Source organism: Engystomops pustulosus, chromosome 6, assembly GCF_040894005.1.
Source record: "Engystomops pustulosus chromosome 6, aEngPut4.maternal, whole genome shotgun sequence".
NCBI lineage: Eukaryota > Metazoa > Chordata > Amphibia > Anura > Leptodactylidae > Engystomops > Engystomops pustulosus.
In genome coordinates this window covers 158496926-158552044 of record NC_092416.1, presented here as the reverse complement: position 1 = coordinate 158552044, position 55119 = coordinate 158496926, and the positions used below count along the sequence as shown (strand labels likewise).

The window sequence follows — 55119 nt, the reverse complement described above, 5'->3', positions numbered from 1 at the left end:
CAACATCAAATGCTAAAAATCAGGGAGAGAAATTTGGACAAATAAAATACAGACTGCAAAATACCCTACACAAAAGGAGGAGGTTTGCGAAAAATGGTTGTATAATGGAGTATAATATATATTGTATATACATTGAATGATTGAAAAAAACACACATATTGTAACTAGAGATGAGCGAGCACTAAAATGCTCGGGTGCTCGTTATTCGAGACAAACTTTTCCTGATGCTCGAGTGCTCGTCTCGAATAACGAGCCCCATTGAAGTCAATGGGAGACCCGAGCATTTTTCAAAGGGACCATGGTTAGGGAATAAAATGTGTTATTTAAATGAAAAAGAATGTCTTCTGATAAGTTAGCAGATGTATGCAAACATCTGCAATCTATTCTTCACTGTTCCGCATGTATATTATCTCCTGACAAGTTAGCAGATGTGAAGAACAGTGAAGAATAGAATAAAAACAGTGAACACAGTGAACACAGGATCATTTAAGTGAAAAACGCAGTGAAAAACACAGTGAAGAATAGATTGCAGATGTTCGGCACATCTGCTTACTTGTCGGGAGATACGCTGTCCCGGGATCCGCTCCTCTTCTTCCACTGAAGTCTCCCCGATCTCTCTGCCCTTCCCGATGTCTCCGTGCCTGCCGCTGCCCCGGTGTCTCCGTGCCTGCCGCTGCCCCGGTGTCTCCGTGCCTGCCATTTGCCCCGATGTCTCTGTGCCTGCCGATGCGCACGATGTCTCCGTGCCTGCCGCTGCCCCGGTGTCTCCGTACCTGCCGCTGCCCCGGTGTCTCCGTGTCAGCCGCTGCCCCGGTGTCTCCGTGCCTGCCGCTGTCCCGCTGTCTCCGTGCTACCGCTGTCCCGCTGTCTCCGTGCCCGCCGCTTCCCCCGCTGTCTACGTGCCCGCCGCTGCCCCGATGTCTCCGTGCCTGCCGCTGCCCACAATGTCTCCGTGCCTGCCGCTGCCCACGATGTCTCCGTGACTGCCCCTGCCCACGATGTCTCCGTGCCTGCCGCTGCCCACGATGTCTCCGTGCCTGCCGCTGCCCACGATGTCTCCGTGCCTGCCGCTGCCCACGATGTCTCCGTGCCTGCCGCTGCCCCGGTGTCTCCGTGTCAGCCGCTGCCCCGGTGTCTCCGTGCTACCGCTGTCCCGCTGTCTCCGTGCTACCGCTGTCCCGCTGTCTCCGTGCTACCGCTGTCCCGCTGTCTCCGTGCCCGCCGCTTCCCCCGCTGACTCCGTGCCCGCCTCTGCCCCGATGTCTCCTTGCCTGCCGCTGCCCACGATGTCTCCGTGCCTGCCGCTGCCTGGGCTGCTCCCCGGTGTCTCTGTGCTGCTCCCCGGTGTCTCTGTGCTGCTCCCTGGTGTCTCTGTCCTGCTCACCGTGTTCTTCAATGTGTTCTTTACATACTATTTTGTTTGCACCGTTCCGCGCATATCTTCCGACAAGTAAGCAGATGTGCCGAACATCTGTAATCTATTCTTCACTGTGTTCTTTACTGTGTTTTTCACTTAAATGATCCTGTGTTCACTGTGTTCACTGTTTTTATTCTATTCTTCACTGTTCTTCACTGTGTTTTTTTAATTAAATGCTCGATCTCGAGCAGGGGAAATACTCGTCCGAGCAACGAGCCGTTTCAAGTACCTTAATACTCGAACGAGCATCAAGCTCGGACGAGTATACTCGCTCATCTCTAATTGTAACAATGATTTCCTAACAAACTTTCAACAATACTATCTCCTCAGTTTAGTCTCATAAATCTTGTTGAGAAACATTTGTTCATAAAATATTGTATGAATCTCTCTTCATTAGTGTTCAGACCCGATATGCAATACCGCAAACCATGTAAATCATATATTTTATAACCACAAAAAAATACTGTGCTATCTCAATATTCCCATTTGCTTGATTCACAAGGTTGCTATCTAAAAACCATGAAACACTACAGCCTCCCAGCCCCCCTCCCCTCCCGACATGTTTCAACACTAGTAGTGTCCTCAAGGGTGTCCGGGTTAACTTAGACACGTGACCGCCGGGTCTAAAGGGGTTAATCAGAGCTGCTGGCTCTAATTAGACCCAGTCCAGTTCTGATTCGAATCCCCAGTCACAGCTGCTCATTTCCACTGTAACTGAGGCTCTTATAGATGCCTCAGTTACAGAGGAAAATTTGTAAAAGAGAAAAAATAAAGTAAAATTTAAAAAAAAAATGAAAATATCCCCCAAGTGTCTTTTATGACCTCATGGGGGACATACAAAGTAAAAAAACAAACACACAAAAAAAATCATAAATATTCATAAAAACATAATAACATTTCTCCATACAAGAAAAGAAAAAATCCCAGCTACACTACAAAAAGCATCGTCATAGTCGCCCCGTTTGCCCGAGACTATACATATTTTATATCAAAACAACCAAAACAAAATAGGGAATTTACAAATAATGTTCATTTTGAGTTAATTTGAAAATTAAAAAAGTACTATAAATTCCAAAATAGCCTTTTTTCTACTTTTAACACGAAATAAAAATAAAATTGAAAAAAAAAATGTTCAAACCTTTATTACCTTTTTAATTAGCCCTCTGTGTCCCGAAAAAAACTCAGCAAAAAAATTTAAGGTAGCATGCAAGAAAAAAAAGGCCCTTAAATCGGTGCAAGCGAAAATTCTCTAAAAATGTCCGGTCACTAGAGCCTTTTCAGGCCGCGTCACTAAGGAGTTAATATACTTTGTTAGTTCTCTGTGTAAGGATATCCAGAGCTTATGGTTCATAGGTAGAGAAGAGCGAGTATACTCGCACATCTGCAATGTGTTCTTCAGTGAAGAAGAGATTGCAGATGTTTCCATACATCTGCTAACTTATGAGAAGACATTCTTTCTTAATAAAACAACACATTTTATTGCAGACCCTTGGTCCCCTTGAAAAATGCTCGAGTCTCCCATTGACTTCAATGGGGCTCGTTATTCGGTACGAGCACTCGAGCATCAGGAAAAGTTTGTCTCGAATAACGAGTACCCGAGCATTTTAGTGCTCGCTCATCTCTATTCATATGATGATAAGAACAGTGTTGTTACAATATAGTATTAATTGGGATATAGACACAAACTATTCCATAAATGAGGTGTGATACTGACATCTAGTGTCTAAATTTGGTCCCTTCGTACTTATGATTTGAAATAAGTGAAACATTGGGGCAGATTTACTTACCAGTCCCTGCACGATTACCGAGGTGCATTCCCCGATGAGAATGCACAGCTGCCCCGATTCACTAAGATCGTGCGCCCAATATCCTACATGAGTCGCTTCCCCGCTTAGGTCCGGCGGAGTTCACCTTCTTCTTCCCGGTGCATGTAAGTGCTTGGCACAATTTAAATGTTAAATCCCACGGTTTGTCCGAATCCGTCAGATTGTCCCCCCGATTTTTGTCGCATGAAAGCCGGCGCCGATGCGCCAAAATCTGATCCCGTGCGACACAATCCCCGGTGCAATCTCTGAAAAGTGGGAAAATGCGGCTGTGGGACCCTTAGTTAATAAGTCCCTTTGTATTACAATAATCAGGTGAAGCTTGTAAATTACATTTGGTAGGAGTTTAGCGGTGTAATCCACCTGTGAGAGAGAAGTCTACACCCTACATCCCCTGCCAGCATAAACTACACTGACTTTATATGATAATTCACTGAAGGCTGAACATTTTTAATAAAGGATAGTCTCATAAGCACACAAATGTTTATTAGTTTTTTTATTTTTAATTAGTTTTAAGAGGTTCACAAAGGGTCTCAATGTGGTCATTACTTGGCGTTTTTTGCAAATCACCTGTATAATTTATGGACCCAGGAACCAAAATAATCCACATTTAATTCCTGTGTCTAATTATATAATTTGATCTTTTACGGCTAGCAATAGAAAAAGCTCTAGCTAAGGACCATTATGGATAGCGATGTGATATCAGCCTATTCTTCAATAATTTAGCATGGTATTGGAGCTCCTCAAAGTCTGAATATGCACGTCTAAGTCTAATGTACAACCCAACAGGTATTGCTTTCAGAGTATGTTTGGGATGATTGCTTGTAGCATTAAATATAGTGTTGCCTGGAGTTTTTTTTACCTAAAAAGGGAAGTTTTGACTATTTTCTCCACATGGCAACCTATTAAAGAAATGTCCAAAAAGGATACCATTGTTCTATTTATGTGATAAGTGAAACTAAAGTTGATGTTGTTGTTGTTGATGTAAGATACAAAGTCTGGTACAGACAACACATCACCCAACCACACCCATAGTATGTCGTTGATGTATCGCCTGTACCAGACAATGTCATTCAAAAACTTGTGATCTGAATATATGAATTCCTCCAATGAGGGTAACCAGTGAGGGCAAAAAATGTGCCCCCACTGGCGCCCCCTTGATCCTTTAAAAAATATCATGCTAAATCATGTGGTATGGACAGGTTGGACTCTCACAGTAGACCCCTGGGTGACAGAGCCTCAGTGGGCCCCTTTGCAGTGAACCCATGCAAGTTTTGGGAATATTTTCCTAAAATATTCCCTAGTTTATCATCCCAAACATCCCCCTCAGGGTTATTTTATATAGCTCCCCTCACCCCCTATGGATTCATTACATACAACAGCGTCTCTAGGTCCTGGTACTTGTCCAGTGCTGGTGCCGGACTTGGGTATGGAGTTATATAAAGCACTAACATCGCAAGTAACCCGTGAGTAATTTTGTTCCCAGCAAAAAAACATCAAAAATCTTAAGTACATTGCTATCTCTCTAATAACCTGGCAGTTGCACAACTAAAGGCTGCAATAGGTTATCCAACTATTCGCATAAACTTTTATTTATTGAGCCAATACTGGATATAATTGGGAGAGAATGTAATGTGTCCTTGAGCATTTTGGGTAACTTATGAAAGAATGGTTTGACTAAAAAATAAAAAAATAGTCCTGCAGTTTCTCAGGTATAAAACCTAAATCCCCCCACCTCATGAATAATATGTTTAATCCGTATCTCAAAGGCTGAAGTAGGATCACTACCTAGTTTTCTATATGTATGTGAGTCCTCTTGTATAGCTAAAGCCAATTTTCTGTATAGATGTCTGTCAAGGGTGACAACCTTCTTTTCCCTCATTAGAATCAGAACACACAAAAGACACATCCGAATCTTTTGTGAAAATGTCTGCATCAAATTTTGATGAGCTAAAAGATACTTTTGAGGAATTGGATTTAGATCTGTGAGGTTTATACTTTACCCTTTTTAAGTATAGAACTGAGAATATACAGATCAGGTTTTTTTTGTGTACCCGACGAATAATCATCAGAGTTCCATAAAAATGTATTATTCTAATGTGTTATGATCCCACAATGTCCGCAGCTCCTGCAGCATAAATTTCTCCAGTTGATGTGGGTTTCCTCCGGGTACTCCGGTTTCCTCCCACACTCCAAAACATACTGGTAGGTTGATTAGATTGTGAGCCCCATTAGGGACAGGGACTGATTTGGCAAAACTCTGTGTAGCGCATAATCGGTGTGTACTATATAAATAAAGAATTATTGTTAATTATTATTTTGTGTTTCATCTTAATTTTTTTTCTCCTTTATCTCTGTAGGTGTTCCCTCCTACAAGCCAATCTACAACTCATCTGATTTGTAAGTCGTTCTTATCTATTGCTTGCTGAATGCAACATGGCCAGCACCAGTAGGACTGGACTTGGGCCAAGTGGCCGTCCTCCATGTCTATACAGAACAGGGCCGGCGCTATGGCTAGGCAAAGTGGGAAATTGCTCAGGGCCCTCTGAAAGGGCAGAATCTGAATTTTGTTTCTAGGTGCCATGGATCCAGAGATATTCAGGTTTGAAGTGAAAATATCAGGTGCCATTTTTATATATAAAAATCACTCCCAACGGCAGTTTAACAGTTAATATCTCACTTAGAAACACAAATTTAGATTCATATAAAAGAGGAGACTCTCTTCTTTCATATGAAAGAAGTGAGGTTCTATGTGTCACAGAGCCAGAGATACAGCCCTCTGAAGTGATGACCCCCTCCAGATTCTTAGCCATCAGGCTACAGGGAGAATTTGCTGCACACAGGATCTGCTGCACCTCACAGATAATGGAAATAATCACTTTATATGTTACTACATTTTGAGAAAGGATAATATCAACCAATATTCATGTTTTTAGCCCTTCTCTATGCAGAACTGTCTAAGAACACACTTTCTCTCTTATTGTCTTTTATTTCGTGATAGTTTCTTTTTTTGCAAACAATGGCTGATACAATGAACATTCAATCCTCTTCGCCTAATGTCACTATTATATATTAACACCGCAACCCAGAACGTGTCCATAAAGTTATATGTAACACCAAAAACACTCACATGTTCTGGAATAAAGTTTTTATTTCCCACCATCCTCCATTACTTACACCCATGTTATGACGTTCTCACTCTCATTCTTATGAAGCGCGGAGGGTTCTGTTATTGTGCGGCTAATACATTGGCGACATCTAAACGTGACTTTTATTATCTCATTAGCTCGGTTTATGGATATATAGTTATTATTTGGGTTATCATTGTGTAAGGGAGAATACAATGATACATCTGTGTGACGCTCCGTGCAATTTTCAGCAAAAACTGTTTGGTGTCTCCTGTGGATTTAACGTTCCCTTTGCTGCATATTTTGGTGAATATACACATGTGGGGTATTTATGATCTCCTCACATCTTACTGTTTTAGGAAAGTATATTTTCTTTATATAAGTATCTGGATTTGTACGTATTTTAGAGGAATTTAAATGCATCGCCTGGCTGTCTGCAAATGCAGGCCAAATGCATCGCCTGGTTGTCTGCTTTCAAAATTCTATAGGTTTTATGGCGCCTTTACTTTTTTTCTGTTTTATTTCTATATTTTGCAGGTTGTGACGGTTTTAAAATTTCTAGATGAAAAGCAGATATCTAGTTATTACAGTTTTAATGATATTATGTGGATTGATTTATGTGAACATATCAATATGGGACATTTGTGAACTCTACACATGTCCATCTATTACATTTAGGAGATGTGAAGGTAAATATTTTCTGTTTGGAGAACATTTTTTGCCATCAAAGTTCAAATTTTAAGTATTTTGTATAAAATATTTCAGTTTGAATCAAAATTGCATGAAGGCGCCTATGTCTATAAACTCTTTAATGCAATTTTGAAAATGGGGCAAGTGTCTGTTTTCAGAAAATATGTGGTTTGCTGGGGTTTACTTTAATTCTTTTTTCTGTAATTTGGATTTTATTTTTAAACTTCAAAATTGTAAAAATTGCTCTGGTCAATAACGTGACAAAATATCCAGAAATTCCGGGGGGTGAAAGGGTTAATACCCGTTGGTTGAATGCCCGGGTGAAGATGCTTTTCATCCATCTCCTGTCTATATATCTATCTTTCTAGTTATCTATCTCCTATAGTGTGACCATTTATGTATCTCACTTTTTCTCTATTTATTTATTAATCAATCGTATATTTCTCTTCTACTTTATTTATCTTTCATATCCATCTACTGTATATATCATCTACTTTATATTCTGCATCTAGAAATCTCTATCATCTTTCATATTTATCTTCTGTCATAATCATTATAATTTATAATTCTTTATTTATATAGCACACAGATTACACAGCGCTGCACAGAACTTGCCAGATCAGTCCCTGTCCCCAAGGCGGCTCACAATCTATTCAACCTACCAGTATGTTTTGGAGTGTGGGAGGAAACCGAAGGACCCGGAGGAAACCCATGCAAACACAGAGAGAACATACAAACTCTTTGCAGATGTTAACCAGTGCTGCAAGGCTGTAGTGCTAACCACTAAGCCACCGTGCTGCATCAATCTCCCTATCATCTATCTATCTCCTATAAAATTCTCCCATATTACAGTTTGTTTTACTGTACTAAAGGAGCCTCTTACTGACTGTGACTGGTCATAAAATAGTTTTATTTTGGGGCCCCACTTTTAGTTTTGCCCAGTTTGTCTAGAACCGGCCCTGATACAGAATCACCCATGAAGTACAATGATGAATAAGATAATGATAATAATAAGACATTTGCCAGCAGGCGCTGCTATGATGTCATCATAGGTCCTACATGATACATTGTGCAGGATGTCACAGGAGGAGGACATATGTAAGTTCTAGGATGAGACCTTTGTGTCTGGCTGCTTAAGGAGAAGGAGGACATGATGGTGGAGGCTTTATAAGGAGATGGAGCACAGAGGGGTGATCGGTGTGTTAGTAAAGTGTGCAGCACGTAGACTAACCAGGAAACCAGAAGCAGATGCCAACCACCCGCCATCACCATCTAGACCACTACACTCTCCGGAGTGAGACCAGGTGCCTTGTCCATCATATGCTTTATAATTTGAAAAGCATAAAATCTCTCTCTACCTATCAATCTATTTATCTAAGGTGTAGGAAAGTCCAGAGCAGCACTATAAGGATGAAAATGGTGGTGCAGGGCCGGAAGATCCGTGGCAGAAAATCTTGTTACATATATCCAAAAATAGGCAGCACTCGGTTAAGTCAAAAATCAAGGGTGAAATTTATTCCATTGTGACGTTTCGGTGGTTGGTTACAAAGGTGGGTGCCACCAACGAAACGTCGCAATGGAATAAATTTCACCCTTGATTTTTTACTTGAAAAACCGAGTGCTGCCTATTTTTGGATATATCTATTTATCTATCTATATTTATATCTTTAGATGTCTTTGAATTTTCTAGATATCAGGAGATAAAAAAATATTTGGGCGATGGTAATATATCCACCATTTCAGATATTCAGACAAATGCTAATGTGTTGCAATACAGTACTTTATTTATAATTTTCTTTCCTTCCCACTTTATAATTTTCTTGTGGCTTAAATATTTCAATGAACATAACATAATATAATAACACAGCGTTATTTATTTAACCACATACACATGTAGTGTAGAAAAAAATGACATTTCCATAATTGTTCTACAGCACAAAAGAGGTAGAAAGTTTGAAAAAAAAAAAAAAAATCACAATAACAATAAATCAGCCTAAACTGTACAACCCGATAACATTTAACAGACATCTACCACCAGGATGAAGGAGGCATGCAAATAAGCCTGAGGGGCTTCAGGCTCATTAACACCTATAATAATAATAATTCTTTATTTATATAGCGCACACAAAGCATGTCAAACTGGTCCCTGTCCCCATGGGGCTCACAATCTAAACAACCTAACAGTATGTTTTGGAGCGTGGGAGGAAACTGGAGTACCTGGAGGAAACCCACGCAAACACGGAGAGAACATACAAACTCTTTGCAGATGTTGACCCTGAGTGGAATTGAACCCAGGACCCCAGTGCTGCAAGGCAGAAGTGCTACTCACTCAGCCACTCAGGCTCATTTGCATACAGTCCTTCATCCTGGTGGTAGGTGCCCTTTAAAGGGAACAATAAATTGTGCCCAGTACTGATGTCTGCGTTGATCTGGATGCACGGAGATGTTATGCTGGGATGTCAGGATGTGAGTAGACGGACACCATGGAGTCAGGGGGCCACGGTAATGTTGTGATAGCTTTTAATATTCTTTATCTTATCACAGGAGAAGGTGGCAATCACCGTTTTACCACCGCTCTTAAACGGAGTGATCGTAAGGATGACCTCTGTTCTCTGTCCAGGCTGGAGAGGCGGCAGGCTGAAAACAGAAGTGAAACTCAATTTACATTTAGGGTCCATCACATTATTATAGGATATGAGGGGATGAGGGTCATTAGGCCCACTAGTGGAAAGGTTTTAAAGGGGACCCCTGCCAGTTACATAGAACTAACAGCTACATACATGGGGACTGACATCCCTGCTGACCTCTATATAAAGGAAGGAAAAAGGTTGTAGTGCACATTGCCCCCCATAATAAAGTTTCTATATGTTAACGGGGACAACATCACCAGCCTTTATAACACTAAACGAACAGCCCCCTTCATAGCATGGTCTTTTATGCTATAAAAACAACTCCAAAGTATGGTAATGTGGAAAAGATGTGTATATGTGATCATGGAGCACCAAATAGAGGGGCAAACGGCAGGAAATTGTAATGGAAAACACATATAGGATGGAGCTAGGTGAACACTGGGAATCCCTACCCCAGTAAATGTACAATTCCAAGATTATCTCAAGCACCGAATACAAGAACAAAATATATAATTTGCACCTGTGCTAACACTTGATACAACATTAATAGAAAAGCGTAAAAGCAATTGCCCAATCAGGAGGCTACAAGTCACAAAAAAACACTGGTAAAGCAACAGGATAACAGCCCTGTATTCATTAGGTAACTCGACTGGTCCGACCAAATAGTACATCAGCCTACGTACTGTATATACTTGAGTATAAGCCCTACTTGGCACATACTCGAGTATATAAAAATAATAAATGTATATGCTTAATGTCCGCTACTCCCTGCAGCTCCCCTTCTCCTCCCAGCACCTTGTGGCTCCTCCTGGTGTTGCGGCAGAGGCTCTTTGCGCTCTGTCTGCGCACACGTTATGATGCGATGCTGTCGCCACCTGCTGGTGTCACGGGCAGAGGCTTGTCAATGCCAGGAACAGCTGCAAGGTGGCAGGAGGAGAAGACGGGATGCAGGGAGCATTGGAGGGTAAGTATATAGGTTTATTATTGTTGAGGGGGGCATGCTGGGTATTTCCTCAATGAGTGGGGGGCCATGCTCAGTATTTTATTAATGAGTGAGGGACCATGCTAAAGTATTATGTTAATGAGTGGGAGTCATGCTTGGACATTTTATTAATGAGCGGGAGTTATTCTGGATCATTTTTTGAGTGGGGCCATGCTGGGACAATTCATTAATGAGTGGGGGCCTGAGATTTTAGTAGTGAAGGGAGGTTTCTGCTGGACATTTTATTAGAGTAGTTGCTGAATTTTCCACCCTAGGTCAATAAGGTTTCCCAGTTTTATGAGGTAAAATTAGGGCCTCGGCTTATATTCGGGTCAGCTTAAAGTATATACATAGAGCAATGTTTGCAACTGATGAGTAAATGCTTTTATCTCAACAAACAATAAATACAATAATAAGTACAGGAAGTCCCTGGGTTACATACAGGAAAGCTTCTGTAGGTTCTGTCAGACCTGTATATTTTATCATTGTAACCCCAGACAAATATTTTTTTGGTCTCTGTGACAATTGAATTTTCAAAATATTGGATTGTCATAAGAACCAAGAATAACGATAATGCTTAATTTCAGACACCTTTATTAACTGTTATAACTGTTTATTGTATCCTGAGACTAAAGTACAATAAATTACCAATATCCAGAGGTCCGTTTGAAACTAGGGGTCGTATGTAAGTCGGGTGTTCTTAAGTAGGGGACCGCCTGTATCACCGACCAAAGATACAGTGCTGTTATCCTGTTTCTTTACTAGTGCTTTTTGGATGTTGTAGCTTCCTGATGAGGCATTTCCTATGTGCTTACACATTTTTCTGTTATAAGTGTTATATAAGATGATACCAAATGCATGGTTCTAGGTACCACAGAGCCCAAAATAAACAGTGAATATAGAGACAGTGCATGCTTGACCTGAAGTTGGATCTTATGTTGGATGCCCTTTTTCTGTGGTGGACCAGTCCGGTCTTGATGATGAAAATACATTTGACTATTTTACTCACTCTTTTCGGATAACTCCATCAATAAGACCACCTCCTTCAAACAGCAAGTAACAGGAGTCCATTGTTTCAGATAAGGTATTGGTGATAATAATTTGGGCTTGGAATGCGGATTTCACTGTCGTCTGATCTGGACACTTTTAAAGAATACAAGAAGAACAAAGAAATTAGAGATTCGAAAATAATGCCATTGATTGTTTAGGAACGGTGGGGGATAAAGAAAAATTCTTACAGTGCCAGAATTATATCTTAATAAGTGTTAGGGATAGTTTAGTATCATCTGCAAAAATGTAGATTTTACTGTACTGTATTCACAAATTGTAGAGACCTTCTCAAACAGCCTTCAGAAGACTAGAAAAGCTAAGGACCAAGATGAACATCAGTCCACAGTAAAACAATTGCCTACAAATGGAGGAAATTTAGGACTGTTGCCCCTAGGAGTGGACATCTTTGTAAAATCACAACAGGCTATCCTGAAAAAACTAAAGTGGAAGAGCAAAATATCTACAGATGACCCATCACAAAAATAAACATTATGACCATCTCCAGTTTACCCAAGAATACCTCCATGTTCCACAATGCTTCTTGGGAAAACTTTCTTTGGACAAATTAGGGCACATTCACATGTGTGGCACCGATCCGGCCCGCACACCGCAAAAAGATAGAGCATGCTCTATCTTTTGACGTGTGTGCGGCCGTGCGCCGCTATTCTCAATGGAGGGAGGAGGGGTCACCTCCTCCTCCTATCCAGCACACGGCGGTATGCCTGAACGTGAAGCATCATGAAACATTTGGATTTCTTCGCTAACTCAAAGCTAAATACCCCTGCCCCCCCATCGAGGTGTATTCACAAGATGTATCCTCTATATTTTCCAAGAGAATATGAGGGCAACAGCCATTACCTAAACTGTACACATGCAACAAAAAATGACCCAAAAATATGAATAACAATTTTTTCCTGTGCAAAACTTATTTGCAGGTACAATATGTAAAACATCTGGTAAACTAAACTAACATTTCTGGAGACAAGTTCATCATTACCTTGATGGTGATTGGAGGTTTGACCAAGACTATATCTTTCTCCACCAAAATGCGTTCTTCTGTACCCACAACTTCACACAGAGCTGTCATGCGGATTAGATTGTCTTCACCCATATAGTTTTTATATTGAGCGTATGTCAGAGGGATGGAGATGTTTATATCTACGGTATAATAAAAATTGACATAAGTCCTCATGTACTTACAGTTCTTGAACAATATTTATGTAAAGGTAAATACTAACGCTCTTTTTCCCCCTTGAGGACTTTATGCTGCTCATTAGCCTTGTTGGCCTTTAGTGACCATGGGTGTGAACTCCTCTGTAAAAGGTCATTCTTAAGATGTTAAAAACTATGGCCTAAGAGTTGAAAATTAAGTCTGGCCTGGTCTTCCAGTAGAGCGTTCCCGAACAACTGTTTCATGGATCACTTTGTTACCATCTACCTGTAGAAGCTCAGCTATCTCCTCAACCCCTCTCACCATTGCCTCAACCCCTCTCACCATGGCCAAGTACATGTACTTTACTAGTCTCCGGGTCAAAAAAAGATTGGTGACGACTGTTCTACACTATCTACCTAATTCGTCCCAGGGGAACCCCTCTTTTGATTAAATGTATCTGGACAATTGTAAATTCTCTAGAGCAAACATATTTACATCAGCATAGATCAGTTTGGACAATAACCCAGTCCCCCACAGATTTTCAGGCCTACCTTCACGTGGACCAAGAGGGACAATCTTTGCATCTGCCCAGATCTCATACTTGTGTCTCCCGGTATATAGGATGCTGGATGAGGTCATGTTCACAGTCACTTGAATATTCCCAGCTGTCAGGTTCTGCAAGGTCAATATCATATTTATATCTTGACCCAGGCTGGGGACTTGGGGCAGACTAAACATTCCAGACAAGATTTCGCCACTTCTTGGTTTTTGTTCACCTCTTTTTCTGAAATACAGCAATTTTTTCTCAATTTCCACGAAAGGACTTTCTAGTAGCTTGTTGACGGCTTTTTCAAACACTTGTCTTTCCTCCAATGAACCTGTAAAGTAAATATAGTGGTCGGTAGTCAGCAACCCTATGAGAGAAACTGTCACCCTAAAAAAATGTTCTCTATAGATGATGATTGTGCAAGCTGATGTGGGCCTATTATATTTGCAACTCACGAGACTCTAGTAAGGGCCAGAGTGGCCTTCAATTCTTCTTAGATGCATTATCAAGTGTCTATATTCATTATATACCGTATATACTTGTGTATGAGCCGAGTTTTTCAGCACAAAAAATGTGCTGAAAAATGTCCCCTCGGCTTATACACGAGTCAGTCAGTCAGTCAGTCAAAATTACTTTAAAAAAAATAAACTTATATACTCACCCTCCGGTGGCCCCGATGCGCAGCGCTGCTCCCCCAAAGTCCGCGCGGCTCGTCTTCAGGCATCCGCGCCCGTCTTCTGCAGGGCGCCGCCATTGTTTTTCCCCCCGGGCGGCGCCTAGCATGACGTCAGCAGCGGCGCGCGTCATACTAGGTGCCGGCCCGGGAGAGAGCAATTGCGGGGCCCTGCAGAAGAGGGAAGACGGGCGCAGAAGCCTGAAGACAAGCGGCGCGGACATCGGGGAGCAGCGCTTCACATCAGGGTGAGTATATAAGTTTTTTTTTTTTTTTTATGCTGGGGTGGCTGTATACTACACGGGGCAGGCTGTATACTACTGGGGCAGGCTGGGCTGGGCTCTATACTACACGGGGCAGGCTGGGGTGTTGTATACTACTGGGGGCAGGCTGTATACTACTGGGAGCAGGCTGTATACTACTGGGGGCAGGCTGTATACTACTGGGGGCAGGCTGTATACTACTGGGGGCAGGCTGAGGTGGCTGTATACTACTGGGGGCAGGCTGTATACTACTGGTGGCAGGCTGTATACTACCGGGGGCAGGCTGTATACTACCGGGGGCAAGCTGTATACTACTGGGGGCAAGCTGTATACTACTGGGGGCAAGCTGTATACTACTGGGGGCAGGCTGTATACTACTGGGGGCTAGCTGTATACTACATGGGGCTAGCTGTATACTACATGGGGCTTGCTGTATACTACATGGGGCTTGCTGTATACTACATGGGGCTGGCTGTATACTACATGGGGCTGGCTGTATACTACATGGGGCTGGCTGTATACTACTGGGGGCAAGATGGGCTGGCTGTATACTACTGGGGGCAGGCTGTATACTACTGGGGGCAGGCTGGGGTGGCTGTATACTACTGGGGGCAGGCTGTATACTATAGGGGGCTGGTTGGCTGTATACTGGGGGGGGTCTGTGACCAATGCATTTCCCACCCTCGGCTTATACTCGAGTCAATAGGTTTTCCCAGTTTTTGGTTGTAAAATTAGGGGCCTCGGCTTATACTCGGGTCGGCTTATACTCGTGTATATACGGTACGTGTCTCAATGAGTATGAAAATGATGGATCATTATGTTTAGCTTGTGGCAGCCACTAGGTGGTGATGAGGTCACGTAAGACAGTTCACATTACAGACACTGCCTTGAATTGAACTCTCCTTCTACAGTAAGTATGAGATAGGACACAGAAATCAAGTGTAAATTAGTGATGTCTGCCATAGCACTCTACCCTTTGATGTTGCCCATATGCCCTAATAGGGTCAGTCCACATAAGGTTGTCTCTTTCCTTACCTTCCGGGTATTTGTATGAGTTGGTGACATCTAATTGGCCATCACTCCCCACGGCTTTAGTACTGATATATTTCCCAATGTATTTGGTATCATTAGAAATCCTTTTCTTTGTGCCATCACTGTAGTGGATCCAAGATGACATATCAGCATTTACCGAAGCAAACATGAAGGCTACGTCATACTTCAGGTCAACATCTCCTTCTTTAATAGCTACAAGAGGTGCTGGACCACAGCGATATATACCTAAAGCCAACAGATAATAGATTTAATGTAGATAGAAATGATGACAATTGGAAAAAAATAGCATTTTCGACAAGGAAAAAATGGAACGGTGAAAATAACAAAAATGAATTAATTATATAAGGTCACAGTTTGGTTTGTACTTTTAGAAAGGCTACATAGGAATTTTTTATTGCATGACGAGTTAAATTTACTGGGGTCTTTTTGTTCATATGCAGGAAATGTATGTTATATTTTTGTATTATTTATGTTTAAGTGAAATGAGCTTAAAACCCTTGAAACTCTGGAATTGTGCTTTTTTCATGGATCTTGTCATATGCTATGGATAAAACTATTTATTAAGATTTTTGTGTACCTTAATTCCAAGTTATTTTCTTTTTTATGCCCAGTTACCGGATGGGTGTCTACAGAGGCTCATTAAGACTTCAAGCAAATATGTAAGAAGATGAAGTGGCACTCACGCGAGTGAATCTTCAAAGTTTATTGACAAATGCACGGGCGTCAACATGCGGCAAGGCGATGGGCCTTTTCACGCTAAACAGCGCTTCCTCTAGCCTCTGAACATTAAGACTTCCATGGGTCCTGGGCTGTATAAATATTATAGCCCCTACAAGTCTGGAATCACTTCCTAAATTTGGTCCTAGAATCGGCTTCTTGAGGAGTGGAGGATGTGTCCCTTCTGTCAGCTTTCAATGTACAGTTTTAGGACCTTGGGAGGGAGGACCTTAGAAGAAATGGCTGTTTATGTTTATTAAGAGCAGGAACTGATGTAGGAGGATTTCATCGGTGAAAGCTCTTTTCAGTATACAATTTGCTGGGTGGTTTGGGTGGCCATGGACCCCCTTGAAGGATTGGCCCTCAGACTACCATCCAAACCGCCTATATTAAAATCCATTACTGGTATCCATAGATGATAGCCTGAAGTTTGTTTTTAAGCCTCCAGCTGGCATGGCAACCTCTCTCAAAATCACAATGATGTCACGTATGAATCAAAATATGGGCTCTGTGATTAAAAAGTGGGTTCTAAATGAGAAGGGGCTCAGGATTTTTGGCTATCATAGAGCAATTAGCTCACCAGAGGATAAGGTGGGCCCTTTAACCAAATACGGGTCCCCTATAGATACAGCAGTAGACAACCAAATTTTGAGAGTCTATTACGGGTTATATTTCCTATGAGCCAGGACATAATCACAAATGCTAGCTTGGAGTGGGCGTGACCGGTGCACTTGCTGCATATACGTGAAAAGTCGGCAGCTGAACTTATTTCTATGCCAGGTAGGAAATAAACCCTATGTGCCAGAGGGACGGCGAGGTTATCATACGCCGGTGCATAAGTGTTTCTGGTTTGGACTAGATGCTATTCATGCTGCAAGGTCTGTTTAAAGTGTTAGACATTGATGTATTTTATTGGCAATAGAGGGAAAGGTTTTTTTTCTTTTATTTTTTGGGGTGATAAAATGTGCAGAATTCTTCCCCAGAGGAGCACAGCATGGCCAAAAAAACTTCTTACAATGGCTAGCTTACAGTATATCAGATTAAAAAGTTTTTCTGTTTTTGGTTTCAGGTTCCTCTTTTACCATCACTTTTCTCCAGTGGTGTTGCATCCATAACTTGCCATCCGCTGTAAGCAGGGGCTAAATCCTTACGGATAAACCAAGCTTCATTCCACACATGGAAATTCCTGAAAATGAATGCATATGTTAATTAGTAAAAAATATGAAGGCAATGTTGTCCAGTCATTGAAAAATTTTAAAATAAAAAAATTCCTTGTCAGAATATTTTCTGTATCTTTTTACTTGAAAAATATTTTTTCCCAATTATTTGAGAATCGGAAATGAATTGGCAAAAAATGTTCTGCTTCTTGTGGATTGTACGAGGTTTGGTAAATGAAGGATATTAAAGAGGAGAACAAGCCTTTTAAGAAACCATAATAAAGGTACACAATTCCCTCTCTTGGTAATTAACCTAGTGTTTTATACAGAAACAGGAAGTGATGTCATAGTCGGTTGGAGTTAGATGAGTTTGGATTTGCTAATGTAAGAGGACGAGGAGTCTTCAGTCAAAGTGAATGTCATGAAATATATTTACTTCACTAACCACATCAAATCTTGCATGGATTCTTTGCTTGAACCACGGTTGTCATAGACAATGTCAATATACAGGTTTGCGTTCTTGTCTTGGGCTGAGTTGAAGTTGGTGATCACTCGTGTTGGTATTCCCAGACTGCGGAGCACTGATTTATGTATCATAGAAAAAAATATAGCTAATACATTTATGTCTTCTTAATTTACAGCACAGACTATATGAACACATAGGGGCTCATTTACTAAGGGTCCGCGGAGCGCATTTTTGGGTTTCCCATCGATTTCCGTTTTGTGCTGAATTGCCCCGGGATTTTGGTGCACGTGATCAGATTTTGGCGCATCGGCTTGCACGCAATATAAATTGGGGTGCATGGCCGTCGGACAACTCGAAGGATTTGGACAACGCACAAGATTTAAAATTTAGAATTGTTTCGCAAGACACGCACTTGCATCACCGGGAAGAAGCACGTGAACTCCGGTGGACCTCAGCAGGCAAGCGACGGATGCAGGAACTCGGGCGCATAATCTTAGTGAATCGTGGCATACCCGAATCCTCGCCGGACAACGAACTGCGGGATCGCCACAGGACCGGGTAAGTAAATCTGCCCCATAATATATCATGCAAATTTGCAAACTCAACAATATTGCAGTCTCAAACACAACCATGCTACACATAATGTACACCATAGCTTAAATTATTACTACTTTTAGACATTTACAACTTACCCGGGGCTTTATAGCATCAAGAAGGTCTTGAAGGAATTGTCTACTCCAAGACGCCATTTCTTTTTATATTACTGGTGTCTACATAGAAAAGCTACTAAATAGAAACTACATAGGGGCAGCAACACTAAACTCCACCTACATGTAGGCATGCTGACTGTTTAAGGGCCACAAAAATACTGACAAGTTACCTTTAAATTTTAGACTTTGTAGTATATACTCAATGCAATTGTGCTTTACCTGTGCAGAGGACTCCACCGTACACCCAGCACTGGCCATATTTCACAGGTGTATAACCACTAAAGTACCAGTTCTTTAAAATGACAGAACTTCCATTCCAGCTGGTGGGGCTTACACCATCATTGTAGAATCCACTCCAGTTCTCCACAAGTACACCATTTTCATCTTTACTATTGAGCTTTGGGTCAGAACCGAAACAAAAGAGCTTCAATTAAGATGTCTTCCAATATGTAGCAAAAAAACAATTCATCATTCATAAAGAGATTATTCTGAGTTTAGAAGTTTAAGGTCTAATGGTCCAGAGAGTGGTCCTAATGATGATTGACACATTGGGGCACATTTAGGGTCAATCGACCGCGATTCCGTTGGGTTTTTGGGTTTTCCCAAATATTCGGCGCACATGATCGGATTGTGGCGCATCAGTGCCGGCTTGCACGCGACAGAAATCGGGGAGGGGAGGGAGTGGCCATCAGACAACCCGACGGATTCGGAAAAAACGCAGAATTTTAAAAATGAAATGTGTCGCAAGAACAGCACTCACATGCACCGGGAAGAAGAAGGTGAACTTCGGCGGACCTCCTGCAGGATATCGGGTGCGCGATCTTAGTGAATCACGTCAGACCCGAATCCTTGTTGGACAACGCACGGCGGAATCGCAACAGGACCGGGTAAATAAATGTGCCCCATTATGCTGAAAAGTGTCATATTTAAAAATTGACATTTGCATTTTTCGAGCTTTGTAATTAGTGTTGGCTTACCGTGGCATTGAGCACTCTACACACATACAGGGGGTCGTTCCTATGGGAGACATCTGAGCCTGGATCATTTTGAAATTCAATACTTCGGTCCAAAATAGCAAAGCAGATTTCCAGTATGCTTTTCTCAAACTACAAGCAAAAACATATTAAACAGAAAAATTTGTAGATGTCCCTGGTCTTAGTCATTAGGAAATAATCGGTTCACACTTTTTGAAAGCTCATTGTAACATGCTTATTTTATAAGGGTTTTCCTAGAATTAGGTATATTTTTTCGGGTAGGTAATAGAGATGAGCGAACACTAAAATGCTCGGGTACTCGTTATTCGAGACGAACTTTTCCCGATGCTCGAGTGCTCGTCTCGAATAACGAACCCCATTGAAGTCAATGGGAGACTCGAGCATTTTTCAAGGGGACCAAGGCTCTGCACAGGGAAGCTTGGCCAAACACCTGGGAACCTCAGAAAAGGATGGAAACACCACGGAAATGGACAGGAAACAGCAGGGGCAGCATGCATGGATGCCTCTGAGGCTGCTTAATCGCACCATTATGCCAAAATTATGGGCAACAGCATGGCCATGACAGAGTGACAGAATGAAGCTAGATAGCATCTAAAACATCCAATAATTGACCCTGACACTATAGGGGACGGCATGCAGAGGCAGCGGCAGCAGGCTAGAGAGTGTCATGGCGACATACCCTAAATGGACTCAGGCTTCAAACCAATGGGTGGCAGAGAGGAACCAAAGGAGGTGAGCAAGAAGCGCTCAAATAATATCGGTACATGATAAAAGTTTGCCAGTATATTTTGTGGATTACACAGCAGGTTGGCGACAAAGTTAACATGGAAGCCATGAAAACAACCCAAAATTCTGCCTGACACAGCTCGTTTGATAAGGGGACCATGTATGGAGGCAGTGAACTAGTAGTAGATTAAAGGTGCTGCAGTTAAAACTATGTTAGTTGGATCTTGGCATGGAGCTGGCGCTCCGCTGCCAGGCGAGCTTTCGCCAATCCAAGCCCCTGTCTCTAGGCTACTCCCCAAACAGCACTTCTAAGAACCTTTTGTATAAGATCAAGTGTAGTAGCGTTCTTATAAGTTTAGGATATGCCGGGTGAGGGGAATGTAAACAGATGCGCAAGAAGCGCTGAAATAATATTGGTAAATGATAATAGTTTGCCAGTATATTTTGTGGATAACACAGCAGGGTGACGACAAAGTTAACAACTTTGATGTGGAATCCATGAAAACAACCCAAATTTCTGCCTGACACACCTCGTTTGATAAAGGGACGATGTATGGAGGCAGCTATATGGACGACTTTTGGAGGTAGCAATGGAGACAACGTGTGGAGGCTGCTATGGAGACAATTTAATTTGGATAGTGCCTGTATGTGGCAGTCCCAAAAATTTTTCAAACCAGAGGAGCAGGTAGGTGGCCCTCCAGTAAAATGGAATAGATTGAGTGCCTGTATGTGGCAGTCCAAAAAAATGTTCAAACCAGAGGAGCAGGTAGGTGGCCCTCCAGAAAAATTGAATAGATTGAGTGCCTGTATGTGGCACTCCCAAAAATTGTTTAAAACAGAGGACCGGGTAGGTGGCCCTCCAGAAAAATTGAATAGATTGAGTGCCTGTATGTGGCACTCCCAAAAATTGTTTAAAACAGAGGACCGGGTAGGTGGCCCTCCAGAAAAATTAAATGCATAAAGTACTATAGCTAGAGCCAGTGGGCCCTGTCAAAAAATAGCCAGTTTCCTCTGCTTTACTGTACAAAGAGGAGGAGAAGGAGGAAAATGAGGAGGAGGAGGAGTGGATCAATTATTCAGGTTGAGCTTCCTTCACCTGGTGGAGATTGGAAATTATGAGAAATCCAGGCTTTATTCATCTTAATAAGCGTCAGCCTGTCAGCGCTGTCAGTCGACAGGCGTGTACGCTTATCGGTGATGATGCCACCAGCTGCACTGAAAACCCGCTCGGACAAGACGCTAGCGGCAGGGCAGGCAAGAACCTCCAAGGCGTACAGCGCCAGTTCGTGCCACATGTCCAGCTTTGAAACCCAGTAGTTGTAGGGAGCTGTGTGATCATTTAGGACGTTGGTATGGTCAGCTACGTACTCCCTCACCATCTTTCTGTAAAGATCAGCCCTACTCTGCCGAGACTGGGGACAGGTGACAGTGTCTTGCTGGGGTGACATAAAGCTGGCAAAAGCCTTGTAAAGCGTACCCTTGCCAGTGCTGGACAAGCTGCCTGCTCGCCTACTCTCCCTCGCTACTTGTCCCGCAGAACTACGCACTCTGCCGCTAGCGCTGTCAGAAGGGAAATACTGTTTCAGCTTGTGAACCAGGGCCTGCTGGTATTCATGCATTCTCACACTCCTTTCCTCTGCAGGAATGAGAGTGGAAAGATTTTGCTTGTACCGTGGGTCCAGGAGAGTGAACACCCAGTAATCGGTGCTGGAATAAATTCTTTGAACGCGAGGGTCACGGGATAGGCAGCCTAGCATGAAATCTGCCATATGCGCCAGAGTACCAACGCGTAAGAATTCACTCCCCTCACTGGCCTGACTGTCCATTTCCTCCTCCTCCAACTCCTCCAACTCCTCTTCTTCTGCCCATACACGCTGAACAGTGAAGGACTCAACAATGGTCCCCTCTTGTGTCTCGCCAACATTCTCCTCCTCTTCCTCCTCATCCTCCTCCACCTCCACCTCCTCCGATATGCGCTGAGAAACAGACCTGAGGGTGCTTTGGCTATCAACAAGGGAATCTTCTTCCCCCGTCTCTTGTGACGAGCGCAAAGCTTCCGACTTCATGCTGATCAGAGAGTTTTTCAACAGGCCAAGCAGCGGGATGGTGAGGCTGATGATGGCGGCATCGCCACTGACCATCTGTGTTGACTCCTCAAAGTTACTCAGCACCTGACAGATATCAGACATCCACGTCCACTCCTCATTGTAGACTTGAGGAAGCTGACTGACCTGACTACCAGTTCTGGTGGAAGTTGACATCTGGCAGTCTACAATCGCTCGGCGCTGCTGGTAAACTCTGGATAACATGGTCAGTGTTGAATTCCACCTCGTGGGCACGTCGCACAACAGTCGGTGAGCGGGCAGTTGGAGGCGGCGCTGCGCTGCCCTGAGAGTGGCAGCATCTGTGCTGGACTTCCTGAAATGCGCACAGATGCGGCGCACCTTCGTGAGCAAATCTGACAGATTGGGGTATGTCTTGAGGAAACGCTGAACTATCAGATTTAACACATGGGCCAGGCATGGCACATGTGTCAGTCTGCCGAGTTGCAGAGCCGCCACCAGGTTACGGCCGTTGTCACACACAACCATGCCTGGCTTCAGGTTCAGCGGTGCCAGCCACAGATCAGTCTGCGCCGTGATGCCCTGTAATAGCTCTTGGGCGGTGTGCCTTTTATCGCCTAGGCTCAGCAGTTTGAGCACCGCCTGCTGTCGCTTAGCGACGGCACTGCTGCTGTGCCTAGAGCTACCGACTGATGGCGCCGTGCCCACGGATGGTAGTTCGGAGGAGGAGGTGGAGGAGGGGTGGGAGGAGGAGGAGGCATAGTAGGCCTGAAACACCTGGACCGAGGTAGGCCCCGCAATCCTCGGCGTTGGCAGTATATGACCAGCCGCAGGGTCAGACTCGCTCCCAGCCTCCACCAAGTTAACCCAATGTGCCGTCAGCGATATATAGTGGCCCTGCCCGGCAGCACTCGTCCACGTGTCCGTGGTCAGGTGGACCTTGTCAGAAACGGCGTTGGTCAGGGCACGGATGATGTTGTCTGACACGTGCTGGTGCAGGGCTGGGACGGCACATCGGGAAAAGTAGTGGCGGCTGGGGACCGAATACCGAGGGGCGGCCGCCGCCATGAGGTTGCGAAAGGCCTCGGTCTCTACTAGCCTATAGGGCAGCATCTCCAGGCTAAGCAATCTGGAGATGTGCACATTAAGGGCTTGGGCGTGCGGGTGGGTTGCACTATATTTGCGTTTCCGCTCCAGCGTCTGGGGTATGGAGAGCTGAACGCTGGTGGATGCTGTGGAGGATCGTGGAGGCGACGATGGGGTTTTTGTGGCAGGGTCCTGGGCAGGGGGCTGACTATCAGCTGACACAGGGGAAGGAGCAGTGGTGTGCACGGCCGGAGGTGAACGGGCTTGTTGCCACTGAGTGGGGTGTTTAGCATTCATATGCCTGCGCATACTGGTGGTAGTTAAGCTAGTAGTGGTGGAACCCCTGCTGAGCCTGGTTTGGCAAATGTTGCACACCACAGTCCGTCGGTCATCCGGTGTTTCCTTAAAGAACCTCCAGACTTCTGAAGATCTAGCCCTCGCCGCAAGAGCCCTCGCCACGGGAGCTTCACTAGTTGACACATTTGGCGCTGATGCACCAGCTCTGGCCCTGCCTCTCCGTCTGGCCCCACCACTGCCTCTTCCAACCTGTTCTGGTCGAGGACTCTCCTCCGTCTCAGAAGCACTGTGTTCACCCGGCCTCTCAACCCAGCTTGGGTCTGTCACCTCATCATCCTCCGATCCCTCAGTCTGCTCCCCCTTCGGACTTCCTGCCCTGACAACAACTTCCCCACTGTCTGACAACCGTGTCTCCTCATCGTCGGACACCTCTTTACACACTTCCACTACGTCAAGAAGGTCATCATCACCCACAGACTGTGACTGGTGGAAAACCTGGGCATCGGAAAATTGCTCAGCAGCAACCGGACAAGTGGTTTGTGACTGTGGGAAGGGTCCAGAAAACAGTTCCTCAGAGTATGCCGGTTCAAATGCCAAATTTTCCTGGGAGGGGGCAGACTGGGGGGGAGGAGGCTGAGGTGCAGGAGCTGGAGGAGTGGCGATTTCGGTGACATGGGTGGACTGCGTGGAAGACTGACTGGTGGACAAATTGCTCGAAGCATTGTCAGCAATCCACGACATCACCTGTTCGCACTGTTCTGGCCTCAACAGTGCTCTACCACGAGTCCCAGTAACTTCAGACATGAACCTAGGGAGTGTAGCTCTGCGGCGTTCCCCTGCTCCCTCATAAGAAGATGGTGTCTCACCCCGGCCAGGACCACGGCCTCTGACCCCTGCAGTAGTTGGACGCCCACGTCCCCGCCCTCGTCCTCTACCCCTAGCCCTCGGGTTAAACATTTTTAAAATGAGAGTTATAGCTTTAATTTTTTTTTTACTTTTTTTTGTGTTTTTTTTTTTTTTTTGTGTTTTTGAGTTTTTAAAACCAAACAATGCTATCCTATTGCTATGGCTATTTTCTAGCCAAGTATGAAAGCACACTACTATGCCAGATGAGATGACACTGAGTTATTAAACAAAATAAACGTAAAATAAAAAAGGACAAATGGCAGACTGTGCCTAATTGAAATCCAACCCCTACTAAATTTTCCCACTTCGGTCTTTGCAATGGATATGTGCGTCACTAAGCGCAAAACACAGCGGTCGCAAGTCTCACTACAAATTGCTCACAATTGGCTAGTAGATGCACTGCAGCAAGTACAGCCACCAGCAGATCAACCAGAAATCAAATATATAACGCTACTGTAGGCGTAAGCCGTTTGGATTCTCCTATGGCTATTTTCTAGCCAAGTATGAAAGCACACTACTATGCCAGATGAGATGACGCTGAGTTATTAAACAAAATAAACGTAAAATAAAAAAGGACAAATGGCAGACTGTGCCTAATTGAAATCCAACCCCTACTAAATTTTCCCACTTTGGTGTTTGAGGTGGATATGTGTGCCACTAAGAGCTAAACACAACGGTAGCAAGTCCCCCTGCTAATTCCTCACAAAATGGTACTAGATGCAGATAAAAAAAAAAGTAGAACGTTATTGTAGCCCTAAGAAGGGCTGTTGGGTTCTTGGAGAATCACTCCTGCCTAACAGTAAGCTAATAGAACACCCTAACGCTTTCCCTGACCAGCAGCAGCTCTCTCCCTAGCGGCATCCAGACACAGAATGATCCGAGCAGCGCGGGCAGCGGCTAGTCTATCCCAGGGTCACCTGATCTGGCCAGCCAACCACTGCTATCGACGTGTAAGGGTACCACGTCATGCTGGGTGGAGTGCAGAGTCTCCTGGCTTGTGATTGGCTCTGTTTCTGGCCGCCAAAAAGCAAAACGGCGGGAGCTGCCATTTTCTCGAGCGGGCGAAGTATTCGTCCGAGCAACGAGCAGTTTCGAGTACGCTAATGCTCGAACGAGCATCAAGCTCGGACGAGCATGTTCGCTCATCTCTAGTAGGTAATCTATTTTAGATTGCATGGTTCAGCATAACAAAAGCTCACTTCCACCATTTCTAATTTCCAGGCCATTTAAGTCCCACCCATTGGAGATCCATGCTATCAATGACCAAATCCTGAAAAACTCTTTTATCATTACACATAAAGCTATAAATAGCAAAATGTGCATGTCAAGACAAGAAAGAGGTGGAGGTCCTAAACGAAACCAGAATCTCTGTCCCTGACTACTTGTCAGGCCGGGCACTAAACAATAGGTGGAAACTGGAAAACTCTGTATTTACCCTTGGAATGTGCATAGAACAGATGACAAACAAACAGAGAGACAGACAGACACAAGCATAGTCAGCCAAATCGGATCAATACCAAGATGGAGGCAAGGTACATAATTGTGAGGCAAGCAATAGTCAATAACAAGGCAAGGGTCAGAGTACTCAGCAATAAGCACAATAGAATACTACAAGTAGCTCGAGACCATTATAATCAGCACTGACTAGAGGAGGGGGCACAAATGGAGTTCTTGGATGCCATCCCAGGCTGCTGATTATTTTAGCTATCCATCACTCAAACAACACCTGAGACATACACCCAGCTTCACGTTTCAACAAAATAAATATAAAACCCCTGCAGATTAAAACATTATAACAAAATTAGTCACGAAAAGTACTACAGGCTGCACTAGCACCAGAGTACCAGAGTATCAATGTACCATAAATGCACCAAATTTCATATAACGCTGCATGTAGTCCTATTAAAATTCTCATTTAATAGGTGGTACAAGTGCAGTAGCAATTTTTTGTTTAACGGCTACCAGTTTTTCAAGCGATAAGTTCAATTTTCCTAGTTCGGCTCTTTAATGGTGATACTGAACCAGCATGGTACTGCCCATCTGATTAGCATATTCGGTGCCAAATAGCAGACTAAGATTGCTTACAAATGGTGTGGCCAGGGGAAAAAGAAGAAGAAAGTAATGTAACTTACCTGGTTGAAGTACCATGTCATGGCCAACACTTCAGTCTCACTTCCTGTAAATATCACCCCTCTTTCATTAAGAACATACTCCTGCCGCTCGTTTTCATCTGCTAGAAAGACGTCATCTCCTGAAATATGCAAATCAAAAATGCATTTGAGTCATGTTAATTTAGAGCTTTCTACCAAATGTGCCACATATTTTCCCTTATGGTGAATGTTGTGGGTTAGATGTACAGGTAGTCCGCGGGTAACATACAAGATAGGTTCCGGAGGTTTGTTCTTAAGTTGAATTTGCATGCAAGTCGAAACTGTATATTTTATAACTGTAGATGCAGGCAAAAAAAAAAAATTGCCCCAGTGACAATCAGAGTTTAAACATTTTTTGCTATAATGGGACCAAGAATTATCAGTAAAGCTTCATTACAGACACCTTACAGCTGAATATTACAGCCTGGGACTACAGTAAAGCATTCAGAAAGCTTCACTAGAGGTCAGAGGGGTCTGTCTGTAACTAGGGGTTGTCTGTATGTCAGATGTCCCTAAGTAGGGGACCGACTGGTATCTGATTGTTGGATTTCATCACTAAATATACTGATAAGACTCCATACTGTTAGGTAGGTGCTGCCATACTATAAGTTCCAGCCCAGGACCACTCACCTGACAGCAAACAACCTCCTTAGCCTACACTGCAACATATGGGGCTAGAGACAAAGTTCCAACTGTGTCAGAATTGGTGGAACATCATCCATTAAAGGATACAAAAATATGGATTTGGTCATATGTCTTCTTTCAGGTATGCATCACCTGCCCAATACGTTTCTGATATGCGGTAAGGCTGGAAAACCTTTACTCAACAAGACCACAAACCAAGATTATAATTCTAAAAGTAGCTGTAAAATTTCACCATGTGACCAGGGGTTGAAGAGCAAGTAGAATCCTCCAACAGCTTGCGGAGCCACTTGTTGCGTGCTGCCAGTATTTTTGGAGACACTAAGAATATAATATCCAATCGGTGCATCTGGAGGACTATTTATGGCCAACGTCAAGGCATTCGAGTTACTGGATGTTAGGATGGAGCTCCATGACTTCTGCCTTGTACTCTCAAATAGTGAGAAGGTAGTCCTTGTTTTCTTCTCTTCTGATGGAGATGGACCTTCCATGAAGAGAGAATACAAGAAATCAGCCATTAGGTTATGCAGAGATAAAGTTATTCAATGAAATGAGTTATGGCATTAGGCCAGGAATATTTTAGCGACAAGGCACAGTAAGTTGGAGAAGTCAAAACATGTCTGACATTTAAGTTACAAATCAATTAAACCTTATTGGTAATGCAGTGAATATCAGTAAATTACTCAGAACTGGTTCCAGGTTTGACAGGTCCATTAAAAAATTACTCAATAATTGTTGTATAATGAGATAAGCTTTATGTTATCTGTCTTAAAGGAAATCTAATTTATTAAAGGACATCTATCACCAGGGTGAAGGATTGTAAACCAAGCACACTGACATACTGGTGTGTGCCCCCTCTGGCAGCATCTGTTCTTATTTTAGCTTCTTAAGCTCGTATTTTTATGAAAATAAAAGTTCCTTAAACATATGCAAATGAACCTGAGGGTTCCTGGTTCCATTGACATCTAGCCCCTCATTTGCATCATTTTAAAACTTTTTTTTGTAAAAACAAGAGCATTAGAAGCTAAAGAAAGAGCTGATCCTGCTATAGGGGGCACACACCAGTATGTCAGTGTGCTTGGTTTACAATCCTTCACCCTGATGGTAAATGTTTTTTAAAGTGGTTTATACTTTAGTAGACCCATTCACACATATACCGTATTTTCTGGACTATAAGACGCACTTTTTTTCCCCAGAAAATGGGGAAAAAACAGTGGTGCGTCTTATAGTCCAGATGTAGGGAATGGAGGGCATCTGGCTGCGCTCTGCCAGCTAATGCTGGCAGTAAGCGCAGCCCTTCACAGTGAAGCGCAGCGGCTGTGCTGAGTGCCGCTGCGCTCCTCTCCTCTTCTCAGCCCTCCACTGCTGGAGGGAATGGAGGGCTGCACCCCTGCGCTCTGCCAGCTCTGATGTATATCATGTATATCAGGGCACGGATATACATGATAGTTATGGCAGCAGTGGAGAGAGAGAGGGGGAGGAGAAAATCACTGACAATCCCCGCTTGTAAGTAGCCCGAGAGGAGCCGAGCCTGTACAGCGCTGTGTCTGACCTGTAACTTCTCTCCCAGCACAGGATCAGATAAGTGATTAGTGCTCCCTTCCCCCGGGTCTCTGCTCTCACACTCTTAACCACTTGTTGCCTGGTATGTAGTGGCTGCTGTCCCCCTGGTAGATTGTAAGCTCTTGTGAGCGTTGTACAAGCACTGTCATCTCCTGTGTCCCCCTCCTCATAGATTGTAAGCTCTTGTGGCCATTGTACAAGCACTGTCATCTCCTGTGTCCTCCTCCTTATAGATTGTAAGCTCTTGTGGCCATTGTACAAGCACTGTCATCTCCTGTGTCCTCCTTATAGATTGTAAGCTCTTGGGACCTTTATACAAGCACTGTCATCTCCTGTGTCCTCCTCCTCATAGATTGTAAGCTCTTGTGGCCATTGTACAAGCACTGTCATCTCCTGTGTCCTCCTCATAGATTGTAAGCTCTTGGGACCTTTGTACAAGCACTGTCATCTCCTGTGTCCTCCTCCTCATAGATTGTAAGCTCTTGTGGCCATTGTACAAGCACTGTCACCTCCTCTGTCCCCCTCCTTCTCATTGATTGTAAGCTCTTGTGACCATTGTACAAGCACTGTCATCTCCTGTGTCCCCTCCTCCTTATAGATTGTAAGCTCTTGTGGCCATTGTACAAACACAGTCATCTCCTGTGTCCTCCTCCTCCTCATTGATTGTAAGCTCTTGTGACCATTGTCACATTTACTCATACCTATACAACCCTGGTAACTCTTGAGACCCCCTGACTACATGCCAGCATAATTCTATCTAAAGATAGGCTGCTCGCCCCTGCCCCTCTCCAAAGAGGAACATGGCTGCACTGCCCAGTTATTTACTGTTACTTTATTAAATACTTTGAAATACTATTTGGGGAAAAAACATTTTTCTTATTTTTCCTCCTCTAAAACCTAGGTGCGTCCTATGGTCCAGTGCGTCTTATAGTCCGAAAAATACGGTATGCCCGGGATCTTTATATTTTGGCCTGGGTGGAGAACAAGTACAGAGTGTTTCAGGATAACCTGGGCTGGAATGTCCCATGTCACATGTGGTGCCAAATTTCCCAAATAGGCAAACAGTAACATGGAAACTATAGATAGGTAACCTCTTTTAAGTGCAAATAGAGAGAAACTGAGATGATATCTTCAAGTTTCAAAATGAAAATATAGGGATATGTGATCTTGTACCATAAAATATTAATATCTGCAAAAAATACTAAGAGGGGATACAACGCACACTGATGTATGGTGTTCCAGCATGCGATGTAATCCATCACCACTCCTCCCAACTGCATTGGGTAAATATCGAGAGGCTCCGTCCTCCTAATATATCTGGTGGCCGTGGTCAATTCTACACCAGATCCTAGTCCTGCACTATGACGAGTGCCAGCTCCTGGGACAAGCGATGGCAAGACACAGACCTGAGTCAGCAAGCTTTAACTTACAATCATTCATAAATCTCCAACAAAATCTATGTAATTCTTTGGCTTTTAAACAGAAGTGGGAAATAGGGTTTTTATCAGAGATAAAAAAAAGGTTCCAACTAGAGATGAGCGAGCACTAAAATGCTCGGGTGCTCGTTATTCGAGACGAACTTTTCCAGATGCTCGAGTGCTCGTCTTGAATAACGAGCCCCATTGAAGTCAATGGGAGACCCGAGCATTTTTTTAATAAAACTGAACAGTAAAAGAACAGTGCAAAAAAAAAATTCCAGATGTTTGCAGATGTTTTACTTGTAAGAACACATTGAAATAACACTATTCTTCACTTTCCAGGTGTGCGCGCGTGTCTCCCGCTAAGTTAGGAGATGTGCACGAACATCTGGAATGTGAAGAATATTGTTCTTTCAATGTGTTCTGCACTTAAATGCTCCTGTGTTCACTGTTTTTAATGTTTTAATTCTATTCTTCACTTTGCAGGTGTGCGCGCGTATCTCCCGATAGGTTCGGAGATACGCGCGCACAGCTGCAAAGTGAAGAATAGAATTAAAACATTAAAATCAGTGAATACAACACCATTTAAGTGTAGAACACATTGAAAGAACACTATTCTTCACATTCCAGATGTTCGTGCACATCTCCTAACTTAGCGGGAGACACGCGCGCACACCTGGAAAGTGAAGAATAGTGTTATTTCAATGTGTTCTTACAAGTAAAACATCTGCAAACATCTGGAATTTTTTTTTTTACAATAAAAATACTTTTATTCTATTTATTTTATTAATTTACTGCTCGATCTCGAGCCGGCGAGATACTCGTCCGAGTAACGAGCCGGTCCGAGTATGCTAATACTCGACCGAGCAGTATACTCGGACGAATATACTCGCTCATCTCTAGTTCCAACAGAAACAAAGAAAAGGATTCAATGCTGTAAGAGCACTGAGACCTGGGTAATCTCACCCAGAACACACGTCTTAATGGGTAACTTCCAAAAAAAGTTTTTTTTTTTCACACACACACGCGCATTTTTAAAAAAATTTTTTAAAGATTTTATTTTCATTTTTCAAAATTATAACAACGCACAAAAGGCAACAACATCCGCCTCGGGGCAGTATAAGGCACAATCATAAAATTAGGGTTAGCAGTACAAAGAAATCAATATTGCAGAAATACATTGGTCAGTGATGGAATAACTAACCCGCATACTGCCTCACAGGAGGCATCCCCCTCCCCAAGGCGGAGAACACTCATTCACTCTCCCATTCACACCTCACACACACAGACCTATCCCTCCTCCTCTCCAGAAGCAGTCTGAGCGGTCACCCATACATCCCAGATCAAGGAAAGGAAGCACCTCTAGCAGTGTAAGTGAGTTTGTACATTGGGAGTTCCGCATTGATCAGCGATATCCATTTGGCCAATGTGGGGAGCTTAGGAGGTTTCCAATTTAGCAGGATAACGCACGTTTTTTTTCTAACGCGTATTTAAATCTTGACATGCTCTACTTTTGCAAGAAACGCGCATGAAAAATGCACCATACAAGTCTACGGAGACGCATCAAAAACGCATTTCACTCTGAGACACTTGCAAGTGCAATGCGTTTTTCACGCATCAATTGCCATAGAAAAGATAGAGCTCAGTCCTGAGTCCATTTCACGCGGATTATCTGCACGTGAAAAACGCATTGAAATTGTATTGAAAACGCACTTGAAAAACTGAGACACTGAACAAACTCTGACTGAAAACTGATTGCACTCTGATGCAAAATGTGCGTTTTTCACTGACCAAACCCTGATCGCTCCCTGATCAGACTCTGACGTGAAATGCAACGCAAGTGTGGAAGGGGCCTAAGTTATATCCATTATGTCTTTCTTACCAGTTTCAGTAGTGAACACAACATTCTCCCCCGATTGTAGAGGTCGATTTAAATACAAGGTTATGGTGAAAGGTTGACCTCTCCGTAGGATGAGCGCGCTGTTATCAAAGGCATCGGTGCGATGGTTCGTCTTATTCGTAGGGAGGTACCAGTCACAACCATTGATGTGCAAATCTGTAAAAAATTTGGTAAAAATTATTGACTTATATTATAAAACATTAGAATTGGTAAGAAGTCACTTGACCTTCATTGACTTTACTGGAGATGGACTTCAACAGAAAAGAAAGGGACAGTAGTGAAAAATGGCAAAGTCCTAAGACAACGTAGACTCCTCAGACCATCACTTTGTGTGACCTTACTGTGCAGTTGTTTTATGACAGACATAATGGGACCTTTGCTGTCCACAAACATCTATTTTGGACTCTATAAATTGTAAGAATGTAATTGCTGGATTTAGGATTATCCTCCAGCTTATTAGCAGCTTTGTTACTTAAGACTTATTACCATCCCATGGATCTACATTCCTGTTAATGCTGTGACCAATGGTCGGTGATTGATGTTTGGGATTCTTTGATGAGTTTTTCCTGTACTGTTTGAGTCATTTTTGACATTTTTGATCATGTCTGAGAAGAATCTACAAAATTTCAGATCAAAGGATTGGATACAGGTAAGGGAATTTTTTTTTATATGACCCCCAGACGAAGGCTCGTTCCGAGCCGAAACGTACGTCGGGGATGAGGCCTCTCCCGGACAGTGGATCCACAAACGACTGGGTAAGAACTTGCCTCTATGTTCTGTAGCCACTTGGCTATACAGTCTACAGGATAGCGTTGGTACTATTCATAACAGGTATACTTTTTTCACGCCTTCGCTGATATTCATTTTTTGCCAGAAACACATGATCTAGCAGCAGGATTCAGGTTCATCCTAGCCCAGTTTTTTTGCCAATTTAACCAACCTTTTTTTACTCACCTGTTACTCCACTTTGTCCTGGTCTGTCCGCTTCTTTTTGTTCTGTACTTCACCACTCATGTTTTTAGTATATTTTTATTGTATCCAACTGATACTTATATGACGGTGCCATCTAATGTTAGCATCGCCTACGCTATTGTGTATATGTGTAACCAATAAAGATTGATTTTTATATGCATCTTTCTAGTTTGTCCCCCTTCTTTTCCCTCCTGGTGGAGGGTACATTTGTTTTCCAAAAATTCAGATCACTAGAAATGGGATGAGAACCATCTGCATTTGCACAGTGCCCAGTAAAAGTCTTCTAACAGCAGGTTCATATTTCATTGCATGTAAACAGCAGCTTAAGTCCAATTATACAAAGTATTTTCCAAAAAACGCAAACACAATGGGGCAGATTTACTTACCCGGTCCGTTCGCGATTCAGCGGCGCATTCTCTGCAGTGGATTCGGGTCCGGCCGGGAATACTAAGGTAGTTCCTCCGCTGTCCACCAGGTGGCGCTGCTGTGCTGAAGTTCCCCGGAGGTGCGCTGGAATGCCATGAAATTCACCGGCCTATACCTGGTGAAGGTAAGTGTAATTTTCGCAACACATTTTTTTTTCTTAAATGCGGCGGTTTTTCCGAATCCGTCGGGTTTTCGTTCGGCCACGCCCCCCCCCCCCCCCCCCCCGATTTCCATTGTGTGCATGCCAGCGCCGATGCGCCACAATCCGCCAAAATCCCGGGGCAATTCAGGTACAAACGGCGCAAATCGGAAATATTCGGGTAACACGTCGGGAAAATGCGAATCGGGCCCTTAGTAAATGACCCCCACTGTAGTCAACTTTGGTCTTTCTGCTCCATAGCATGCTGCCTGCAGGTAGGACACTATGTACAATATGCTCAGCTCCTCCTGCTCTATAACATGCTGCCTGCAGATAGGTCACTATGTACAATCTGCTCAGCTCCTCCTGCTCTATAACATGTTGCCTGCAGAGATGACACTAAGTACAATCTGCTCAGCTCCTCTTGCTCTATAACATGCTGCCTGCAGATAGGACACTATGTACAATCTGCTCAGCTCCTCCTGCTCTATAACATGTTAACTGCTTATAGAACTATATGAACAAACTTTTATGATTTTAACTTTTTAATTAATACATTTAGTTTTGTTTAAGGTTCAAATATAACAATATAATTTACTAAGGGTCCTGCGCACGACCTTAGTGAATCCCGGCAGACCAAAATCCGCGCCACGGGATCGTGACAGAACTGGGTAAGTAATTGTGCCCCAATGTGAACAAACAGACATTGGATAGAAGAAATTAAAATCTTTTGTTTTGTTTTATAGGTTACAAATCTTTTGCATGCTATAATCATTGTATATTTCTGTCAGGTATTTAGTACAATGCGCGCAGTCATGCCGTCCTTCTCACATTCACAGTGATTATAGATCTGGTGTCTGCCATTTCATCTATAATTTGGAGTCTTATTCATCATTGAATGGATGTCAGTATCCAACCAACCGAGGCTGAGCATGAAATGATACCTTGTGCTTTAATGAGATGTCCCATGTTAGATGTCAGGTCAGGCCTTGTGATAATAATAGCTGACATATTACACATCAGGGTGCCGTGAGGTCACAGGGCCGTCAAATTGTTTGTTTGGATTAGGCAATGTGCTCCGACCCGGATTTTAAGATAAACATTAAAAGAATTATTTTTAAAAAAGGTTCAGTTTTCTACTTTCTATGGTTTTTCAAAAGCCATACATTTTTTGATTCACAGAGGCAATTTTTTGTCTAATGCCACCATTGGGTTACTATCTTCTAGCAACCTCTTCCCACCCCCTAAGATGTTCTGGGGTGTGGTCAATATGCAATAGTGGGTTATAGTTCAGGCTGTTTGGGCCTTAGCCCAGGGCCCATGTCTGCTAGGGGGCCATGGCCACCCAAACCACCAACCAAATTTTAGACTCAGAAGGACCTATACTTATGAAATCCTCAAACATCTACTCCTGCTCTAAAAGAAATCCTACCACTTTAAAATGGTCATTATGACCCACACTAACCAGCGCATAAGTGGAGCTGAGCTGGTGCTGGCACATATTTTGGTTAATCAAATAACGATATGACAGAAACGATAGCATGCACAGCCGCCACATGAGCTGGCGATGCGCATGATCTAATGCTCCTAAGGGCTCAGTGACATCACCGGCTCTCAGGAGCAAAGAAGGGAGGGGGGGGAGGCGGGGACGGCACTCTGCATGCCTCCCCTAGTATGCTAATGCCCAAGCGCTGTGACGTAGAGACAAGCGCCAAGTGGGTTATTTGCAAAGTTCACAATCTATAGTTATAATCCATGCATTTTGTTATTTCATTCAAATATGTGCCTGCACCAGCTCAGCTCCACTTATGTGCAGGTAGTTTTGGTCATAATAACCATTTCCAAGTGGTAGGTTTCCTTTAATACACATGAAGGTTCTCTGGGGACACATTGGGGGTCATTTACTAAGGGCCCGAATCATGTTTTTCCGACGGGTTATCCAAAAATTTCTGATTTGCGCCAATTTTCCCTGAATTGCCCCGGGATTTTGGCGCATGCGATCAGATTGTGGCGCATAGGTGCCAGCATGCATGCAGAATGCATATTCAGATTCAGAAAAGCCGGCGCATTTTTTTAAAAAAAAAGTGTCGCTTGACACGCGCTTACCTGCACCCAGGGTAGGACGGTGAATTTCAGTGCGTTCCGATGAACTTCAGCGCAGCAACGACACCTGGTGGACGTCGGAGGAACTACCTTAGTGAATACCGGCAGAACCCGAATCCTCCGTAGAGAACGCGCCGCTGGATCGCGAATGGACCGGGTAAGTAAATCTGCCCCATTGTCCATTCTCCAAGAAGCTTCATCTTAGTCCCATAAGTCGGAAGTGATTCCAGACTTGTAGGAGCTATAATATTCATACAGCCCAGGGCCCATGTCAGTCTTAATCCACCCTTGCCAATATGGCAACATCTGAGGGGTCAGTTGCAACTGACTGGAGCAGCTATGATCAGTGACAACTGGTAGGCTACACATAGACACAAAGGGGGTTATTTATCATATGCTGGTGCATGGTGCCCCTCTTTAGCACCCAATATATCAAGAGGCTCTGGCCTCCTGATATATCTCATGGGTGACAATTTTATATCAGGTTCGGTCTAGCGTAGAATTGAACTTCAACGGTTACTATGGTTATTAAGCTGCACTCGTTTTGGCCTAAAGGAGGAAATTATGGTGCCAGGAATTGCGCTTCTGTCATGGCTCGTCCACCAATAAAGGCGTACAAGATCCCGTACAAACTATCACTTTAAGACACAGTATTGCATTTGTGTGACACACAAATCTGAACATGTCCAAGCAAAAGGAAGGTTGCGATGCAGATGTATACATATAAATGTAATTACTACTACAACTCTTATTACTATTATTACTATTATTATTATTACAGCTACAACTACTGAAACATCACCATAACTCTCCAAACCCTGATTTTATCTCTTGCAGCTGCACATGAGTGTATCTCTTGCAACTCTTTTTCCTTTAGAATCATTATCACCACTTTTTCATGTCTAGCAATTGCACTTCCCATGTATGAACCCCTCTTATTCATGTGGATGCTTGTAGCACATTGTATCTGTCAGCTCCCTCTTCCCTGCAGCTCCCTCCTGTCTTTCTTCCCCCCCATGCTGACTTCAGCTGACAAGCTGGAGGGGCATTTCAAACAGATATAATTTTAGTACTGGGGCTCCAAGAAACAAAAATGATAATTGCCTGTTCAATGACACATAATTATTTGGTGTTTCTAGGTGCAACAGACACAAAGATAGATAGATTCCTTTATTTATATAGCGCTCACAGATTCCACACTTCTGCACAGTTCAGTCCCTGTCCCCATGGGGCTCACAATCTAATCATCCTACCAGTATGTTTTGGAGTGTGGGAGGAAACCGAGGAAGCCCACGCAAACAGGGAGAGAACATACAAACTCTTTGCAGATGTTGACCTGGATGGGACTTGAACCCAGGACACCAGTGCTGTAGTGCTAACCACTGAGCCACCATGCTGCCCTGTAAATGTAACCGTGCATATCTCTGGTGGCACCAACACAACGCTAGTGTGGAAATTAAGTGTATATTAAAAATGGCACCACAACTGTGTTTCTAGTTGCCACAGTTCAGATTTTTTTGGAGTGGGGTTTATATTTCAGGAAGAATCATGAATCAGGTCTTATTTTGGGAGAAACAGGGTAATACTAATACTACTGATGTATATTATTATTTACAATAATAAAAATACTACTAATATTATTATTACTACTACTACTACTAATAATAATAAAATATAGCATATTTAGGCAGCTGTAATGGAGGAAAGTTAAAGACAATAGAAGATGATCCAATCCCATATAGGGAGTAACATCGCACTTATTTACAGTAATAGAGTTTTCAGCCTTTGTTTTCTTTGCCTTTTGATCTAACCCTAATAACATGTGTTTCTGTCTCTTAACATCTATTTTTACTTCACAGACTTTGCATAACCCTCATAATATGTGATTGTTCTTTATTCCTCCCACACTTCATCTCCCCTTGCCAAATACTTGGCACACTTGGGAAAGGTATTGAACAGTGAATTGTGCAACCTATTCATTAGTATGTTGTGTAACAGGTTTATATAATGTAAATGAAGTGTCAATCTGCAGTGAGCCGCATGTTGATGAAAGGAATATTCTTGCATGGACAATGACATTTAGTTTTATTCATAAGCCATATACATACATTTCATCAATTGGATGTTATTAAAAAAAATTAACCTGTATGAAGATCGTTTTCAATAAATGTAGGAATGTTGTCACTTAGAAACGAGATTGCTGTACTTGGATATGACCACCCCTGCTGGAGTGATTGTACAAAGAAACAAATAGTTTTTGCATATAAAATTACTGGGAGTTACCATATGTTTTACAGCTGTCCTGTGGTGATGAAGGTTGTCAGACAGGACTCAATAGTCTGGTCACTGCTGTGGTCGTATCCAAAGACAGCTATCTTGTTTTTAAGGGACTACATGGCAATATTTATAGGTAATTATGGCAATTGAAGTAATTTATATATATGGTAGATTCATTAAATTAAATTTGAATGCCCAGATGGAAATACCCTTTTGAATAAGTAGTTAAATGATAGTGAAGCCTCACTAGCTACAACCCATAGACAGGTGAGGCACTGTTTCTGGTACAAACAGTTACAGTGATTTGTGACACTCAGTCTATGAATCAAACCAATCAAACCGGGGTGCATTATAGCGGTTTTACCGAATTACTGTGCAGGTGCTACAGGCCGAGGTAAGTATAAGTGAGAAAATCTGTAGTATGAATTCTGATAAATCTTTTATTCCTATGAAATGAGCATATTGTGCACTGTGGTTTTGATGCACCCTTTCAGCTTCATTAGGGGAGCAGAGCATTGTCATCATCAAGGGAGAGTTGTTGGGTGGGCAAGAGAGGGTGCACCCGATAAACGAGGCATCTCCATGGTTCATCGAATTTCTATGTGTACTTTACCATCATGAACATGTAAAGTAAATCCATGACCATATAGGCAAGACACATAAAGACATTTCCATCTATATGTCTATGAAACTTAACGTTTCAATGGACCATGAGCAGATGAAGCGCAACACCTTTTCAACTATATTCTCTCTGTTTTTGCATGGGTTTCCTCCAGGCCCTCCGGTTTCCTCCCACACTCCAAAACATACTGGTAGGTTGATTAGATTGTGAGCCCCTTTGGGGACAGGGACTGATTAGGCAAACTCTGTGCAGCACTGCGTAATCTGTGTGCTCTATATAAATAAAGGAATTATTATTATTATTAACTCTATGCCACTCACACTACAATTACACTAAGTAACTGCCCAGTGTTCGGTACATTCTTTCTAGACTTTAAGCACAGCATAGCAAACATAGTTATCAATCAGCTTCCAAAACTGCACTGGTGGAATGACGGCTGGAAGATACTAGAGGTTAAAAAAAAGCGTAATTTTCTGTAAATGTAGAATTGAGAGAATTTTGATAGATTTAATCTCTCTAATGCTACTGAATGCATTAAGAAGTACAGATAATTTATGATATTCTATTCGTAAGATGGAGGAGAGGTACTAGGTTGTGTGATGGGTCAGCCAGGAGACCCGAGGATGTGATTGTGTTGTGTCACCCACATATCGTACAAAAATTGAGACTTGTGACAAAAGTTGAGAGTTCCGACAAGATCAGCACGGAGAAAGAAAGTCTGTAGTAGATGCATCCGAGTTGTGTATTAAGGGGTAGAGTTGCCACCCAGAGCCCAGTCTGGCCAAGTAATAATAATAATACTGGAGAACCCCAGAGAAGATGGCTAGTACTCGAGACCCCCAGAGAAGATGGCTTATACAGGAGACCTGGTCAGGTAAATGCTGGTGACCCCCAGATCAGACCATAAATACAGAAGATGCACAAAACCAATACTGGAGACCCCCAGATCAAGCTAGAGACCCCCAGCTGACAAGTACTCACCACTCAAAGTCCTTCCTTCCTCAGAGTAGCACTTTGCTTATACAACCAGTGGTAAGAGCCAGAGAGGACCAGGGCGAGCCTCCTGCACCGATGACCCATCACTGGAGGAAGAACGCATTATTCTGGGCTTCAAGGTGTGGGTTGCATTTTGGGATTCTGAGGGATGCATGCAGGCCATGGGTGGTGCACCCCTGTTTTAGAACAAGTAGAACTTAGGGTAATGTCGGGTAATTTTTCCTTTTACACAGCAGTATCAGGGCTTGTTTTCTGGGTAGGAAATTGTCCTTCCTAGTAACAGCATTTAGCATTCCATGTCCGATACTGGGAAACTGGAAAGTCCGATGATATTGTACAAAAAACATATTTGTGCCATGTTCTTGTGGGCACTCCTGTTGTACACAACATGACCCCATTTCTGGATACCTTGGGCTTGTACGATCATAGGCATGCCAAATTTATACATGCTTTTATTATGTTTTAACAGATTTTTTTTTTTTTAAATTAAAACCTTTAGTAAAAAGAAAAATTTGCTTCATTTTGTCCTGTTCTGACATGAATAACTTTTTCATACTTCCTCATACAGACATTTATAAGATTTGCGGGACTTCATGACAATGCAGACTGTATGACCTTTTGATCACTTTTTATTATGTGTTGCAAAATAGCGAAAAAGTGGCTTTTCGGCAAGTCACATACACGTGAAGACCTACTGTAGGAGATCAAATTTTAACTGGTAACTGGTTTGGACTTGGTTTTGTCATCTGCATCTTTTTTAGCTAAAATCTGACCCCCCCGCTCCCCCGAGTGTAATCAGTTGCAATTGGTAGGACTTGACTCGAGAAGAGGCCCCACTTCATTAATGCCTAGTTGTGTCATTTGCTCCATAGAAGGGACTTATCATTTCTTCATTGGGCTGTTTTCTTCCATTTTGTAACGTTTTTCCATGTAATCTTATTTTTGCAACTCTTCTGTGACTGTTCCACCATCTCGTGGCGCATTACATTTGCCTACTTGTTCACTATCCTTTTCTCACAGATGTTATGCTACAATAAAAGCCGATTCAGCTTTAAGAAAAAGAAGCAAAAAGATAAAATCCACTACAAAGAAAAATGTTACACATGCTATGATACAGCAAACAAGCCAAAACTCTGAAAAACAGATGCAAAGTTACAAAATAAAGATAAATCCCCTTAGGTTTGTAGCCATGTATCAACAGACCAGAAGGATTTCATATAAATTTTCTACATTCCTATAAATCCGAATGGATGAACACAGTCTAAGGATTCACCGCACTCACTAAAACGTGAGCCCGGGATTTATTCTACTGTGAAATCAAATCCTTAAATTCCTTAAAGATCCATAAAGGAGGCTTAACATCCGCACCTACTGCATGATGTTCATAAATAGAATTACATTTATAACTCTATAAATTTTCTTTGGGTTAGTGTGCGAGATCTAAGTACTTGTTTTTTTGTTTCCATTGCTTAAAGGAAACCTACCACAATGGATTTACCCATTAAGGTAGATCTGGTGGCAGGTTCCTGTAATCTATAGTAGGATAGCCTTTATTAGATTAGGGCTAATCCTTTAGTCCTCCAAATCTTTATGGTCATCATATGCAAATTTCCAAAAAGGCTACTGGTGTGTGGAGTACCAAGGCTGCGGCTACATGATGCGGCTGCTCCATGCCCCAGTAGCCTCTTGCGTTCCGTCCACCAATCCATCTTAAGCGCACAGTTACAAGGAGCTGCACGCACTTATCCACGAAGCCGGGTTCTGTGCACGCGCAGAATGTAGGCCGCCGGCTGTGCCGTCTGTGCACTGATGATGGATTCGTAGGCGGAACGCAAGAGGCTACGGGGGCATGGTGTAGCCACGCTGTGTGGTCTAAACTCAAACTACTCCATGCCCCAGTAGCCTCTATAGTAAATTTGCATATCAGGGCCATTAATATTTATAACAGCCCTAAAAATGGCTATACTACTATAGATTACAGGAACCTTCCACCAGATCTACCATAATAGTTAGATCCGTGGTGGTTGTTTTTTTTTTAAAAAGGTCTTTCTGCAACACTAAGACCTTCACTGATAGACAGTGCCACAGTCATCAATTCATTCTTATTGGTCCTATATACTATGGAGTCCAGTGTTCCACTATCATTTTGAGGCATTCTTTTAAGCAGACATCTAAAAACACTTGTTTTTAGGTTTAAACGTGTTTTAAGTACATCTACCAAAAAGATCAAGGATTTAAAACTAAGTACACTTACACCTCTGTAAGGATCCGCTCTTCTTTTAGCTTCTTATGCTCTTGTTTTTACAAAAAAAGGCTATTAATTAATTAATTATGCAAATAAGCCTGATGGGCTCCAGGCTTATTTATTTTATTAATCTATGGGGCCCGGAGTGCCTCACTCTCATTTGCATAATATTTAAAGCCTTAAAAAAAAAAAACAAGGGCATCAGAAGATAAAAGAAGAGTAGATCTTGTCGACACATACCGATATGTAAGCGTTCTTGGTTTATAATCCTTCATCTTGGTGGTAAATTTCCTTCAAGAGCAAATAATCAAATAATAGAGATGAGTAAATTAAATTGGACAAGGTGGACAAATTGGACAATGATCAAAGCTATAAGTCACTTACAGTATACCCTGTCTTAAGATGAACTTTGCAGATAAAGCTTACGTGTTTGTAGAGGTGAAATAAGAGAGTTTAAGTTTCAAGTATCTATAGTTTGTTTCCACCATTGGGCTGTTGGATAGAGACCTAGCTGCTCCGACTGATTGTGAGCATTTTTCATAACACTTTATTCAGGAATTTGTATTAGGGTTTGTTCACACGAACATCGCGGGGATGTATATACGTCCCCATTGAAGGCAATAGCCTCCCTTAGGTGTGTCACCGTACTGCACCGCACACGCAGAAAAGTTAGAACATGCATGCACCGTGCATCGCAATGGAGAGAGGAGGGGTGCGCAGCGCTTACCCCTCCTCCTCTCCAGCGCGGGTACTGCAGGCCCACCCTGCTACGACAGGGAGGGCATATGTTCGTGTGAATGTAGCCTTAGTTTGTACATTTAACCTCCACTAAACCACCACTTAACCTCCGTTCATTACTTGTTTAACAGAGATGAGGAACTTTAGTGTGAAAATAGTTTTACACATTAACTCTCGGTTGGAATTCCTGGATTCAAGGCTTTCTAGTCTGTGAGTCTAAGCAGATTGACTACACTAAGAACTACTTCCCCCCTGTTGGTTTATACAGCTTTGACCACTGTGTTTCTGGTCACCTGGCTGTAGTATTATATTCTAATAGCTTTCCAGCCCCTTCTCAGTGCATCCTTCAGTAAGACTTGTTAGAAGATGGATTGTTATATTTGCAACATCCCCCACCGGGGCCTAGCCCTTGAGGTGAGGCCTGGTGACAGCCGGGGCCCGCGGTACCGGAGTGGCTGGCGGTTGCGGCCTAAGCACGCTATGGTCACGGTGCTTGGTACGGGGGAACCGGAGGGCTGTCCTACAGCCTGGCAGGTCTCCAGCAGGGTGGTGTTGGCAAGAAATGATGAGGGAGCGGCTGCTATAGCGGATCTCCCTGGGGCAACCCCTTAATGTCCCGAGTGTGAGTCTCTGGGTGATGGACAGGGTGCCGGTGATGATGGGAGTTGTAGTAGCAGGGACCAGACGGAGGCAGAGGTTGAAGAAAACAACTTACAGTTCTTTATTGGAACCGCAGGAACTTCAGCAAACGTGCCTTTAACAGGTAGATAGAGTACTGGAGAGGTATTTGGAGGGAGCCGCAGGATGTAGGTCACCAGCCTGGATGTAAGGGCAGGCTGGGAGGCAGCTGTGTCCTTAGAGGAGGCTTCAGCTCGGTCCTGGATCTCTTCAGGTATCACCCTTGAAGGTAGGATGATACCCCTTTCCTCACTACACTAACTCTAGTCTTATTGTTCCACTTCAGGCAGGGGCTAGGCTCTTCCTGCACTGGTCTGGTATGCTAGAGATTCTGAGCTGCTGCTCAGCTAACTCCTCTCTGCTTGCGTCCTGCAGACCCAGAGGGCCTGACTAGGACCGGTCTATTCTCCCGAGAGAGATTTCTCTCTTTCTCCTCTAGAACATTCCTGGCCAGAGGTTTTATTACCTCCCTTTGGTCAGGTGGTGGCTGCTCCTCCAATTACCTCTCAGTGCACAGAGACAGGATGTAACACAGACATTGGTTGACATAATTACATCACAAATTAACATCTGCCTTGCCAGGCAGGATTAACCACTGCAATTTCCCCTTTGATCCTATAAGGACCATGTAGTGTAATGTGGTGTTACCTACAGGTGGGACGTATTCGCAAGCACTACCTCGCCATTGCATCGGCGAGGGTGTTGCATACCCCGGGGGCAATTGAAAGAGCCGCCCTCGGCTCGACTACCGATGTTTTGGGGCACAGAGGGGGCTAAGGCACTTCTGGGAAGTGCAGGCTATGTGAGGTGTAGGGACAAACCGCCCATGGTCCTGGAGACAGGCACCTGGGTTGGTGTCGGACTAAGACAAAAATGTAGCTGTATGACAGTTGGTCGCTGACGCCATTAAACCGAACTGTACAGTAGGAAAGGTGTGGTGTCATGTCCTGTAATCCACTCCTTGCACCAAGGCCTGTATATTTGTTTGATCAACGCTTCTTCCCTGGCGGCAATTATATGGTGTCTATCTGCATTGCATGAGCATATGCGACACGAGTACCTCCTGACTGACATCCTTACCCATGTATGGGTGGCATCCAGGTGCTATCTGTGTAACACCCCCGGTCCCCGTAGGACCCGCAGTTTACGGACTACCCCCATGTGCAAACCTCGGTTTGAGGGATCAGGTAGCGGTCAGTGTTTTACAAATAGACGGTCCGACACAGCCACACTACAACCTGAAAAGCCTATGAAAGGGTTAATGCAGACTACTGGCATAAATGACAGTGTGCAAACAGGTGGTAAATTCACATTGGCTTAGGAGCCCAATGGGTACACATCTTGAACGTTACAAACGTTACAGAGGTAGATAGGCTACGCAGGGTAGCACGATAGTAAATGTCTCTTTTCCTGCAAAGAAAAGGCATAAAAAGTGCAAACAGAATGTCCGTACCTAAAAAGGGAGGCATTAAGTGCAAAATGATAATAAATTAAGTAGCAACTTTTCCTTGAGGTTGTCAAAAGTCTCTCAGAAGGTCTTTAATAACAAAGTCCATCTTCTGGGTACAGCCCTTGAGGTGGGGAAAAGTGCACTGAGAAGCAAAGGGTCTCCTCTATTTGGAGAGGGACGGAGTCCTTTGGTAGGAATCTCTGCTGTGGCAGAGGAAGGGTGCTATCATAGCACATGACAATAATCAGTTCAAGGTATGTCTCTTGACTGAGATAAATAAGGGTAAGAGTCTCAGGACAGTTTCTGTCTCTTTAGGGAAAGGACAGAAATATACAATATGTACAATGGACATAGTACCTGGAGAGGGCTACAGCCCTTCAGGGGTTAGTCAGATGCACCTTCGCTGGGTTCAGCAGGGACAGGATCCAAAGTCAGCAGGGAATCCTGTGCATCCTCAGCGGGAGTAGGTGCCGGCTGGGGACACCCGGTGGCAGTGGTGGGTACTGCAGGTGCAGCAACATCCTCCGGACCTTCAGGGGGAGGAGCGCTGTCGCCCGGGGTGTCGGCTGTTCTAGCCGGGGGCTCAACTGGGCCAGGGACCACGGAGGGGTCCATAAAGAAATAAACGGGGACCTGCGGCAGCGCCGCAGCTCCTTCCAGCTCCGGTTCTTCCGGGGCCGGGTCATCACCCCACTGGCAACCGGCAAGGGGAGATGAAGGCCTAGACGGAACCTCCGGACAAGGCTCGCAGACCGGGATGTCTTCTCCTACAGAAGAGCCACGGGACCTGGCAATGCTCCCGGCAGGGGAGACGGTGGGGGTGGCGCCCTGGATCATGCCCGGCCCATGGATGGCAATGGGACCCGTACTCACTATTACTGTGGATGGGGCATTCACGTGGGTCACCGCCCGGGGACTCGCAGCCGAGGAAGAAGAGGTGTTCGGAGATTCCGGCCACTCGTCGTCCTCATACCAGTCGTCATACGGGAGGTAGCGGTCCTCATCGGAGTCGGGGATCCGGATCACACCAGCCGCCCAGGGTCCTCGGGGCCCCTCTTGCAGGGAGAACTCAATAAACTCGCCTGGCTTCAGGTTGTGCTGGCTCTACGGCAGATCAGGCCTCTTGACAGACCGGCGGGGTATAAATACTTCCCGTCCGGTGTAGTCCTGGGTGGCGAAGCCATAGCCACGCTGCTTATCGAAGAACCGGACCATGCCGGTGGTGCGGTTCTTTTCCACCCAGGCTCCAGCTGTAGACCGGCCGGCCATGTAGCGTTGGGCCTCCTTCTCGCGACGTCGCTGCTCCGAGACAGCGTCTCGGAGTCTCTGGCGGGCGGCCTCACCTCGGCCTCGAGGCTGCGGAGGTGCCGGTGCTGGGGCTCGTGGCTCCGGTGCAGGCTCGGGTCTCCGTGATGGTCGGGCAGGTGCCGGAACAGGAGCAGCCGGAGGATCAGGAACCGTCACAGCAGGGCTAGCAGGCCGAACAGCAGGGACAGTAGGCCTCGGAGCAGGTGGCACAGCAGCAGTAGGCCCAGGGGCTGGCTCGACAGGAGTCGGGGCCTCCCCACGTGGCGCCTCCACGTGGGCCTGCGGTACCGGTATGGTAACCGGGATAGGTACGAGGAACCGCCCGGGTGGTACTTGGTACTCCGTCACCGTCTGGACATACCTCCGGGTGACGAACGCTCGGGTCAGTCCTCGATGCAGCCGGTGCCCAGCAAAGGGCCTCCGGACCGGCTGCGCAGAGACCACCACCATGGTCTCCAACACTTCATAGAACTCAGGACGCTCCACCGGAGGGAAAGGCGGAGGACCCCACATGGTGCTGACCTCACTCTCCAAGATCAGCTCGAGTTCTGGCGTTTCTCTGAGGCGGGGCAGGAAGTCCGCCTCGAGCCAGTGGGAGGAGTCCGAGTCCTTCCCGCCAAGAGCTGTGGCGGGCTCTAATTTTTCCTGCGCCACAGGAGGCGGAGTTTGCGCCCTTCACGCGTGGGTGGAGCTTGGTGTGTCGTCTGGGTTTCCCGCCAGTGAGGGTTTTGGCGGGCTTGAATTATTTGCTGCGCCACAGTTTCTGAGGTAAAAATCTTCAGGCGCGGCAGCGCCGGATGTAGCAGAGCTGGTACAGTTCTTGCAAGGATTAACCTCTTGAGTGCTGGAGCGGCGCTCGACAGCACGTGGCAGCAGTATAACACAGTTCAGTCCAGAAACACACAAGTACTTGGGCCTAAACCCGGATGGCAGCAGGGTTAGGCAGCACAGTCTTTTCAATAAAGGAAAGTCTTTAATGCCGTAATAAGGCACAGAAGTATCAATCCTGTTTGTGACGCCACTTCCAACATCCCCCACCGGGGCCTAGCCCTTGAGGTGAGGCCTGGTGACAGCCGGGGCCCGCGGTACCGGAGTGGCTGGCGGTTGCGGCCTAAGCACGCTATGGTCACGGTGCTTGGTACGGGGGAACCGGAGGGCTGTCCTACAGCCTGGCAGGTCTCCAGCAGGGTGGTGTTGGCAAGAAATGATGAGGGAGCGGCTGCTATAGCGGATCTCCCTGGGGCAACCCCTTAATGTCCCGAGTGTGAGTCTCTGGGTGATGGACAGGGTGCCGGTGATGATGGGAGTTGTAGTAGCAGGGACCAGACGGAGGCAGAGGTTGAAGAAAACAACTTACAGTTCTTTATTGGAACCGCAGGAACTTCAGCAAACGTGCCTTTAACAGGTAGATAGAGTACTGGAGAGGTATTTGGAGGGAGCCGCAGGATGTAGGTCACCAGCCTGGATGTAAGGGCAGGCTGGGAGGCAGCTGTGTCCTTAGAGGAGGCTTCAGCTCGGTCCTGGATCTCTTCAGGTATCACCCTTGAAGGTAGGATGATACCCCTTTCCTCACTACACTAACTCTAGTCTTATTGTTCCACTTCAGGCAGGGGCTAGGCTCTTCCTGCACTGGTCTGGTATGCTAGAGATTCTGAGCTGCTGCTCAGCTAACTCCTCTCTGCTTGCGTCCTGCAGACCCAGAGGGCCTGACTAGGACCGGTCTATTCTCCCGAGAGAGATTTCTCTCTTTCTCCTCTAGAACATTCCTGGCCAGAGGTTTTATTACCTCCCTTTGGTCAGGTGGTGGCTGCTCCTCCAATTACCTCTCAGTGCACAGAGACAGGATGTAACACAGACATTGGTTGACATAATTACATCACAAATTAACATCTGCCTTGCCAGGCAGGATTAACCACTGCAATTTCCCCTTTGATCCTATAAGGACCATGTAGTGTAATGTGGTGTTACCTACAGGTGGGACGTATTCGCAAGCACTACCTCGCCATTGCATCGGCGAGGGTGTTGCATATTGCTCTAAAGAAGAGAGCATAAAGGGTTAAAAGTCACTGATCACAACGGAAAGAGTAGGTCATAGCCATAGACAGGGAACAATCACAGACACTATGAACGTTTTCACATGTGATGTCTTTATGAACAGATAGCTATTGCGTTACTGAAGGGGAACAATTGCAAGGGGAACAATTTACAAACTAAACAGAATTTCATTGTTAAAGGGGTTGTCCGAGAGTATAAGTAACTCTGCAGGTGGGCTGGACAAAAAAAAAAAACCCTCTACTAACCTTTCCTCCTAGCCGTGCTCCTGTTTGATTCCAGGGGCACGGCACCTCCGCTAATACTAAAAAAACAGCAAAGACTCAGTGGAGATAATATATCATTAGGCCGGCTATTTTCCACTGTTCTATATCCGTCTTTGGAGCTCAAGTGCCCATCAGATTTGCTAAAGTGGCTTTGACCCTTGATAAATCAGATGACAGGGTCTTATGCTATGGAATCAGTTGCAACAGTCGTATAAAAAATTACCAAAATATCAAAAGTTGCAGACTTCTGACTACATGACTGATCAGACAAAGATTCCCAACATTTTTTTACTAATTAACTTAACAAAGAAGACCATTACCTAACAAATCTAGCCGAGTGACTGAGTATTGTGCAGTACATGAGTTGTATATGTAAGATTACCATCATGTACAAATTATTACCTATTATCTCTATGATGACATATGGGATGATAAGATATGGCAGCTGCGGGCGGTTGTGCACATGTGAGGTCCCCACTATTCCGGATATTTCTGCTGATTGTACTCTGCGCTGTAAACTCTTCACTTGTTAGATTTAGTTTAATTCATGTGTCCATGAATCTACACAAAAGATAAACTGGTCGTACATGGAAAGATATTTTTGCAAATCGAAATTAGAAAAAGTAGCACTATGCATTCTCCTACTAAACAATAAACATAGGGGCCCACAGAACAGTGCAGTGTGTACTAGGTGCAGTTGCCTGTGTAGTGTGCAGGGGGCACCACACCAGGATTTCTGGTGTCCCTTTTGCATGAATCTGGTGCCCCCTGCACTGCCCCGACAGAGGGCACCACTTTTTGTTTTTTTTTGTGCACCTGTAACATGGGGCGTACAACACAGTTCTGTCAGACTTTACATGTTAAATCTGGCGCACCGTCCGACTGAGCGCTGGGACACCCCCTTCAGTGCAGAAATTTATGTTGCATGAAGAATAGTGCAGTCCCACCACAAAAGGGTAACGTGTGACACAAATGTGGCGCAGACACCCCTTAAATACCTGTGCAAGCAGTTTCCACCGAGAAGAAAGTGCAAAGTCCGACAGAAAACTGGCGCAAAGCCCTTAGTAAATGTGCCCCATAATGTTTTACCAGCATCCTAGATATAAGACTTCTATAATAAATAGTTTTGAGAACAATACTACTATATTTACTGTAACAACAATGATCATTGTGCAGTATTTTACATTGAGAGGCAAAAAATACAAAAGAAATCGGTGGTGATATTGGCCAATCCAGTAGATGCTGAAAAGTTACGCAGAACAGTTCCCCCTCTTGTACAACCAAGTTCTCCCTATCACTGATAAAATCAGGAATATCAAAGTAGAATTCAGGACTTGTATGTGCTGCATTCACCATATTTCAGTTTGTTGAATTTGGTGGGATTGGCCAACCCACTGTATGTAATCTGTATGTGGCCACCCACCCTTCCAAGAAGAAACGTGACATTTGGACCTCACTGGGAGTCTTTTATCTTTATTTTTCTTCCTTTTTTCTGTCTTTTTTTTTTTTTTTACTTTTTTTGCCGCATTGCAAATTTTGCGTCTTTTTGGGGATTTTTTGAGATGTGCACTGAAGTCCGCTCGACATTAGTTTATCATCAGACGCATTTATCTTTTATTCCAGATGCTCTAAATGTCACAAATGACATTTATCATTTCATTAGCAACATAAGGAAAACCGAAAGGAAAACTTACAAAATGGTAAGAAGTGATTTGAGACATTTGTGCGACATTTTTGAGACATTTGTAACAATTTAGCACAAGAAAAAAGTGAGATTGATAAATTACCAAAGAAGCAGACGGAAAAAAGACGGCAAAAACAAACCAAAACAAACAGGGATAAGATAAATGACCCCCAATATATGCAACAATTATGTTAATCTGCCACCTAAGGTGTCTAGCAATGGGTTTCTTCCTACTCAGAGAACAAACATCGTTGTATATTGGGAGTGTTGGGTCTTGGAAGGAAAAGCTGTCATTGAACAATTGGCTGACAGCTACATATAATGTACTATCTTGGAACCTTTACTACCAATCTGTAGAGCACAGCGCATAGATCTTTCTCTCTTTTTTCAGCTGGACATCATTGACTCCACAATCGGAAAAGACACCGGGATCAGAATATTATTTTCTCCTCCCATCCACAATAATCTAAGTACCACTAGCACAGGAACAATGCACAGAAACTAAATAAATCCAATGCACCAAAGCAACTTACTGGGTCTAAAAAGTCATATAAAACACCATACATGTATTTAGAAAAATAATATATAAATAATATATTTTGCTCAATATAAAGTAGGCAAAACAACAGATAGAATAATACAAGCCACTTGCATTCTCCAGGGTATTATGCAAAGTAGTGACCCGGAATTCTTCAGAAGTCTTAGAGATTTTGGGTGTGCATGAAAAATAAATAAATCTACACCCACATTATTAAAAGTCATGTATGAGTTGATTACTCTGACAATGCATAGAGCACATAAATCAACCTCAAAGGCCGTCTTGTATGTAACCTAACCCAAAGCACAGCAATACAGTCCTGTACTCACCTGTCATGGCTTCTGTGTGTGATTCAGACTATGCACTTGGACTATGTAGTCATGAAATGACAGCAGGTCCTCTCCAGCCTGTACTTATAACCGCAGCTCACAGCTCACCTCCTTCCTAATTACAATGCAAATTATTTGGGAGAGGTTCGATACACTTTCATTCAGGATCTTCTATTGAACTACTTGTCAGTTTTAGAGCAACAAATGTCAATGGTGATATTGTACTAGCTACCCCTTCCATAATGGTGGCACCCTACTGGCTGTGTGTCTATAATCCAGAATATTGGGGCAGTGACAAGAGATGAGCAGACCCAAACTTAAGATTCCTTCGTTCGGCAGCTCTGTGTAGCCCAGTCATGATGCTTGTTGGGCTGAAGATCAACCAATCAGGAGGCGTTGTGCCCCAACTAGGCATGGCTGTGATTGGTCAGGTTGGTTCATGCCTAGTTGCTAGGGACGTAAAGCTGCCTGATTGGGTGCTCTTCAGACCATCAAGCAACAAGGCCAGGTTATGTAGAGCTGCCGAACGGAAGACAACAAACCGAAAATTAAGGGTCCGCTCATCTCTAGTAGTGACAATCATCTTGACTATAAAGGCCCCTTCAATTGTTATGATAGTACCTTGCCAAAAAAGCCTGGTGTGGAAAAATCAATTCCAATAAATATGACTTCTGTATCAGTGGCTAAATTGAAGTCATGTCCCATTATTCTCAAATGTTTTGCTTTTGGGATTTGGGTTGGTCTTTGACTTAATCTAAAGATGAAGTAAATATGCAAGGAATTTTTTTGAGGGGTTTTCAATTTCATCAGTGATTCTTAGGAAGTGTTAGGTTAGTGTATACCAAATGTGTTAGTATCATGTCCTGGCCCATGATCCAGTGATTCTAAAACAGAAACTTATACGTGTGCCTCATAATACAGGTGCCTATTTGCCTATATTAACTAGGCATAAACGTGGCCTACCTGCCAGAGGTGTCACTGGAAACAACTGGTTCCAAAAACAATATTGTTATCCAAATCCCAAGTAATCTTTATGTTACTGATGTCTCAAGTAGCACAAATGACTATAGGTCCACCTCATGCAATCAGTGAGATGTGATGGCTGCTTCCTCTACAGCTATACCCCTAAATACCACTAGATCCCTCAACTGTCTATAAAAAGGATTTGGCCAAAAAATGATGTAAGAACATATTCCAGAACTATTCCATATTAAGGGCTTACAAAATATCCTAATGTTCTTTAAGGGTACCTGTTATTTCCATAAGTTTCTGACATGCCTTGGTTTTGATGATCAGTGCTAAGACCCCACAGAGAAGTACTTTTAGAATATATGCAGTATATTTGAGAAATATAGCGGTCACATCGATGATATGTAGAAGATGAAATATCAAAAGATCGCTTTTTGGCCTATTTTCCCTCTAACTCCAGTGAACTCAAGTGAACCAAAGATCTCCAAATCCTCAAAGATGGACGCTTCCAAAACCCAAATTGTTTCCCATCATTATATTTTTGAGCTTAGATTACTTTGACTTAAATGCAAACATAATGGTGGTCATTTACTAAGGTCCCGAATCGCGTAATCCGTCGGGTTACCCGAATATTATCGTTTTGCGCTGATTTCCCCTGAATTTCCCTGGGTTTTTGGCGCACGTGATCGGATTGTGGCGCATCAGCGCTGGCATGCATGCGACGGAAATCGGGGGGCGTGGCCGTCAGAAAACCCGACGGATTCGGAAAAACCACCGTATTTATTTTTTTACCTGCACCCAAGCTAGCATGGTGAACTTCAGTGAATTCCGACAGACTTCAGCGCAGCAGGACATCAGGCGCACTACCTTAGTGAAACGCGGGAAGACACGAATCAGCGTCGGATCGCGAATGGATCGGGTAAGTAAATCTGCCCCAATGACTTTATTGAATCCAAAATACATAAACTATCATAGTTCAGCACTAAAATTTCTTGTCGCAGAAATCTCCTGGGAACCACAGTCAATGGATTGTCCATATCTTGGTCTGTTTCTGTTACTCAGCCATATCATCTTGTAACCATTGCTTTTCCAGTTTGTACACTTATCGAAAAAAGGATATGGGACTCTGCTACTACTAAGCTGTGGCTTGTTGGCCGATTTAGAAAATAATTATTGTAATAATAATGAGGATTTAACTACTGTCTATTGCAGAACTTCCTCACATCCTTCTTCAGTCATGTTGTTGACAATGGAACAAATCATCAATAAGATCCAATAGGACTTTGTATTCATCCCATAGGAAACAGAACCTACGGGCAAGGGATTTGGTCAAGAGTTAACAATTTTGGAACACAATATATCGTCAGAACCTCTAATGGGACAATAGGATCTTAACTCTAAGTTAGATTCAGTACATAGTTTCTACTATGATCAAAATCTGTGGAGCTTTCCTGATGCATCATTTACAGTGAGTAGAGATGAGAAGATCAGAGCTTTACGTTTGGGTTTGAGATTCAGTTACATTCTGTGCAACCCAGACATTTTGCCGGATTGGTGGCCATGCAGTCAATCTGGAAAACTGACACCCCTAACTACTAGCCATGGCTGTGATTGAACTTAAAAAGTAATCCTGCTCATCTCTACTGCTGAATTTTATTCAGTATTTCCTGTTTGTGTTTGTGTTAAAGCAATTTTTGTTATATTGCTTTATGCTGTGGTTTCCATCAAAGTTTTCATCACTTTACAATATGTGCACATATTTCCTGCTTCCTATTATCTGCTAGAACAACATAAGAAGATTGACAACCATCGTCTGGTAATTTGATCATAATAACTGCGGATGAAATATGTCTTTCGGAGCCGTAGTCATTCATTTGTGTAATTTATAATATTTATGCCATAACATAGTCCAACATGACAGTATATCAATCTCATAGATGAAAATTGTATGTGCGCCCTTCGAACGGCTGATTTCTACGTATTTTCCAATCCATTTCCAAAAATTTTTGAATTTTGAAGACTGTAGAATAATTTCATTACTGTACTTCTTTAGTATTATATGGAATAGATTCTTACTTTGGGGGTTATTTATTATTAGACCTTTTTTTAAAAAAAAAAAGTCCCCAAAAAGTCTCAAAATGTATAAAAAGTCTCAGCACATAAACCAGCAGGGGGCTGGAGTGACTGAGACTTTTTATGAAACTTTTTGCGAAACTCTCACAGTGTAGCACTATCAGTAGCTCTATGTTAAGGCCAGATTAATGAAGAGGTATATATAGTCCTATTAGACTTTTTGCAGTGAAAAGACTCATAAAACCTCAATGCAACTGCTTTGAGACTGTTTGACGACAAAAAAGACCAGGAAAAACCAATGATATATAACCCCTTATAGGTTTATCAGAAAAGCTAGGAAATCGGTCAAATCTACTTACCTGATTTTAAATAAATGACCATATCTTTTTCGACTAGTCTCCAAGTGATATATAAGTTCTAAGGGGATATTAACTCTGATTACATACTCAACTGCTGTTCAGCTCAGGGCCCTGCTATACTGTTGACATGTGTCTTCTATGAAAATGGCTTTGTCTGAACTTAATTTAGGGATATTTGGTTTTCTGGATTGTGATCTGATGTAAACATAGGGCAGAGGTTTCATGTTCCCCAAAATTAAAAATGTCTCATCCAATGTCCACATTGACTAATAAACAAGCAAACTACTGTAAAGGTTGATTTTTAAAAGAAGGACAATATTGACCAACATCTTGACAAATTATCTTTTGTAGAAATAAAGAATTGAGTTAAAGGGGTTTTCCCATGAAGAAAAGTTAGGCCCTATCCACGGGTTAGGGCCTAACTTGCTTATCAGTGGGAGTGCTGAGACCCCAACAGATCACAAAAACAAGGGGTCCGATGGGGTCCCACATACCTCCGTCGGTCCCCTTGTCGCTCAGTCAGACTAATGGAGCAGACAGCAGTGGCTGACCGTTCTGCTCCATTCATCTCTATGGAGCTGACGGAAATTGCTGAGCGCTGCACTCAGTCCGATAGACCTCTCGTTTTTGGGATCTGTGGATAGAGCCTAACTTTTCTTGGTGGAAAAACTCCTTTAACTGCCACATTAG

At 43.6% G+C, this 55119-nt stretch overlaps 1 protein-coding gene across 1 annotated transcript; it reads right to left on the bottom strand.

The window, feature by feature from the left end:
- Positions 1-8896: 8896 nt before the first annotated feature.
- Positions 8897-51135, bottom strand: LOC140064814 (protein-glutamine gamma-glutamyltransferase E-like). The gene is made up of 13 exons (XM_072112057.1): positions 51029-51135; positions 32188-32361; positions 27560-27808; positions 26665-26783; positions 19437-19565; positions 18679-18856; positions 17729-17864; positions 17209-17312; positions 15392-15634; positions 13425-13751; positions 12718-12878; positions 11680-11813; positions 8897-9695 (listed from the first exon to the last, which is right to left on the bottom strand). The coding sequence occupies exons 1-13, from the start codon at positions 51033-51035 to the stop codon at positions 9548-9550; spliced, it is 2109 nt and encodes a 702-aa protein (XP_071968158.1). The 5' UTR covers positions 51036-51135; the 3' UTR covers positions 8897-9547.
- Between the last annotated feature and the right edge of the window lie 3984 nt (positions 51136-55119).

Excerpts from the sequence above, each read along its gene's own strand:
- LOC140064814 (XM_072112057.1), bottom strand. Across the intron at positions 17,865-18,678 it reads CGGTGGAGTCCTCTGCACAG|TGCTCCGCAGTCTGGGAATA; the intron begins GTAAAGCACAAT and ends TACATAAATCAG. Across the intron at positions 11,814-12,717 it reads AACCTCCAATCACCATCAAG|TGTCCAGATCAGACGACAGT; the intron begins GTAATGATGAAC and ends ATTCTTTAAAAG.